At 48.0% G+C, this 65,569-nt stretch overlaps 3 protein-coding genes across 5 annotated transcripts in view; 1 reads left to right on the forward strand and 2 right to left on the reverse strand.

The window, feature by feature from the left end:
* Nucleotides 1–9,389, reverse strand: part of KCNJ4 (potassium inwardly rectifying channel subfamily J member 4) — a 23,891-nt gene extending 14,502 nt beyond the window's left edge. For both annotated transcript variants that reach the window (XM_036864686.1, XM_036864688.1), the window contains exon 1: nt 9,247–9,389. The gene's annotated coding sequence lies outside the window, so the exon portion shown is untranslated. The remainder of the gene's footprint in view (nt 1–9,246) is intronic.
* Nucleotides 9,390–20,536: 11,147 nt separating this feature from the next.
* Nucleotides 20,537–32,666, forward strand: KDELR3 (KDEL endoplasmic reticulum protein retention receptor 3). The gene is made up of 5 exons (XM_036867613.1): nt 20,537–20,806; nt 25,674–25,774; nt 29,080–29,238; nt 30,083–30,335; nt 31,200–32,666. Exons 1-5 carry the CDS (start codon nt 20,716–20,718, stop codon nt 31,238–31,240), a joined length of 645 nt encoding a protein of 214 aa, XP_036723508.1. The 5' UTR covers nt 20,537–20,715; the 3' UTR covers nt 31,241–32,666.
* On the reverse strand, nt 31,982–51,304 carry DDX17 (DEAD-box helicase 17). 2 transcript variants are annotated; one of them, XM_036867612.1, is made up of 13 exons: nt 50,932–51,304; nt 46,935–47,085; nt 46,149–46,248; nt 45,396–45,529; nt 45,025–45,090; nt 43,472–43,613; nt 42,934–43,094; nt 42,670–42,842; nt 42,215–42,325; nt 42,021–42,082; nt 40,506–40,565; nt 36,278–36,514; nt 31,982–35,054 (listed from the first exon to the last, which is right to left on the reverse strand). In XM_036867612.1, the coding sequence occupies exons 1-13, from the start codon at nt 50,979–50,981 to the stop codon at nt 34,549–34,551; spliced, it is 1,953 nt and encodes a 650-aa protein (XP_036723507.1). In that variant the 5' UTR covers nt 50,982–51,304; the 3' UTR covers nt 31,982–34,548. The 2 variants fall into 2 exon arrangements, with proteins under 2 accessions (XP_036723507.1, XP_036723506.1); XM_036867611.1 differs by having other exon boundaries at nt 32,645–35,054; nt 36,272–36,514.
* Between the last annotated feature and the right edge of the window lie 14,265 nt (nt 51,305–65,569).

Genomic DNA, 65,569 nt, shown 5'->3' on the forward strand with positions numbered 1-65,569 from the left:
TCTAGAGCCTGCGAGCCACAACTACTGAGCCCGCGATCCACAACTACTGAGCCCACGCACCTAGAGCCCGTGCTCCACGACAAGAGAAGCCACCGCAATGAGAAGCCAGCGCACTGCAACGAAGAGTAACCCCCGCTCACCGCAACCAGGGAAAGCCCGCACACAGCAACGAAGACCCAACGCAGCCAAGAATAAATACATAAATAAATAAATCTATATATTAAAAAAACATATTTTACATTGCTACTCATCATACGATACAGTCCATATATTTTAAGAGATGAAACAAGAGCATCACAAAATAATACCCTCATTACATACAAGTGCTTGAAATTTTCTTTTTTTTCTAAATTAATTTATTTTATTTTATTTATTTTTGGCTGCATTGGGTCTTCGTTGCTGCATGCGGGCTTTTCTCTAGTTGCGGCGAGTGGGGGCTACTCTTCGTTGCGGTGCGCGGGCTTATTGTTGTGGCTTCTCTTGTTGCGGAGCACGGGCTCTAGGTGCACTGGCTTCAGTAGCTGTGGCACGGGGGCTCAGTAGTCGTGGCACACGGGCTTAGTTGCTCCGTGTCATGTGGGATCTTCCTGGACCAGGGCTTGAACCCGTGTCTCCTGCAGGCGGATTCTTAACCACTGCGTCACCACGGAAGCCCGAAATTTTCTTTTTTATTTCATTAAAAAAAAAAAAAAAGCATAAGTAGTGGACTCAACTAACTCAATTTCACAACCACTAATGGGTCAGGACCTGCATGCAATTTGAAAAGCACTGACCTTCGGGGTGCTTAGGAGCTGTGAATGGGTTGAGATGGGATCTAGGGCTTATCTTGAAGCTGCAACTGACCATTCTCGGATCATGGGCTTTGGGGGCACACACTGTGCGGAGAGTTGTTGGAAGTCAAGGGGGAATATTTGGAACAGTCTGTTAGACCCTTAGGGTCACAGGACCTCTGCACTGCGGTCCAAACAACAGGGACTCCGGGTTCTGGGTCCAATCCCTTCCCTGGCCCTGTATTAGAACCCGCTGCTATCCCCCTAACAGATGCCATTCAGCAGCTGATTGCCCACCTCCCATGACAGGGAGCTCACCCCCTCCTCAGGCAGCTCCCTAGAGTGTGGGGAGTGAGGCTCTGCTGTGCCATTAATGCAGCTGGTGACTGTAAGTCCTTCCCATGGCTGCCTGTCTGTTCTCTCTGTCCCCTGGCCTGTCATCTCAGGGACCCGGGCCAGCTCCAGCACGAGGCCATGGCCTGCTCTCTGCCCCACTTGGTTCCCTCTCCTCCCTGTGGCCCAGCTCCTGCCCCATGTCTAGGGGGTGGCCCTGGAGCCCAGCCAGAGAGAGGCTCTTTCCAAGGTCAGGTGGCCTCAGGATCTGCAGCTGCAGAGCCTGGCGCTGGTGCTCAGCCAGGCCTGCCCCCACCCAAGCAGGTCTGGAGGGCCCAGCGCAGAGGTCAGGTGCTGACACTCAACACAGCCAGAGGAGAAGTGTCTGAAGGTGATGACCGGGGACCTGGAAGTCTGCCAAGAGTGGCCACTGAGGGGTCAGGACACACAGAAGCTCATGTCTACAACAGGCCATGTTATACTCCCAGGCTCAAGAGATCTTCCCAGCAACCCGCAGATGCAGAGGCACAAGCTCACCCTAAGGGTCAGGGGATGGAGGCTCAGAGAGGTGAAAAGGCTGCCTAAGGTCACACAGCCAACTCAGGGGTGGAGTTGGACTTGAACCCAGATTTTCTGTTTCTCATCCACAGGCCTCAGCAGGGACTACTGAGGCCAGAGGAAAGAAGCCTTGGGGGAGCAGGGGAAAGCTGCCCTCCCTCTGGTAGGGGAACAGGCTAGATTCCTCAGGCCCCAGAGTGCAGAGCCAAGGCCAAAGTGGGAGGCAGGTATCAATTAGCAGAACCTTCTAGACACGAGTGAGCTGCCCTGGGAGATGGTGAGCTCCCCCTCAAAAGGGTGTGAGGGGCTCTGATGCCCATGTGTCAGAGTGACTGCAGCCCCGTCTGCCCCTGGTTCACGTCACCCACAGCCAGGGCCCCTCTAGCTCTGTGCCTGCCACCTCCCCTGTATGGCCTCATGGAGTTCTCCCATTGCTGACCCCTATTCCATCTGTCCCTAGGCTGAGTGGCACCTTAACTCTTCGGGGGGGGGGGTGCGGCGGGCTAGACTTCTCAGGCCTACAATGGGAGAGGGGAGGCTCCTTCAGGGAGTTTGGGGTGGGGGTCGGAGAGGAGCTGTAGGGTGGTGGTGGGGAAAAGACTTCGCTGGGGTGTCCCAGAGGCCAGTAAAACTTGGTGCCAATTCTGCCACCAAGGCGAGGTTGGGCAAACTCCCTTCCCCAGGCCTCAATCTCCCCATCAGTAAAATGGGATCAGCCCCTCACTGTGCATGTACCCCCTCCTCCCCAGCCTAGCTAAGGTCCCCTCCCATCCTTGCTGCCCAGGTGGAGCTGGGATGGGCTCCGAGAACAGGTGGGGCAGCAAAAGGAAGAAGCCAGGCACTTCCCCCACCATCACCACAGGTAGCCCCTGTTTCACAGAGGAGCAAAGCGAGGTTCCCAGGGGGACGGTGACCTGGTTAATGTCACTCGGGACAAGTGAGTGATCCAATCCCAGGCCTGCCTTCCTCGCTCAACTGCCCCCACTGTGACAAGGGGCTGCTGCCCTTGCCCCTCTCTCCAACCTAGGGGTTTTCCCAGGAGATCAGCTCATCCCCTGCATAGATACAAGGAGTGTCTGAGGGAGACAGAGGTGTCGGCAGCCCTGGGAGAGGGGAGGCAAAGGAATCAGAAGGAGCCCTGAGCTCTGGTCCAGCCCCAGCTCTGTCACCATCACTGTGTGACCTTGGGCAAATCACTGTGGTCTCTGGGCTCCATTGCTCCATCTCCCAGCAGAGTGCTAGAGAAAAAGCAGACACAGGAGCAGACCAGCACTGCAGGGTAAAGGTGGGGAGAGTGGCCTCCTTCATCCGAGACCAGGGGCTGTTTCTGCGCAGCTGCACCTATGCCCCACCGCATCTCCCCCCCTGCCCTTCTGAAGCACCCCCCTGCCCCCCGCCAGGCCCACCCAAGCAGGCCTAGACCCAAGCTGCCGGCTGATAGGTCACCATGGCAACGCCAACTCCCTACACAGCACCAGCTGGGGTCTGGACCACCAAGGACCACCTTCCTTGGTAGCCCCTCTCCTTGAGCTGCCAAAGCTCCTCATGGGCACCTCCCCCTGCTTATAGGCCAGATGTTCCAGCATCTGGCAGTAGGGCTGGTCAACGACTGACCAGGTAGCCACAGGCAGGAGTGGGGGAACTGGCGCAGGGAGAGGAAGGGGAGCCCCAGGCTGGACGGGATGCACCCTCCCTCCCTCAGAGGCCAAATGGAGGGTCGCAGAATGGCTAGAACTGGGACTGGGTGCATTCCCAGCGGGACAAACAACATGTGGCTCTTTCTACCCGTTGGACCTGGGGCAAACTCTTGCTTCTCATTGAGCCTCAGTTTTCTCACCTGAAAAGTGGGAGTGATGGCCTTCAGAGGGTGGCGGGGAGGTTTAAGTGAGACCATGAATATAAAGTCCAGCGTAGAGCCTGGTACATTGGACCTTGTCCCCTTCCTGCAGCTGGACCTCTGGGAAAACCTTTGTCACCCCAGCGGCCAAGCAATAGCATCATCTATCCGAGCAGTTCGCGTGTATGAGATGTGAGTGAGTGGATGTGAGTGTGTGCAAGTGTGTGAGAGAAAGCGTGTGTGATAGTGGGCCAGAGAGTGTGTGAGTTGGAGGGGGTGTGTGTGTTGGGAGGAGGTGAGGCAGGGGGATGCATGGGCCGGGGGCCACGGGGGCTGCACCCCAGCATTCCTCCCACCCATTTGCCTGGCCCGTGTGTCCTGAAAATGAACAGGGGTCTTAGAACCAGGTGAAACCAAACCCATCAGTTCAAATTGAGTCCAGTCACTTTCCATTTGTGTCCAGCTGGTCCCTCCCCCTCGCTGAACCTCAGTTTCCCCTTCTGTGAACAGAGGGACCCACCGATGCCCCAAGTCAGGTCCGACACCGGGACCAGACGGCGGGCCGCAGGGGCAGAACTGGCCCCGGCCTTTGGGAATGGGGGGCTGAGACCCGGAGCAAACTGGAGCGTGAGCTCCCCTGTCCCCCCGGCTGCACCCCACCCACCACCCCGTCAGGCCCGTGTGCGCGCCTGCAGGAGCGCGCGTGTGTGACTCAAGGTCTATTCATAGCTGAGCTCCACCAGCTGCAGCGTCACAAGCAGAGGGGCCTCAGCCCATATTATTATTTCAATTACCATCTGAATTAAAAGTTTGAGCAGCGATCAGCCCACGTAGCGAGGAGAAGAGGGAGCAGGAGAAAAATAAGGATGAAAAGGAGAAGAAGGGCTGTGCTCGGAGATCCCCCCACACCCCAAGGAGGACTGAGTCGCTGAGGAGGCTTAAAGGTTATGCCAACCCCCAGGATTCCTGCCCGCCCTTCTCCCAGGGCCCAGGGTCCTCATGGGAATGGGAGGAGCACTTTGAGAGACAGCCCAACGGCAGCTACTTTGTAGAAATAGATCATTTAGTCCAGATTCTTGACCACGCGGATGGGCGTACTAAGCTCAGAGAGGGTGAGGAACTGACCTAAGGTCACACAGGGAGCCACACCCAAGGCTGCTGGCTCCAAGACCCTCTCTTGCCAGACAGGTCCCATCTACAGTTTCTCCTGACCTCACAGGCTGTATGACACTTACATCTGTGGATGGTCCTGGGGCAGGACCAGGGAGGACAGAGGCGCACATGCTATCCCTGCTGGTTTCTCTTCCTGCTCCCTTCTCCCTGTTCCCAAGGCTGGCTCCCTTACCCACGGCCCTAGCCTAGAGCCAGCACTCTCAGCCCTCTGCCACACCACCCAGCAGTCTGCACCCCCAGTCCCAGACCTCACTCCACCATCATCAGCCCAAAGGCCCCTCCTTGCCCACTGGTGCAGGGGACAGAGCCCTGGCTCATATCTAACTCTCTAGTCAGCGTTGGGCAGGCCATTCTCTGTCTCTGAGCCTCAGTCTTCCCCTTTGTAAAATGAGTTCTCCCCTTGGGCGCATGTCTATTTCTATGTCTTCGGAACAGAGCCCCCATGGGATCTCTGAGGGGGTGTCATGCTGTGGGGCGACGCACCACCTCCTGCCAAGCCCCAGCCCAGGGGAGGGACGACGTTTTCCACTCTTTCCTCAAGGAAGTCCCAGGGACAGCCCCGGAGAATCAGACTGGCCCGGACTCAGACCCAGGCTCCTCCACTTCCCTGCTGTGCGACCTTGGACAAATCACAGAGACTCTCTGAGCCGTGGCCCCCCCATCTATAACACGGGGACCTCAATTCGACATTGTGGGGTTGCTGGGAGGGTTAAATGAGAAGGAATTTACAAAAGCTCCTAGTCCAATGCCTGGCACGACGACGTGAGTTTCCTTACTGGGAAGCCGGTAAGTGATGAGTGCTGCTTCCCAGCTCCTCCTGGGGGTTTCAAAGACTCTTGAGATTTTGAAGGTGGGGATGTTATTCAACCTCACCCATAAAGCAGGAGTCACCAGGTCAGATCGCTGGCAGGTACTCAGTTGGTTCTGCTTGAATAGCTCCGGGAATAAGGAGCTCACTATTTCACAAAACATCCACAGATGCACCTCCAGCTCTGGGAATCTTCTAGAAGGGGCCATAATCTTCCATCTTAACCCCAAATCCAGCCTGTCCCTGACTGGGACTGCCTGAAACTGGCTTGAAAATGAGCCTGAAAGAGAGCTCTTCAAATAGACCAAGTGAGGGATGGGAATAATGGCCAGGGACGGTGAGGACGGGGCAGCCAGGGGGCAGGAAGGGAACAGGGAGGGGGCCAAAGTGAGAACTGGGCCCTCAAAGCTCCTGGGTCCTGTCCGGGCTGGCCACAGTCTTCCACAGGAGGTGTGTGTATCTGCCTGTCTCTCTGTCTACTTCCAGGCAGGGCTGGGAGCCAGGAGCCCTGGGTTCAGGCCCCAGCTCTGCTTCTTCCACCCCCAAACCATCAGCGTGACCTTGGCGGGGGGGTCCACTTCCCTCCCTGGGCTTCGGTTTCCACTTTTGTAAAATAAGGGCATCAGACCAGTGAGTTAAGTGCCAAGCCTTCTGTCTGAACTGAAACACTCTCCTGCCAATGGCTGCATCGGCCTGCCCCCCACCTCCAGCCCAGCGTGCCGGGAGCCGTGGGGCCCCTGAGTGCCTGGTTTCATGCCAGAGACCCTGTCTCTTCCCCCGTCCCCCTCTTTCGTGTCTAGTACCTCTTTCACATCTAGGGCTTTTGAGGGTTCTATCACCCCATTTTACAGGTGAGGAGATGGAGGCATAAGGAGGTAAAGTCACTTGCTCAAGGTCACAGAGAGCCATTCAAAATTCAGGACTCCTCCTCTGTGCCCAGGAGAGCAGCAGGACTCAAGGGCATCTTTTTTCAGGAGAGTCATCAAGATCTTGAATGGCCAACTGTTCTCGATACAGATGTAGACTCTGCACGGGGTGAGGGTGAGGGGGCTGCCCAAGGTCACACAGCAGAGCAATGACAGATTGGGGTCCTGAACCCAGGCTCCCTGCCTCCCAGGCCTCACCTAGCCAGGGGGACAGCAACATGGCCTGACCTCCTGCCTTGCCCTGGGATCTCCGAGATTAGAGCCCTTGTTCTGCCTCGAGGCCCTGCCTGGCTGCGCCCGGAAGCCCCCAACACCTGGGACTGAGGGGGAAGAGTGAGCAGGAAGACAGGAAAGAAAGTTGAGGGTTGGCCGCTTGCCCCCCAGCCCTCTGTCCCTCCCTCTCCTTCTCTCCTCGTGCAAGGGGAGCGGTGGTGATGTAATGCACTCGGCTTTGGTCCCGATGCCAATCTCAGAAGAGAGACGACAGATTGCGTGAGCCAAATTTGGCATCCTAGGGGGAGAGGCATGAAAAGTGGAGATGTGGAGGAGAGGAGCGAGGAGCCTGGGGAGGTGCAGGAGAAGGCCCCCTGCCCAGCAGACCCCGAAATGCCTCCCTCCTTCAACGCCGGCCCCCACCTCCTCCCTAGCCCACCTGGCCTCGGGGCCTCCCCTCCTCACTCTGAGAGGCCGGCCTGGCTGCTGCTGGGACCCTCCAGGCCTGGTGCTGCCAGTCCTGCCCCCCCAGCACACCGCTCCAGCTCCATTTCCCACCGCCGCTAGTCTCCTGGTTACCATGTTGCTGGTTGTCATGTCGCTTACATGTCCTCGTGACTCAGTGGTCCCCGCAGAGGGGCCCCCTCCTCCTCACACCCCCCTCAGCACACGCCCCCGCCTCCCCCAGATCCACATTAAGAACCAGCCCGCCCTGTAAGCCTACACTGTTCCTCCTCCCCTTCCCTCTTAGATCCTAAGCTAAGAAATTTTTTCACGGCATCTCCTAAAGCTACTTTATTCTCTGCTCCGCAAATGTCTGTTAAGAACCTACTATGCTCCAGGCTTGTGTCAGCTGCTTCCAGAGGCCTGACTTAGTCTGTAAACCACTTGGCAACCCAATGAAGTCAGTACCGTCATCCCCACTCTCCAGTTGAAGAAACTGAGGCTCAGAGAGGTCAGGCCAGCTGCCCAAGGTCACCCAGCAGAAATTCAAGGCCAGCTTTGTCTGCTCCCAGTCACCCCAACACTTTTTATGGGAGAGGAGCTTCTCTTTCGAGGGTAACCCAAAGGTTCCTGAGGAATAGCTCCCAAGCCCCAGCTCCCCACCTCTAATTCTGGATACTCCCCTTCTTGGTCAGCCTTATTTCAGGCCATATTCCCCTCTACCCATTAGCTGGTCATCTTTCCAAAGGTAAAATGAGTCCTTACTCCCATGTGTTCAGCGCTTCCCCAGCCTGAACAGCCCTCAGCTCATATGAGCCCAGGCGCCCCCTCCTCCCCTTGGAGGTCAGTGGGACAGGGAATAGTGTCCTCATTCCACAGATATGGAAGTTGAGGGTCAGGGAGGAGAGTGACTTGTCCACCGTGCTGGTTCCTCAGCTAGCTGAGCTGATTTCTAGAAGCCTAAATGGAGGATATACAAGGCCTACTGCCCACTGTGGAAAACCCCAGAAAGAGCCCATCCTCTCAGTGGAGAACAGAGTAGAATATTCTAGGTTCAGCCTTCCAGACTCCCATTTGGCTATGGGTCAGCTCAACGGCCAGCAGCCCTTGCTCCTGCCATGTTGCACCTCAGCCCTTATCCCACCCACCATCTTCGAGGTTTTGTTCCCCTCATCCCAGGCCAAGCCAGGACCACCATTTGGCTCTCAGGTCCCCCAAATCCTGCCAACAGCTCCAAAAAGCCCCAAAGCCCTGGAGGTCACAAGACTGGATGTGGGGGAGAAGCAGAACAGACATTTTCCACACACACACACACACACACACATACACACACACACACACACACACACACGGGTCTGGCTCCTCTCTGGGAGGCCCTTAGGCCTCCCTCCCTCAGCTCCCCGTTCTCTCAACCTGCTTCTTGACATCTTGCTTCTCTTGAGGCCCTCACCTGCCAACTCAGCCAGGCCACCCTCCACCTGTCTCTCCCCTCCCCCACCCTTTCCCCATCCCAGAGCTTAGGCTCTGGGGGCAAAAGTGTCATGTAGATTCTGGTCGGGGGACACTGCGCACCGGCACGGTTGCAGGGAAGTTTCCCTACTCCAGGGCTCTCTTTCCCTGGGGTTCTCCGTCTGGGAAGGGAAAAGCAGTCTTGCCTCTCTCCACAGCCTGTTTCCACCACTGTGAAATGTGAACTGCCTTCTTCTCTGGATACCTGTCCACCAACCCTAGGGTCTTGGGGTCCAAAGTAGGTGCTCAAAACATGAGAAGTGGGATTTTGTTGTCAGGGCCATTTGCAAACAGGCTGCAGTTGGGGAGGTAGAAAGGAGACACAAGTCACTTGCCTTGAAACTCCTCCAACCCAGTGTGACAGCTGGGGGTGGGTAGAGGCAGGGAAAGGTCACGGCCGGGGCAGGAGATCAAGGCCCCTTTCACTCACCTCTACCCCCCTTCCTGGCAGAAACCCAGATCTCAACGCTCCCGACGACGGACAGAGGACAGAGCTCACCAGGTCCCGGGGAGTCGCCTGACCGCGCTGAATGCACGCCTGGCCGCGGGAACCCGGGTCAGGGATAAGGTGCTGAGCGGGCGGGGACCGAGCCTCCAGGCCCTGGGACACACAGACACGCACGCGGCCGGACAGACGGACGGACAGCGCCAGCGGCGAGCGCGGGCCCGGCTTACCGCGGGGCGCAGGGTCCGACGAGTCTCCGGGAGGCGGCCAGCGGGCGCTACATCCCAGGCGCAGTCGGGCGGGCGGCGTCCCGGGCGGGGAGAAGGGTGTCCCGGCGCCCCCTCCCCGCGAACTCGGCGGGCCGGCCCCGCCCCCCTCCCCGGCTGCCTGTAGGTCTGTCCGTCGGTCCCCGGGTCTCGCGGCCTCCGGGCCGTCCCGCGCCGCTCCCCGCGGGCCGCCCAACTTTCAGCGCTGCCCCGCGCCGCGCCCTCGGCGCCGCCTCGGCTTCAGCATCGTCGGGCCCCGGGCCGGGGCTCAGAGCGCGGGGGTCCGGGGACCCATGGCGCTGGCGCCCCCCGCCCCCGCCGCAGGCGCCTTCCCTCCGCCGCCCCCACTGTTCTCTCGCTGTCACTCTGCTCTGTCCCCCGCCCTGCGCTCCGCTCCCTGCCCCGCTGCGCTCGCCTCTGGCCCCGAGACCCTCGCGGCCGGCCAGCCCCGGCTCTGCCTCCACCTCCCCCGCCGCGCCCTCGGCTCTCTGTTTCTCCCGGTCTCTCCTGCCCCCTCGGTCTCTCGGTCTCTCCCTGCCGGTCCTTGTCTTCGTCTCCGTCGCCTTCCCAGTCTGTCCCCTGCCTTCCTCTACCCCTGCCCTGTCTCTCCCCTGCGTGTCTCTGTCTCGCTCCGGTCCCTGCCTCTGTCTCTCTCTCTCCCTCCCACTCTCGGTGCGGCCCCCGCGGTCTCGGACCCAGGCCCCCGCCTCTGCCGCGTCCCCGGCTTGCCCGGGAGCCCGAGCTCCCGCCGCCCGCGGCGCGCCGAGAACTCCCAACTCGCGGCACGCCGCCCGGCTTTGCGAGACTTTCGCCCCTCCTCACACGTGACCCGCGCCCCACTGCGGAGGCCGCGTGCCCCCACCCCCAGCCCCGGAGCCCCGGGCGGCCCGCGGGGCCCGGCCCTAACCCTTCTCCTCAGCCTAGCCAGGCATGACACCCCCTCCCACCCGCCGGCCGCGCGGGCTGAGCACGGGCTGAGCACGGGCTGGGGGCCGCGTGGTCCGCTCCTGCCCGAGATCCTGCCCGGGTTTTCCTCCTCACTCCAGGAGCACTCCTCCCAGAACCCATTCCGAGGGTGCGCTCCCGGGTTTTCTCGCCCCCCAGGGGCAGGTGGAGAGGGTTCCTCCGTGCTGGGAAGGGAGTGGGTGGGAGAGGGTCGGTACCGGGTTCGGTAGCGCCGGGCCACTCCCCTCTATGGTCCCCTTCCCCTCCTGAAGAACGGGCGGTTAAGGACCCTACACACCCCGCTCCGGGAGACGGAGGTGTGGCCCTGTTGGAATGACCCTCACAATCAGCTAGGTAGCACCGCCCCGTTTTACAGACTGGGAGACTGAGTACCAGAAAGGGTCACAGGCTTGCCCAAGGTCACACAGAGGTGGCAGAGGCGGGTCAAACCCCAGTCTCCCTCTGCGTCCCCATTACCCCAAAGTGTCTTTATAAGGGAGGATCGCGCCCTTTTCCTTCTCGCCCTGAGTGCGCTCAGGTCTGGGCCCACACTCTGGACTGCAGGGAGAGGACCCCAGCGCCTCAGCCCCTGGTGAGCCAGCCACTTCCGTGGCCATCCTGGCACCTCACTCCAACCCTCCGAGGACACAGGAGGTTGGAGGATGCAGGGTAGGAGGATGAGAGAATGCCTGCAGTTAGACAGCCAGAAGGACTTACCTGGGAGCCTGGCCATCTCTGACTGGCCCTAGTTAAGAGATGGAGACTGAGGCATCCCAAAGCTGGATTGAGAATTTATTGAATATAAAATCTTCTCCTGCTCTGCCTTCAAGCTGATCCTCTGCAGTTGCATCAGGCACAGGAACCACAGCACATGAACCACCATGACGGTGTCCAATCCCCGCAGACCCCCCTCACCTGAAAGGATCCAGTCCCAACTCCTCAGCGTGATGTACAGTCAGGCCCCACCTTATCCCACACCCCACGTACCCACACATACATCCTGATTCCTACAGATTCCAGAACACACCAGATGCTTCCACACCTCTCTGCCTTTGCACGTGCTGTTCTTCCTGCCTGAAATGCCCTTCCTCCTCCTCTGCTCTGAGAATTCCTGCTGTTCCCCAGTCCAGCCTCCACGCCACCTCCCCTAGGAAGCCCTCCTGCTGCCCTCACCTACTCATTCACTCATCCAGCACTGGGCACAAGTTTGGTTCTTGTTAAGTAGGTTTGGGAGTCAGGCCAACCTGGGCTCAACAGCACATGGAGCTTCATGACCTTGAGCAAAGTTTCTATTTAACCTGTCTATAAAATGAGGACCCTCACTGTCCCTCCCTTCACAGGTGCAGATCAAGTGAGGTGGATGCACAAGAAATGCACAGCTCATAGTCGGTGCTCGATAAATGTGACCATCCCTTCTTGGTCCTCCCTTCAACGCTGTGCAGAGCCGCACAGCACGTATCCCATTCCATGCCCCGCTTCCTCATTACCCTGTTGTGCCCTCACGGGGCGGCAACCAGGACTCATGTTCCATGGAGTGAGTCTTTGGTGTGTGAATGGGTGGGGGAACTCAAGCAATCTGAACGCTGGGTCAGTGGCCATGTGTGCCTGGTACTTATCATACCTTTCCATGAATTGAAAGTGGGAGGATGCAGGTGAGGCAAATGGCCTGTGGTCTCTTCACCTGGCCAGAGGCCTGGCCTGGTGGCTGCCCTGGGAGTGTGGGGTACAGGGGAAGGAGGAGGGGCAGGAAGAAGGGGGAGATGGAGACAAGGGTGTCTTTAGACCTAGAGCATCTGTTCCCGTGGGATCAAACCCAATGTTAGGTCCCTGGGCACCAGTTTAAGGAAAGAATGGGGGCTCAGGAGCAGTGAGTTCAGGGAAAGAGGAGGAGGAGGCCTGGTGGCTGTGACGTCACAGGGGTTGAGAGGAAGCATCTGGTGATGGTCCCCTTGCTAGGCCTGGGGCTGCAGCCTGCAGCCCTCATTGCTCATCTCCTGTAAGGAGAGTCCTGTGGAGGCTGAGGGTGGGCCGGAAGGAAGTGGGGAGAGGCAGAAAGGACAGCTCCAGGCAGGGAGAGCTTCGTGGACCCCCGAAAAAAGAGTCTCTTCTCTACCATCCACCCCTGTGTGACTCTGGGCAGCTCACCTGTCCTCTTTGGGCCTCGGTTTCCTCATATGTAAAGTGGGGAGGACAATATCCACTTTAAGGGGATGTTCTGAGGATGATTAAAGACTAAAGGAAGAATTTTGTTTAAGTAGCTTCTAGCCATGTGCAGGGCAGCGGTGGGGAGGGAGGTGGGGAGGCAGGGGAGACAGGTGTGCAGAGGCTGCACGGGTGTGGGCGGTAGGCTTGGGAGTCAGAACCTGGGTGACCCTGGGCAAGTTGCTTGTCCTCACTGGACCTCAGAGGCCTCATCTGTAATGGGACAGTCTGGACTGGGGCCCCAAAGGGCAAATAGACTTTGTCATCATCTAACGCAGAAGCCCCCCCCCCGGATGGAGGGCAGAGAACAAGCACCTCTTGAGTGACTGTCATCAGCCAGCACTGCTCTAGACCTTCACGAGCATTGTCTCATTTAATCCTCACAAGAGCTCTATGACACCGCACTTGTTACCGACGGGGAAACTGAGGCATGTGGCATGGCCCGGATGGCCAGGAACAACTCTCTGCAAGGGTGAGACTTGCTCTGAAGTTTGATGGGAAATGACAGTAGAAACCTTCGTCCATCTGTGCATTTTGCCAAAGCTTCCTGCCCATTCTCCATTCTCACATTTGACCCTCATAACAACTCGCTGAGTTTCACAGGTAAGAAACCTGGAGGAAAAAAAAAAAAGAAACCTGGAGAGAGGAAGACGCTTTCCTGGGGTCACTGAGGGAGTAGGCAAGTATCTGAGCCATGATTTGAACCTGCTCCTAGTTTCTGGGGAAAGGTCATCCCAGGCCAGCAGAGCACCCACTAACTGGCTCACTCTGGCAGCCCAGCCAGGCCTCCCTGGTCCCACAGGGACCCGGAGAGCTTGTGCAGAGGGCTGGGAGGGCTGGAGGGGAAGGGGACTTGGGCCAGGCAGGTGGGACAGCTGGGGAGGGGAGGGAAAAGTCCACCTCAAAATGCCAGAGCTGAAAGAGAAAAACAAATACCGTATGCTAACACATATATATGGAATCTAAAAAAAAAAATGGTTCTGAAGAACCTAGGGGCAGGACAGGAATAAAGTAGAGAATGGACTTGAGGACACGGGGAGGGGGAAGGGTAAGCTGGGACGAAGTGAGAGAGTGACATGGACATGTATACACTACCAAATGTAAAATAGCTAGTGGGAAGCAGCCGCATAGCACAGGGAGATCAGCTTGGTGCTTTGTGACCACCTAAGGGGGTGGGATAGGGAGGGTGGGAGGGAGATGCAAGAGGGAGGAGATATGGGGATGTATGTATACGTATAGCAGATTCACTTTGTTATACAGCAGAAACTAACACACCATTGTAAAGCAATAATACTCCAATAAAGATATTAAAAAAACAAATTAAAATGAAAATTAAAAAACAAAACAAAACAAAACAAAATGCCAGAGCCACAGAGTCCAGAGGTTATTGGCCCAGAGAGCTCCTTAAAGTCAGACAAGCCCATTCTACAGATGGGGCAAACTGAGACAGCCCAGCTGCTTAGATTAGAAATCACACCAGGACACAGCTGGCCTGCCTCAGAGCTCTAAAGTCCCAGCAGCCCTGAGGGGTGAGGACCGGAGGTGGGGAAAGGGGAACTGGGGGTCCAGAGGACCCATCCTAGCAAGCTGGGTCCTGGGGACAGAGGACTGTAGGGGTCTCTCCCGCCCTCCACTCCCACCCTCGCCTACCCCCCAGCGCTCAGTAGTCACCAGGGTGGAATATTTTAGCACCTATAGAAAAACTGCCACAGACGGCCGTGGCAGCTGTTGCTAAGGAGACGCTCCCAAAATAGCCCCCCTCCGCCAACCTTTCCCGCTGCTGCTCCTGCTGTGGGGAGGGGAAGAGGCCAGGCGGAGAAGGGGTGGCACACGAGCCCTGGCCCCAGGTTCACCCACCCACCCTTGCCCCTGGTGCCCACACTGGCCAAAGACCCAGGCAAGCTAAAGACCTGGGCAGCCACAGGTCTGCAGAGGGGGCAAGAGTGACCTGAAGCATGTCTGTGGCCGAGGCCACAGTCCTTAGCTAGGGGAAGGTCACCCAGATGAGGGGAGATGGGAGAGAAAAGAGTTCCTGCACCCAGGACCCCCAGCACACTCCCACACATGCACAATCACAGACCTCACAGTTTTACACACCCACTTGTGCACACAAGTACAAACTCACAAATGTCCACCTAAATATGCATATACAGCATCAAAAACACAAATAGATGCATGGGTAAACACATATGCCACAAATATACAACATACACCTGCAAGCACATACCACACAGCCAAAAATACACACTTTTACATACACACACTCAAATACACATCCCAAGTACACACACACACACACACACACCCCAACATATGCATGCCGGGCACATGTGTACACACACACACACATACACACACAGACACCAATGTAGATATAGCCTCACAGCACATGAATACACAACTGTCCAAACATGCCCAGCATGTGGCATTCAAAGGGCACTGAGTAGCGTTAGTCCTGGGCTCTGTCCAGGGAACGTGTTCTGGGACCTTCTATGATCCAGCCAGAGGGTGGAAAATTAGGAGGATGGGTGGAGGGTGATGTATCTGTGAACCCCTCTAACTGGGTGGTCTGGGGACCAAAGGGTCCCTGGTGCCTGTGGGAGATCTGCCCTGAGCCCATTCCTTAGGAAGCAGAAAATGGGGGCAGGGAACTCTCACCTACCGACTGGAAACCTCCCGGCATGGAGAACCCGGAGCCCCAGGTTCACTGTGCAGCTGGTTGTCACCGAGGATGCATTTGGGGCTGGGGTTATGATGAGGACCAGAAGGCAGTAGGTTAGCGATGGTGGTGGTCCCTGACACGTAAAAAGGCCTTTACAGTTTATAAGCCACGTTTACACTCGTTGTTTCACATACTTGGTAACAACTACTCTGAGATATTGGTGGTATTGTCCCCATCCCTGAGACCCAGACAGGAGAGGGGACTTGAAGACCACAGAGCACTAGCAGAGCTGGAACCAGACCCCAAGGAGATGCCAGCACGCAGCCCTATGTGCCTCCCACTTGACTGCGTGCGAGACACAAGCTGGAAAGCAGGCCACCAGGGTGCGGAGCTTGGCTTTGCCCCTGATTTGCCCTACGGTACTGGGGAGTAGCCAAGCCCTCCATCTCCCCACCTGGAAAGCCGAGAGTGAATCCCTAGAGGTGTATTCAAACAGCAGTTTATGGCCACAGTCAGGGCTGGGAGTGGAGTTTCCCAGATGCCCTCGGAATGCCAGCGCAAGGACAAAGGGCGCGGAGTCGCTCCCCTCCGCACTTGGCCAGCCGCCGTCTCGCTCCAGCCTCGCTCCGTGGCTCCGGTTCAGGAATCCGGGCTCCGGGTCTTCGGTGGCGCCTCGGCATTCCGGAGACTCGGCGAGCGGCTTGCGGTTGCCTTGGGAACCTCGCCCCGGTCCTTGCGCGAGGTGCGCGATTCTCCGCGCAGGGCGCTGTGCCTGCGCCGGACGCTGGGAGATTGGCCTTTGGAGTCTCAGAAAGACAGCTGTCGCCAGTGGCGAGGTGTCGCCAGGGCATCGCGGCAAGGGTTGGTTTGTTTTTCTTTTTCTTTTAATTGAGGTGTAACTAACAAACAGTAATACACCTTAAGAGTACAGCTCAGTGAGTTTTTACGTATGTATAAAACTCATGTAATCACTACTCGGATCCAGATACAGAACACTTCCAGCGCCCAAGAAGGCTTCCTCGGACCGAGAGGTTACAAATAATTCTCTTCTGCGCTTCTCCGGGAATAAACCGGCGAGGGAGTGATTGCCTTCTGAGGACACGGAATTTCCGTGTTTTCTCCCGGCTCTGCTTTGCCTCGTTGGGCCTCAGTGTCTTGTAAAGGGGAGCAAGGGACTGGCATTTGTTGCATGGTTTACTCCTTGCAAAGCGCTTTAGAAACCTAGCAAACTTTGACCCTGATAGCTACCCGCTGAAGTCAGTACTTGGTTTACCCTCAAGTTACCGATGAGAACACTAGGACTTGGAGAGGTTAAATAAATTGCCCGAATTCGGACAGCTCGTACGTAGTGGAGCTTGAGCCTCGAACAAATGTTTCTCTAACCTTGATCTTCATCCTTCTCCCCTCTCCTTTTTTTTTTCCTTTCTTTTTTTGGCTGCGCAGCGCTGGGAGGCCCCGACCAGGGAGTGGTATCATACATATCTCTGCACCTTTGCGCATGTAGTTGCTTCTGCTTGGGACTCTACTCTCTTCCCCCAGGCTCTGTCCTTGAGACAAGCTCCTACTCATCCTTCAGTGCCCGGCTCTGGCATCCTCTGAAGCCTTCCTAACTGCAGTTCTCCCTCGTGACTCCCCCCAGCCCAGGGTAATTACTCTCTCCTCTGCGCCATATCCAATGCATGCACAGGCACCCGCCTCCCACGGTGCCCCAAGGGCTTCTTAAGTCTGCACCTACAATCAACCTGCAAGGCGCCTGGCACACAGCTGGTCTTCAATAAATGTGCTTGGGACTGAAAGTGGAAGAGAGGTTTTGGAACCTTGGTTTCCCGCCGGGTAAAAATGGGGCGCATACTAGGCCCTACCGTGTGTCACTCAAAACGTATTGAGCGGGAGTGGGGAGGGGGAAGCTTCCAGAACACCTGAGGCGGAACCACAGGAAGGTTGCCCTCAGCCCACCCCCATTCTATTAGGGAATAGACTCGTCCACGCCTCGGGGGCGGGGTGGGGGGGGCGGGCGGTGGGACCTCGGTCTCGGGGCTGCCTGGGAAGAGTTCATTCCTTCCACGGCGGGAGCGTCCACTTGCTGCCGAGACCAGAAAAAGCCAAAGCGGCCCCCAGGAACCCGAAGGGAGTCCCGGGAGCCCGGGCCAATAGCTCCCACCTCCTTCCAGGGCCCTGCCCGGCCAGAGGCATTTGATTAAGTGGTGGGGTGTCCTCAGGATCGTGATTTTCACTTTACATCCAGACTTCCCTTCCCCACAGAACTTGAGGCAGTTAGCAGGATATTCAAAAGAGCGGTGAAATATAACAAAGGGCTAGGACCAGGAAGGAAAAAAAGACTATACATATATTTTTTCTTCCTATAATTGAGCAACTCCCCCGTTCACTCTCCCATAAATCTGACTTTGAACAAACAGTTTGCTTTCTTTTTTTTTTAAACTTTTGGGTTTATTTATTTATTTATGACTGTGTTGGGTCTTCGTTTCTGTGCGAGGGCTTTCTCTAGTTGCGGCAAGCGGGGGCCACTCTTCATCGCGGTGCGCGGGCCTCTCATTATCGTGGCCTGGGATCTTCCCAGACCAGGGCTCGAACCCGTGTTCCCTGCATTGGCAGGCAGACTCTCAACCACTGCGCCACGAGGGAAGCCCCCAGTTTGCTTTTTTAATGAGGGAAAAAGAATCCTTGCCCTTTGAACTGAAGGAAATTTCCCCCTTAGCCTCCCCTCAATTTCATTCCTACAGCAGACAAATTTCGACTGTCAGGAAACTGAGGCTGAGCAGTGAGGGACTTGCCTGGAACCACCCAGCATCTGGGAAAGACAGGTCCAACAGTGCAGGTGGCTGGAGTGCCGGCCTGCGCTAGAGCCGGGGGAGTAAAATGAGTAGGGGATTTTTCCCTGCTGTTTGTTGGGAGCTTTGAAAAATGCTCCACCTTGAAGATGGAGTAGGTGTGAAAAAGGCAGGGCTGATTACTAAGGACAGAGTGGTAGAACCTTGGGGAGAGGAGGTCTATGCGACCTGTGGGTGCAAGAGACAAGTTTGAGCTTCAGTTTCCTTATCTGCAAAATTGGGGTGATGAGTTTTCTGTCCTGAGACATAGGGAGTATCAGTTTCATAGGGAGACTGGGAAGACTAGATGTAAGGAGGACCGAGTAACAAGTCAGCAATACTTCTCTCTTCATTATCCCCATCAACAGACGGGAAAGCTGAGGCCCAAGGAGGAGACAAGGCAGGCTCAAGGCCACTGTGGCAGGCCCAGGACAAGATCTTGAGTTCTTCCCCCTCCACCACCATGGTGGTCACTCCTCAGACCTCCCCTGGCCTGGGCCAGTTCCCCTGTGGTCCCCCTGGAGAAACAGAGGGAAGAGGAGGATTCTAGCCTTCTTCCATCCCCTGCTGGCAGTTGGAGCTGCTTCTCAAGAGGACAGATGTTTTACCAAATGGCAAATGCACGTGCTTTTCCCTGGCTTGGGGAGGAGGTGGGCGCTGAGAAGGAGATGCCAGCTGGTTGGGCAGAGAGAACTGTAGCCACACCTGAGGGATTTAAATAGCCACCGCCTTCTCTGGGCACTGACTGGAGGGGAGGTATCTGGGCAGGGCCGGTGGGGGGAGCAGGGAACATAGCAGCCCATTCAGAACCTGTCACAGCCCTGGATGAGTGCCTGGCTTTTCCTCCCGGAAGAACTGTGACCACGCACCTCACTTCCCTGAGCCTCGATAAGCTTCTCCTGCAAAGTGAGGATTTAAAGCCTGCTTCTGAGGGTGACTGTTGAGGCTGAATGGAGAGAACCTGGCTAACGTGCCTGACTCATGCCTGGCACCCAGTAGATGCCCAATACTTGATGGCTATCCTGGCCAGGGCAGGAGTCCCCACTGCAGCATCTGTGACAAATGGCACCCACCCCCCTGCTCACCTGCCTCTCATGACAGGGAGCTCATCACCTCCCATGACAACCCACAGTGTAATGTCATGATTTAATTGCATGAACCCTGAAGTCAGACTGTGTGGTGGAATCCAGGCTCCACTATTTAGTGTCTGTGTGAACTTAAGCAAATTACTTAAGCTCTCTGTGCCTCAGTTTCCCCAGGGTAGAATGGGGATAATAACAGTACCTCCCTCTTAGTTTTGCTTAGATCAGTGCTTCTCAAACTTTCGTGTGCACACAAATCACTCAGGGATCTTGTTTAACCACAGATTCTGATTCAATTGGTCTGGGGTGGGGCCTGAGATTCCGCATTCCCAGCAGGCAATACAGATGCTGCTGGTCCTTGGACCACATTTTGAGTCTCAAAAGACTGCCTTGCCCTGGGAGTCATGGTGAGGGGGCCATGGAAAGGTCACAAGTAGAGGAGTGACAGACTTCATCATGGCAAAGCCTCTCTGGCTGTCTGTGATGGGGAGGGGGGGCACAGGAAGGAAGCCAGTAATTTAGGGAGAGATGAAGGTCCTGAGTGGGAGAAGGGGCTACAGGGGTCAAAAGGGAGGCGGTGATAAGGGTCCTTAGCACATGCGATCCACTACTACAGATGCAGAGACCAAGGCCCAGAGAGGGTGTCTGACCTGCTCAGGTCACACAGCACTGACAGGACTCCTGCCCACAGTTGGTCCTTCACCCTTCACCCCTCCCAACTTGCTGGCCACCATTCCCCAGCCCTCTGGAGTCTCTTCTGGCCTGTGCTCCTGTTTAACATCTTGTCACACCAAGAAGAGGGAGACACTAGGGAGGACCCTGGATCTCCCTGAGAGACCTGACCTCTTCCATGATCACAGTGACCCCGTTTTACAGATGAAAAAACTGAGGCCAAGAGAGGGGAAGTCTCTCAGCACCCAGGCTGGAACCAAGGTCAGCCTGACTCCCAACCAGAGAGTCTTTGGTTACCATTGTCCAACAGGTCAGGTCAGGACAAGGTGGCTCTTCAAATTAACAGGTGAGAGGGTGGGAAACCCAGCTCCAGCTCTTCTCCCCACCCGAGGAGGGAGGAGTTCCAACCCCAGGCTGATGATGACAATAGCAGTGGGTCACCGTTTATGGGGGGCTTCCAACCTGCTAAGCTCATGCCAAGCAGTGGCACGCAGGACCCCACTTCACCCCAGCACGGGTCTTCTTAGCCCTGTGTACAGATGAGGGAACCGAGGCAGAGAGAGGGGCCCAGTGGCTTGCCCACGGTCACGTGCGGTAGGACCCCGGGTTCCGAGCAGCGGAGGCAGAGTCCCGGACTCCCGGCGGACCCTTCTCTGGGCATCGCGGGGGCGGGCGGGACGTGGCGGGCACGTCGCATTCACAGAGCGGCCCGGGCGGCGGGTGGCGGGCCCAGGCCGCGGGCGGCGGGCCCAGGCCGGAAGCCCCCCAGCCCGCGGGGCCGCCCCGCCCCGGGAGCCGCGGCGCTGGGCTGGGCCGGGAGGCGGGATCTCGGGATCTCGGGCGGCGGCGCTTCCTGGCTCCCTGGCGCGGCGGCAGGCTCGGCCACGTCACCGCCCCGCCAAGAGCGCGCTGGCGGAGCTGCGACGCTCGGGCGGGAGCGCGGAGCTCGGGGGCGCGGGACCCAGAGGCCGGGGCCGGGGACGTGGCAGTCACCTCGCCCGCCAGAAAGTTTCCCAGGAGTTGGCTGAGAGCGGGCCGGACCATGAACGTGTTTCGTATCCTGGGCGACCTGAGCCACCTCCTGGCCATGATCTTGCTCCTGGGGAAGATCTGGCGCTCCAAGTGCTGCACGGGTGAGGGGCGCTCCGGGCGGGAGGTGGGGCCCCGGGGGCGGAGGGCCAGCCCCACGCCCCTGCTGCAGGGCTTACGGGGAGCCTCCTGAATGTCTGTTGAGGGTGGGGACTTCGGCTTGGGGGTGCTTGAAATTGTTTTTGCGCAGCTCAGCTTCCAAAGAAAACTTAAAATTGTACCATATCACAGAAAAAGGACCCGCGGAAGTTACGGAGGTGGGATGGGCTTGCGCCTCCATTGACCCCCCTCTCTCCCCTGCTTGGCGTTGCCACTGCTAGTTGGAAGAGGAGGGGGATAAGGAGGAGGTGACACCCCCTTTGCTGCCCAGGAGCAGCATCCCTTGGGGCCCATTGTTCTCTCTGCCCTCACTCAGGCCCAGGGTGGGGACGGGGGCGCCGGGGAGAAGGAGGTGCACACACAGGAAGCGGCTCCAGACCCTCAAGGTCTTCTCTTTTCCTGCCCCCACCACTCTCCCCTCCCCCTCCCAGGCTTCCCCCCTCCCCCCAAGCTGGGCCTTCTTTCCTCCCCATCCTGTGCCTCAGGCGGCTATGATGTGGCAGGAGGGGCACCAGCCAGGCCCAGGTGGGCATGGAGCTGCCCATGAGCAGAAGCCCAGGGTCCCCCTTTTGCCCAGCAGTCTGGCCGCCCTGCTCGGGGGTTGGAGAAGTTTCAGGGCTGGACTGGTGGTGGCCAAACAGACCCAGTGTATTAAGAGGCTGCCCGAGCTGTCTGCAGCCATCTTTGTCCACTGGTGTCCTGGAGGCGCCTGCCCGGTGCTTGGCACTGGGGTGAGGGGATACAGAGAGGTGCCCAGGCTCCTTGTGGGCGCCAAGGAGGCAGAGTGGACCCCTGAAGGCTTCATGGAGGGAGCAGCTCTGTGCTGGGTCCTGGAAGACAGGCAGGGTGTCACCCAGGAAGGGTGTGTCGTGTCACAGAGGGCAGGGCATGTCCCGGGAATGATGAGCAGCCCAATTTCGGGGTGGTCCGGGAGGGAGATGAGTCCAGGGGGGTGGGTGGTCATATGTGAAAGGGCCTTGTCTGTCAAGTAGGGAGTTGGGACTGGGAGCCAAGGAAAGTTCGGGAGCAGGGGAGGGGGCTCGGAAGGGGACTCTGGAAGCTGTGTGGAGAGGCTGAGAGAGGAAGCAGAGAGAGCATCGTGGAGGCTGCCAGGCCATGGGGCTTGGTGGGGGTGAGAGGTGGGTGCTGGTGTGAGGGTCATTGCGGAGGGAGTGATTCCAGAACTGCAGGCCATTCGGGTTTGGGGTCTCCAGGGAAATAGGCACTCACAGGCCCTCAGGTTCCCACTTGGGGGAAGTGGGCCAGGAGCCCTGAGAGGGGCTCCAGTGAGAGGAAGAATCTAGGTTGGCCCTGTCCCTGCCACGGAGGGCCCTGGACGGGGTGAACAGCCGTGACCAGGAGGGGGCTCTGTTCCCCATCCCACTCTGCCAGGCATTGTACCAGGCACCTGGGATATAACCGGGCAACAGGCAGAGATCCTGGCCTGGTGGAGCTGACTCTATCAGTGGGAGACCGCCAACCAGCTACAGTGGTAGCAACCGAGTAAATGATACGGTTTGTCAGGGAAGCGAAGTGCTATGGGAAAAGGAAAGGGCGGGTGAGCAGTGGGGCTTGTGTGTGTGCAGAGAGGAATCAGCACAGGCCTGGTTGAGAACGGAGGGGGTGAGGTTCCTGGATGCCAGCCCGTCAGGCCCGAGGAGCAGGGCCTGGTGTGACACCCCCGTGACCCAGCCCCGAAGGCAGGAGACTGGAGCTTCATTCTTGCTCTGCCACGGACTCACTGTGTAACCTTGGACCTCAGTTTTCCCATCTGTCAAATGGCAGGAGGTCTGTATCTGGCCAGTGGGTCCCCTGAGGGAGTCTGGCCAGGTACTGGCTCCTGGTCTCCTCTGTGTCCTGGGGTCTCCATGCGCAGCTTGCTTTGGTGGAAATTATTCACTGCTTTCAAAACCATGTGAAAAAAACATTGTGCTCAAGACCTCCAGGGCTCCCAAAGAGCTAAGGAAAATGTGAGTGAAACCCAGGGGCCTGCCAGGCTGGGGATGGAAAGAGGGGAGAAGTGGGGAAAGGCCGAGTGAGGGGGTAGCCAAGCATCCCCCACTAGAGCCACCTCCTGGACCCTCCTGAATGGGTCTGAGGACCCCCCTGGCCAGACCTCAGTGAGGGCTCAGGGATATGGCATAACGAAAGGCATAGCTCCGAGCTGGACCAGTATTGCCTCCTGGACTCCGACCCCCTCCCCCAGGGGGCTCCTTCACCCACAGCCAGCCCCACTGTCAGACCCCCAGGGAGGCACTCGGGTTCTCATTGAATCCTATTTAGTTCTCACGTCAGTCCTGCCCCATTTTATTATTTTTTAATTTTTAAATTTATTTATTTATTTTTGGCTGTGTTGGGTCTTTGTTTCTGTGCGAGGGCTTTCTCTAGTTGTGGCAGGCGAGGATCACTCTTCATCGCGGTGCGCGGGCCTTTCACTGTCACGGCCTCTCTTGTTGCGGGGCACAGGCTCCAGACGTGCAGGCTCAGTAGTTGTGGCGCACGGGCTTAGTTGCTCCGCGGCATGTGGGATCTTCCCAGACCAGGGCTCGAACCTGTGTCCCCTGCATTGGCAGGCAGATTCTCAACCACTGCGCCACCAGGGAAGCCCCAGTCCTGCCCCATTTTACAGATGAGGAGTATGAGGCTCAGGGTTGCCATGCTGGTAGGAAAGCTGGCAAGTGGACCCAGCCGTCTCCAGAATATTAGGGGCTTCAGCGGTGTTCATCCTCAGTCATTAGAATTGTCCCCTCTCCCCAAAATGTCCCTCACCAGAGGAATAATTAGAAAAGGCACAGATCAGGCGTACAAAGGAATCAAACCCTGAATCCGGTAATGTCACTTCTTGGTGTCAAACTCCCCAGTAGATCCATCGTAGTTAGAATAAAATCCAGGGGTGAGGGGACAAAGGTGAGAGAGGCTCAAGGATGGCTCTTGGTTTTCTACCTTGAGCACAAAGGGGATGATGGTGGCAGAAGAAGGACAGAAGACAGGAGAAGGAGGGGGTTCAAGGGGAGACGGTGGATTTAGTCAGGCAGGAATATATAGGTCAGAGATCCAAGGAGAGTCTGGAGCCAGAGGGTCCCTTGTGTGTGGGATGGGATGGCAAAGGGACAGAGGGAGAAGAGAGGTAGCCCTCTGAGGATTAGGTGTTGAGGAGGACAGGAGTGGCCAGAGGAGGTGAGAAGCCGGCTGTGTGGACAGTCACAGAAACCTGGAGAAAGGTGTGCTTGGGATAGACGGAGTGCTCAGCTGGCCCTTGAGGAGTTGGGTGGGTGAGATAGAGTTGACGTTTGGATGCAGAAACGTGGGCATCAGGGACCATGGGAGTGGTTTGGTGAAGTATCCAGACTGCTGTGGGCTTAATGGGGCAAGAGAAATGGGAGGCAGGGCAGCTGCTTGCTTTTACCCAGGAACCACCTCCACGATGTATCAAAAGTGGGCAAAAGTTGACTAAGGAGCATGATGGCTAAATGTAGCCTCGATTCCTGGATTAGATCCTGGAACAGAAAAAGGGCATCAGTGGGAAAACGTGAAACCTGAATAAAGTCTGGAGTTCAGTCAATAGTGCTATACCAATGTCAGTTTCTTAGTTTTGGCAAATGTTCCGTGATTATGCACGGTGTTACCATTAGGGGAAGCTGGGTGAAGGGTAGGGGACTCTGTACTGTCTTTACAACTCTTCTGAAAATCTAAAATTGTTTCAAAATAAAAAGTTTAAAGAGACCAAAGCAGATGAGGAAATAGCATGGAAAGTACGAACCCAGTTTTGTCAACTTGATGCGTCCATATGTGTCATATGTGTGCACATATGTGTCGTGTGTATGTGTGCAAAGATCTGGAAGACCAACAAAGATCTGGAAGATCGCACACTCAGACTTTGGGATTCAGGTGATTGTTACTTTTTTTTTTTTTTAAAGTATTTGTTTATTTATTTATTTATGGCTGTGTTGGGTCTTCGTTTCTGTGCGAGGGCTTTCTCCAGTTGTGGCAAGCGGGGACCACTCTTCATCGCGGTGCGCGGGCCTCTCACTATCGCGGCCTCTCTTGTTGCGGAGCACAGGCTCCAGACGCGCAGGCTCAGTAATTGTGGCTCACGGGCCCAGCCGTTCCGCGGCACGTGGGATCTTCCCAGACCAGGGCTCGAACCCGTGTCCCCTGCATTGGCAGGCAGACTCTCAGCCACTGCGCCACCAGGGAAGCCCGATTGTTACTTTTTAATTTACATCTCTGTGTATTATCTGGTTTTTGTTTTACAATGAGTAAAAATAGTCATAACTTTTATAACTAGAAAAAAAAGCTTTTTTAATCTTTAAAATTTGGAAAAATAAAATAGAATGCTCCCCTGGCCCTGTGCCTTCCTCCACCTGCTGCGGTCTCCCTGGTGAATCAGCACCTTGTAGAGTCGGTGAGTTGTTCTCCAAAAGATGGAGCTCTGGGGATTGTCAGTGGAACCCTGGGGGTAGAGCAAAGAGGAGCCTTGACACTACCCACTGCAAGCCTGACTCCCCCCATCCCCACGCCCTCCCCAGAGCAGGAACCAAGGCAGGCACGCACAGGGGCCCTGGGAACTCAGTGTTCATGTCTTGATTGGGAGACTGGGTGACAGATTACAGCCTAAAGAGAGGAATAGACTCAAGTGACCCAATGGGAAGGGGTGTTTCCTGGCCCTCTGAGGGTGACAGTGTCTTGGACAGGGTGTCATTATGAAGTGGACACTCTGGAGGCCTTTCCAACTCAGGCTCTGGGCTTCTCGAGTGTGTGTGAGCCTGGCCGTCTGTGTTCTTATTGTCTCCTGTCCCCATCCGGCTACAGGCATCTCTGGGAAGAGCCAGATCCTTTTCGCTCTCGTCTTCACCACCAGGTACCTGGACCTGTTCACCAACTTCATCTCCATCTACAACACAGTAATGAAGGTAAGGGGGATGGGCAGCCATGGTGGGGGGCTGCCAAGCACCCCCCAGACGGTGAGACAGTATACTTGGGGACTTGGGCTGTGGAACCAGGCAGACCTGGATTTGAATCCTGGCTTTGCTGTTAGCAGCTGTGGGACCTGGGCTTGGGCAAGTCTTCTGACCTCTGTGCACCTTGGTTTCCTCCTCTACAAAATGAAGAGTAGGTGTACTTACCTCAGAGGATTTTGTTGTGAAAGTTAAACGAGGTAATAAATGTAAATACACAATAGCTGTCATATATTAAAAACTCAGTAAAGGTTAGCTATTACAATGGTTAAAAAATAAGCAAAAAATCAAACACGGTACCCTGAGCTTTCAGAGAACTTATTCGTCCATTTATCTGACAATTATTTATTGAGCACCTACTGTGAGCTAGGTACCTGAAGGAGATACATGAGGCGCCTATACTCACGGAACCTACATTCTAACCGGGGAGACAGATAATAAAACAAGTAAGAAAAACTGGTTAGGGATAAGGCTATGCAAATAAGTAAAATAGGACGATGTTTCCTTCAATTATAACGAAAGAAGTTTTAAAAACAGGGTTACGTGATAGAGAACGACTAGGGAGCTATTTAGGGAGTGTCATCAGGAAGGGCCTCTCCAAAGAGGTGACGTGTAAGCTGAGATCTGAGTGACACAAGGAATGAAGCTCAGAGGAAGAGCATTCTAAGCAGATGGAATAGCTGATGCAAAGACCCCCAAGACAGGAACAAGCTTGGTGTATTCAAAGGACAGACAGAAGGCAGGCACGGTGGGAGCTCAGCAGGCGAGGGCTACCTGTTGGTGGTAGGGGTGCCGATAGAGGGCTGGGTGAGGGCAGATGATCCAGGTGAACAGTTTGGATTCGGTTTTGCCATGGGAAGCTGTTGCTTTGAAGCTTGGTCCTGTTTTATAGACGGAGAAACTGAGCATCTCTCAGCCCTGGGCCATAGCTGTGAGGTTTGGTTGGGATGAGACATTTTCTGAGATTTTAACCAACCATCCAACACAGTTTAGTGGAAGGAGCCCAGGTTTCAGAGTCAATAAAGTGGGATGTAACGGTTTGGATGCTGGTAACAGAGACTTGAGTTATTTTAATAAGGTAAGGATTTATTTTTATCTCATTCATAACACAAAATCTGGAAGTGCGTAGTCTAGGGCTGGGATGGCATCTCCTTTTAACTTTCTGCTCTGCCAGCTTTAGTGTAACCAGCACTTGGGTTTGTTACCTGTGCAGTTGCTCAGATGGGCCCTATGCTTGGTTTAATGCTTTGCTGTTGCCATTTTGAAATACTTATTTTTTAACAAGAAGCCCTGCAAATGATATAGCTAGTCCTGAATGTGATATCTAGCCTCAGGTTTGCCTCAGGGTCACAAAATCGGTGCTAGAGCTCCTACCATCACATCACATTCAGGACGGGAAGGAGGAGGAAGGGGAGAAAGAGCAATAGGTTGCCTGTCAGCTGGGTAAGCCCTTTTTAAAGAGCTTTCCAGTGACTTCCATCTACATGTCACTGACCATCCTTATCTGCAGAGAGCCTGGGAAATTAGTTTTTAGTTGGGCACATTGTCTAATAGGAGTACTGTTTTTAAGGAAAAAAAGCTACATGGGAGGAATCCTACCTATCTTGCAGGGCTATTGTGAAGATGACACGAGATAATCTGTGTAATGTACCTAGCACCCAGAAGATATTTAACCGAAAGTGAGTTCTCTTTCTCCATATCAGGGATGTCCCTTTGGGATTCTGGGCATATTGTTTCTGGGACTGGTGGAATGGAGGATGCTGTTACTTGTGCGGTGTTGAACTCAGTGTGAACTTAAGTCTGAGGTCCTGAAATCGCTGTCTCCTTAAATCCAACACAGAAGTAGCAAACACCAGCTGCTTAGTTTATTTCTCTGCCCAAGGGTCTGACTTGGGCAGTCCTGGCAGGGACTGTAAACCCAGCCCTTGCCATGGCTGAATGAGGTCTCGGATCCTCAAAGAGGCCAGTTTCCAAATTTGTGAAATGAAGAAGTGATCTCCATTTCATTGATTCATTCACTCATTCCAGCATTTGTTTTGTGCTGGGCCCTGAGTTAGATTCAGAGGTGGACAGGGCTTGGACCTGCTTATGGACTCTCCTCTCCCAGGGGAGACAGACTGGTGCACAGACATTTGCAGAACATGTGCTCACAAGCAGCAATGAGTATTTTTACATGAGGGTATGGTGACACAGAGCATGTGTGCCTCGTTCTGGTGAGAAAAGACTTTGAGGAAATAACCTGAGTTTTGAAGTGCAAACATTAGTTTTCTAGGCTAGTGTCCTGGACCAGCAGAGCAGTATCACATACGAACTTGCTAGAAACGCAAAATTCTCAGGCTCGCTCAAACCTACTAAGTCAGAAACTCTGGGGGCAGGGGAAGGGGCAGCCATCTATATGATTTTGATGCACATTCAAGTTTGAGAGCCTCTGGCCTGCGTTAGAGGCCAGATCATAAGACTATTTATTATATGCTGGAGGACAGCTACTGTAGTTAGAAAAAGAGCACTTTTCTGAAGGATTGATGGTCAACTGATTCAAGTCTTTGTGGAAGAATGCTCTCAAGTCACTGATGCAGATCCAGGAAGTTGAGGCTTTAAAAGAGCCCTGGGGGCTTCCCTGGTGGCGCAGTGGTTAAGAATCCGCCTGCCAATGCAGGGGACACGGGTTCGAGCCCTGGTCCGGGAAGATCCCACATGCCGCGGAGCAACTAAGCTGGTGCACCACAACTACTGAGCCTGCGATCTAGAGCCCTCGAACCACAACTCCTGAAGCCTGCACACCTAGAGCCTGTGCTCTGCAATAAGAGAAGCCACTGCAACGAGAGGTAGCCCCCACTCGCCACAACTAGAGAAAGCCTGCGCGCAGCAACGAAGACCCAACGCAGCCAAAAATAAATAAAATAAATTTAAAAAATAATAAAAGAGCCATGGAATGCCACTAAGTCCCCCGACAAAGACCAATTCTGGGTTTTTTTGCCTAACATTCCACAGTGAGAGGACGCCTGGGCAACTTTGAGTCTTCATGGTAGCACTATCAGTCCCAGTTAGAAGCATGGAGTTACTTAACAAAAAGGTCATTAGCTTCAGATTCTAGGTTCATTGGCCCAAGAGAAATGTGCAAGCACACTTCACCTTTTCCACCTTAAGGCAGAACACTAGCCCTTGGGTTTGGTAGGTCCCAACTCAGGGTGGCTTTGAAGCCCAGCAAATAGGTTGGGAAATGACTGTATCGATTCCCATGTGTCTCTCTCCCTTTTTAGGTGGTTTTTCTCCTCTGTGCCTATGTCACAGTGTACATGATCTATGGGAAATTCCGGAAAACATTTGACAGTGAGAATGACACATTCCGCCTGGAGTTTCTTCTGGTCCCAGTCATTGGCCTCTCCTTCCTTGAAAACTACAGTTTCACTCCTCTGGAGGTAAGGGAAGGGACCCAGAGTACTAATTCCCAAAGGTAAACACACTCCCTGAAGTCCTTACCTCTGGACCCTTGGTAACGTCTGGGCTACCTTTCTGCCACAACCATGGCCATTACTCTTGTATTGTTATAAGTTTAGAAATTGCCAATAAGCTATTGACAGTGCTCCTCTTGAAAATGGGCACATCTAAATAGTCGTGTTCATAAACAAAGCAGGCATCACAGCACCACTTAAGACTCAGACCCTCTGTCCAGCTGGTGATTAGTGGATATTAGAGCACAGTCCAGACCCAGATTTCAGCTCAGGTCTGGCCTCTGACCCAAGAATCTTTGGGGCAACAAGCATCTGAGGAGATTCTGATGCTGGTGTTCATTGATTCCATTTTGAGAAACCACAGCCTCAATTAAAGCAAGTTTGTATGACAGAATTCTGCAACAATTAAAAATTGTTCTATAGCAACGTTCATGCTTGTGAAAAAAGCAGTACGCTTGAATCTCTTAAAAATATTTTTTATGTACAAAGAAAGGGGTGGAATGATACACTGATGAACATATTTAAAATTTTCAAGAACATGATTCTGGGAGTTCCCTGGTGGACTAATGGTTAGGATTTGGGCTTTCACTGCCGTGGCCCGGGTTCAATCCCTGGTTGGGGAACTGAGGTTCTGCAAGCCACGTGGAGCGGCAAATAAATAAGACCTGAATAAATGGTGACCTAGTTCATCTTAAAAAAATTCTCTTTTGCTTCACTGTATTCTCTCCAATAAACATTATTTTAGTAACTAAATTCTAAAGATGGCCCCCTCTTGATCAGCCTCCTCTGGCTACTTATCTCTTTGGCTCAGATCCTCTGGACTTTCTCTATCTACCTGGAATCAGTGGCCATCCTGCCCCAGCTCTTCATGATCAGCAAGACTGGAGAGGCTGAGACCATTACTACTCATTACCTGTTCTTTCTTGGGCTATACCGGGCCCTCTACTTGGCTAACTGGATCAGGCGGTACCAGACTGAGAATTTCTATGACCAAATTGCAGTGGTGTCTGGGGTAGTACAAACCATCTTCTACTGTGACTTCTTCTACTTGTATGTGACCAAAGGTAGGTGCTGTGAGAACAGTGTTGCTGGCACTGCCTCAGTTACCAATCGAGTCAGTGTTTGAGGGGCTATGGAAGTGAACAGAGGCAAGTCTGTGTGCCCCTCATGGTGCTTACATTCTAACATGGGGAGACAAATGTTTTCAGGAAACTCTGTAAGTGCCATAAAAAAATAATACAGACTAGTAGGATATTTTAGGTACTAAGCAGTATACAGGGAAGACAGCTATGAGATAACATTTGACAAAATACTTGGGTTAGGAAAATATAGGACAAATACATTCCAGAGAAAACAGCTTAAGTGTAAGCCCCAAGGCAGGAACCAGCTTGGTATGATAAAGGACAAAAAGGCTAGTACAGTCAACTGTAAACCTAGATATGGCAGGTCAACCAAGATTAATCACCTAGGGCCTCAGTTAAGTCAGGGTAAGGCATTCACACTGCATTCTAACCACAAACGGCAGCAATTGGGGTCATCTGAAAACCAATCCACCAGCTGCTGTGTAGGATAAAAAGCAGCCAAAGCAGGGAGGTTATGGAGCAGTTGGAATTGTCCAGGAGGTGGTCATCAGTGGAAAGAGATGGGGACATTTCTCGAGAGTGGAGTTTATAGGAACTGTCAATGCACTGGGTGTGAGATGTGAAATAAATTGAGGACAACTGCTAGATTCATGGCCTGCCAAAAGAGGGGGTGGTGGCATCAGGGTCCAACATGGGGTCAGTGAACCTGTAGTTAACCTGCAGTGATGTTTCCCCTTGGCTCTAACATCTGAATACATACTGTAAAATAGGCATTAGATACTAAGATTATGCACAAAGTTAAAAAGGAGTCCTTTCATGGTAGATTCTAATTTCATTTTCTTCTAGTCCTTAAAGGAAAGAAGTTAAGTCTTCCAATGCCAATTTGAAGGTCCTCAGAGATGTTCTACACCTTAACATGGACATGAAGCAAACTATTTGAAGTGTTCTCCTGGGTGACTTTTACATGACTGAGACCAAATGTTAAAACTGAATTCAGAAAAATGCTTAGTGTGGAATTCAGCAAAGCGCTGATCATTCTATCTAGAAGACCTTCTCATCAGTATCTCCCTTAAATTATAGAGGTAATTAAAACTTGGGCCAATTACATAAGTATGGTACCCTCACAGTGTCAACTGGACCATCATAAAAACCTTAGGTGTTTAACCCATGAATGGATCAAGTCAACTATTGCTCTCTAAGGCCCTAGTGTGAGACTCATGCTAAGAACAGCCAATCCCAATCTGGAAATATACCCTGCTGTGTATAAGGCAAAAGCCCCAAATGCAGATCACAGACAGTCCCAAGTATTAGGAGTGTACTGTTGTGATTAATTTTCACTTTCCAGGTAGGAGACCATCAAGTTTAGGGAGTCAAGATACAAAGGTGATATGACAGGTGGGAAATGTTATGAGGAAACAAATACCCCAGGCTTTACCTACTAGGTACTGTCTTGTTGCTTCGTGACTCAAATTTTCGCACTAAGAACAATTAATCCCACCCCCCCCTTTCACATTTTTAGGCGCTAACTAAGGTGTTAGTCAACCAACATGGTCTTGAAGCAAATAAACTCTTAAGAGACTGTCACTGGCCTGTAGTCAGAATTTTTTAAGCAATAAAAATCTCACACCTTATTGTCAAGTGTTTTATTTATACCTACAAAAGAAACAAGATGGTATCAAAAGGACAATTTACAAACTAAGAATAGTAACATAAGCTCTTAAGCTCTTAGCATCCTGTGCCTGAACATCATACATCTACAAATCTTTCAAGTCTTAACGCAACAGGAATGTGTTCAGAAACCAGCAAGGACATAAATAGAGAGAGCACTGATCCCAAGCAAAAGCCACCAACCTTTTAGATGAGAGAAGTCCACACAATGAATTGTTAGGGAGGGACTGGGGAGAAGCAGCCCCACAGCTAATATAGAAATCCTTTCCCTAAATGAGTTTCAATCATGACTACAATAATTAGCATCAAATGAGGATTCTTCTGCTCACGTTCTGAAGCAAAGGCAGAACCTGAATTATGAGTGGCAGACATAGAGGCAGAAGACTTAACTCTGGAGCTATACAGGAAAAACTACTAGATTTCAGCTGTGCTCAGGTCACAACAGCTTTTGAGTTTTGGGATATGCTGTTATTTTGACTTTATGATTACAACATCCCTGGTGGAAAAAGGAAAGCAAGCAGCAGACCAAATACTGCTTGCTTGCCCAGAGACCTTTCCCGCAAAGGGATGCTTTCAAGACTTGCAAGAGAGTAGGACACCCCCTGTGGTGGCACCTTTGTGTAAAAAAAAAAAAAAAAAAAAAAATCAGAATTTTGGTGTAGAAAAAAATGCCTACAATGGACTAATCAGTGCTTAGACGAACTTTTGGGGGGGGAGACACTTTGGTTTGAAAGCACAGAGCGGTGTTGCCATGTTTTTCCTGTGCCTACCATCCTCCCTCAGCCTCAACTTCTATAAGGAGGAGAAAAAGAAGTTAAGAAAGAAGAAAGTGGGGGGGTGGGGGGAGATGTCAAAGTTCTCACACGCATACATTTCAGCTTATGCTGACAACCTACCTGTATGTCGCACATTCAACCACACTTTCAGTACCCCTCAGAAACAATCCCTTCTCTCTCCCTGAAGAATTTTATGAGGAAAACAAAAACAAAAACCTCAAGTATTTAGATATTTTGATCTTACAAACCAGCAAGCACTCTCAGGCCTAAGCCAAAGAATGCAGTGGAGGCTCCCCCCTTTAACTACACTGTGAATGAACAATATCGATAACAGTATTAAAAAATTAAGTCCCACACTAGATACGAAAAGATTTCTGAGGCTGCCTGATCTCCCTGTCCTGTTACAGTGAACACAAGAGCAGAAAATTCTTTCCAGGCCCATCTGCTATATGAAGTCTCAGTAAAACAGTTGGTATTACGATGAAGGGGACAATCTCACCTACCTTTCAGGTGGAGGAAAAGTAAAAGGACTTGGACTTTAGTCCTCTGTAACTTTTCTTAAGCACTACCTACCTGTAAAAAGCTGAGTGCAAAAGGATGCTGAGGAAAATTTGCACCCAAAAGCTGTTACAAAGCACTGCAGAGAACGGGAGTATGAAGAGAGTAAGAGTTCTTAATAAACCCTTAAGACCCTTCAAGATAACTTGGCCAAAAGGGCTGAGTAGCTGGCAAAGGGTTGCTTTTACTCTAGCTCTACAAATACTGAGTTTAAAAAGAAAACCTGCCCATGGAGTATACTGTTTATAATTAAACGTGGTTCTCACTCTGCAGGTGAATGCATATTTAACTGGTTCATAAATTTCCAGTGAGCATTTATGTTCATTCTGCTCACAGCAGCTGTCTGGTTGGAAAATGAATTTCACAGATGGTCCCTGGTAATATGGGGAAGAAAAATAGGCAGCTTCCACCCAGATGCTGAGATGCTACATTTAACCATTACAATAAACATTTGGGGTTTTTAATTTAAAGGATACACTTAAAAAAACTCAAGACTCAGCAATTTAATTTCTAACCTGACAACTAAAATGGTTATTTTTCAGTAATTGGGAAGGGGGAAGGCAGAGTGTAAGGGAGACAAAGCCAATTAGGAATTTTTAAAAATACTGTCAAATGCACTTAACAAGCAATCAGCCAAAATGACAATGGCAAAGCACTGTCTTAAAAACTCATCAGGTCTGAGGAACCCTGTTCCAGCTTGAAAAAACATTAAAAAGCATTACAGAAAATGTGCAGGGAACTCCCTCTTGGTTTTCTATTCCAGTAACGAGAGCAATTTAAAGCACAGATGCCGTCTTCTTCTGCAGAATTCAACCCTCTACCCTCCCCCCCACCCCAACTCAGGACAACAAAAAATGGGCTCCCACAAAAGGGCCTAACACCTTACTTTTTAAGATGAAAAATAGCTCAAACATCCTCAACATGCAAGAAGTTGGAGGGAAAAAAATCTCTTCCAGTCGGCTATACATATATATATACTTTTACAAAATCTGTTATTACAGACTGGATCATTTTGGCAGGCAGAAAAAACCTGGCAGTGAATTCTAACTAATCTGCATGAAAGACAAATCACAATGGTTGGGGAAAAAATTTTAAAAAGAAAAAGAAAGAAAAAGGGAAGAAGAAAAAAAGGAAAAGATAGCGTTCCTTTAAATGTAGTTAAGTCTGCACAAGTCACTACCACCTGAGTGGCTTCATTTACGTGAAGGAGGAGGGGGAGGAGGAGGGGGTGGGTACTGGTAGGCAGTCTGCCCCATGTAACCTATCATATTGGTAGCTCCCGGAGGCTGTGCAAACTGTTGTGACATCAGTGGCTGTGGCTGCTGCCCAGACCGGCCCATCCCACTAAACTGCTGGCTAGAGCTCTGTGAACTTCTCCCAGTTGAGGTGGTGCTACTGGCCCCGTAAGTGCCAGCACCATATTCCTGGGCTGTGTAACCACTGGTGCCATAAGCAGCTGCCCCATAGGTGCCTTGACCATAGGTGTATTGGCCTGCTTGTGCTCCAAAGGCAGAATTTGGACTTCCATAGCCACTACCGTTAGCATAACCGGCTCTATCGGTTTCACCACGATCCCGATAGCTTGCAGAGTCTCTCCGGCCACCATCTTTGACCCCTCGAAGCCTCCGGTCACACTCATCCTGATACATCAGATTGGGATTGTTGGCTGAAGAAGTGGTCCGGTATCGAGAACGACCTCCTGATGAGGACACAAGGAATTTTCAATGCTACATATATGATCCAAACATAACCACATGTAAAAATGCTACTCAGTACAAAAGTATTCAATATTCTTTCTTGATCTTTAATTAAGCGCTAGGCCAGCTTCCAAATCAGCACTTTATACTCAAAAGAACGGTAAACATTATTAAAAGATATTCGGGCTTCCCTGGTGGCGCAGTGGTTGAGAATCTGCCTGCTAATGCAGGGGACACGGGTTCGAGCCCTGGTCTGGGAAGATCCCACATGCCACGGAGCAGCTGGGCCCGTGAGCCACAACTACTGAGCCTGCGCGTCTGGAGCCTGTGCCCCGCAACGGGAGGGGCCGCGATAGTGAAAGGCCCGCGCACCGCGATGAAGAGCGGTCCCCGCACCGCGATGAAGAGTGGCCCCCACTTGCCTCAACTAGAGAAAGCCCTCGCATGAACCGAAGACCCAACACAGCCAAAAATAAAATAAAATAAATAAATAAAGTAGCTATAAAAAAGAAAAGTGCTTTAAAAAAAAAAAAAAAAAAAAAAAAAAAAAAAAAAAAAGATATTCAACTTCTCACCTCTTAGGCCCTTTCTTTGAGGATTACCAAGAAACACACTCTTAAAAATGTAAGAAAAATGGTAAGGAAGGTGTAAAAAACAAAAAAAGGCATGCAGCTAAGTTCATACGACCACGAAGGGATCCTCTACTAGTGCACACTGGTTCTCAAATGTTGCTTTGCAGACCTAACTGCAACAGAATCATCTCACAAGTTTTAGGGAAAAAGTTCAGGTTTCTAGTTCAATTCCAAACCCACTTAAAAAAAAAAAAACAACTGCATTTTAAAAACCTCGAAGGGAATTCTGATGTAAAGCTCCAACATACAGTAAGTGGGGGGGAAACATCCTATCAAACCTATCAAACTTGTAGGCAGGAAACCCAGATCCTACTATATTTTGCAACTGTCAAATTCAGATCCAGTAACTACGCCTGTCTCTACTACCATGAAATGGTATAAAATTACTGATTTCTCCATATGGAAAACCAAAAACCTAACATACTACTAAGGCTATGACAGGCTCCCAAACTTCATATTGTCTTACTCAGAAGAGATTATGAAAAATTATTAAGCAACATACATTAACCTTCACTGGCTTAAAAAAACAAGGCACAATGAACACACAAAAGATACCTTGGCAGTACCTGGAAAACTCCAGGACTTACCCTTACCCCCTCCTCCGCCGCCTCCTCTGTGGTCCACCAGCTGCATCAGTTTTGGATTGATAGCCTGATTAGCCTCTTCCAGCACTTTGATCAACTCTCTGGCCTGCTTTAGGTTCCCTGGGGTGAAGAAGGTGTAGGCGGTGCCCTTGTTGGTGCTACGGGCTGTTCGGCCAATACGGTGCACATAATCCTCTGAGCTGTTTGGATAGTCATAGTTGATCACAAACTTGACATCTTCCACATCTTCAAAGCCAACGATGAGTCAGTGTGTAGGTTGATGTGGCAGGGAAAGAGAAGGTAAAGGACATGCCAACAACAGGTGGGAAGCACGAATGCAGATGACAGCAAGAGGAGAGAAGATTAAGTTAGTAACCACTCTGAACAGGAACAAAAAAAGACTCATCCCAACAGAGTAAAAGAGGATTAATGATGCTTGGGACATGCAGAGGAAGCGGCATCTTTATCAGCTGTAAAATCCTAAGGAAATCTCATTCAACCATCCAAACTCCTGCCTCTTCTGTATCTTAACCAATATACTGACAGGAGTTGTACCAAATTCCAGTTCCATCCTTTTCAAAACTGGAAATGTAGAAGGTGGTACCATCCTTAAGCTACAGGGCCAAATCACTTCTACTCTGTTGGGAGAAGCCTGGCAAAATCTACCAGTAATATAACAAACTTACCTTTAAACCAGTCACAGAGCAAAATGAAAAGAAAAAAAAACAAAAAAAACAAAAAAACAAAAACTTCATATACTTTATTACTACATTTTCATGGAGACTTAAGATATTTAGATTAAATTTTTTTTGCTTATATTAAAAAAAAAAAACAAAACTGATCAGAGCCAAAGTTAAATACACACTTATTTTCCTTTGCAGAAATATCCAAATTACCTTTCCTCTTTCAATTACCACAAGAGCACATTACACTAAAATTTCACTGTACTACCAAGCCCAGCTCTGCCAAATGAGGTTTTTTTCTCAACTCAAGGTTACTTCAACTCAGTCCTTGCTTCAATTATCAAAGATTGTCTATGTAACCTGGAAAATTAAACAGCCAAAGAGTGTGGGAAAAACCATGAAACCTTGAGACACAAGTTTAATGTTCTGTCCACTGCTGGGAATTGGATTGAATAACCTCCTAAAGCTTAAAGTATGTAAATGTTAGTGTAATGCTTTCAGCTAAATGTATATTTTTACCTACTTAAACAAACAAATTTAAGAATATAACAAAGAATCCTAATGTTTTGTGGAAAAAATCTGCATTTTACAAAGAATATTCAGAAAATATCCTAGATAAAACACAGATTTTTGTGATATAAATAATTAAAAAACATTCTCTGTTTGTTACCAGACCGATGCACACTCCCTCCTCCTTTGGGAAACCGCTGCAGCCGATCCCGTCTCTTTGCCTTTTATTTTTGGCGGCCTCCTTTCGAAAACTCCGCCTTCTGACACGGGACCACTGGAGCGCGGGGAGCATGCATCAAGGGTCCGTGGCAGTGAGAAGTCCCCACACACGCTCGCTCTGTGAACTGGCTTAGATGCTTCTCTGTAGCCCCATTTGGTTGCCAAGCGCCGGAGAACCTGGGTTCGGGTAAAAATTTCAGGTCCTCCAACGCCTCCCCCAAGGATAATTGGGGTGATTGTAGAAAAAAATAATTAATAAAAAAAATGTAAGTTACATCCAAAGGGTCAGACTGCATCTATTGCCCAGACTGGATTAATTTCAGGGGGAAAGGGGAGATGATTTAAAAAAAAAAAAAAATTCAGCTGTTGTTAAAGGGCCTGTGAAGAAAGGGGCATTATGTCTGTTTCTTATTACAATAAAGGCTCCTCAGTCTTTACTGACCCCTAAAGTCCTGAAATCACACCAGAAAGACGAGAAGGCACTTATCACAGGGGGCAGCGTGAGTCTCCGGCTAGGGTCGTTGACGTAACAAAGGGAAAACAAAAATTTACAGGGCCAGGATGGATGTGAGACGGGGGGAATGGGGAATTATGCTCCATGACCACATCTTCAGGGCTAGGATAATGCTCCTTACTCACTCCCCCTGTGTATGACCACAGGCAGCAGAGCAGGTTGAATTATTGCGCTGGATGCACAGATGTGTGCTTTCCTAGCAGAAAGCACTGGGGACTGGAGTCAACAGTTCAGCTATCAACACTTGGGAATACTTCTGGAAGGGTTCAATAGGGGGCAGACATGGTGCAAGTTCTTCATACTAGAAAGGTGGCTTGTGTGTGCACAGATATAGCTGGCTGAGGGCACATAAGAGCAAGCGCAGAACTTGTTTCTCTCCAGTCTAGTCTAGCCTGCCCTGATGTTATTTGTGCACTGTCACAATATTACCTTGGTGTCTTTAGAGAAGATGCTGTTGCAGGGTAAGAAATCAAAAAGTTAATGTTTTGGCCAGCTGCCCAGGGTAAGAACTTTTTGTCTGACAAGCCCTATGACATGGCCTGAATCTCCAATCACTAATTGGGAGGGGCTGAGACTAGCCAATAGGCTCATCTAGAGCTGCTTCGGGCCAATGTAGATTTGCCTCGGCCATGTACTGAGTGATCTGCAGCTGCTATCAAAGCTTCTGTTAAAAAACAAAACAAAATAAATTCAATACTTTTAGTTTAACAGTGTGTAGTTTAAACAAAAAAAGGAAAAATAAAAAATATCCCACTGGAAAGGGAATAAATAGTGGTTTCCGGAGGATGACTATTATAAAATTATGGGAATCGAAGAACTTACCTGAAGGGAACATTTAAGAGGCCATCGCTCGACAGGAAGTGAAAAAAGGCCTGGTGACTCAGCTGAAAATTGCACCCCTGTCTAATGAGGTAGAAGCCTTCACTTTCCAGGATCTTGTAGGACCTTGGTCAGCATTCTGCCATTTTGGTGGGTTTTCCCCTTCCTTTTGATTTTTTTTTACAAGGCAGCGAACAAAGGGGCCCAAAACAAGCACTGATGTTGAGTAACAAGAAACAGACTCAGATACCTTCCCTCTCCCCTCTCTTGGATGAGTGGGGGTGGGACGAAGAGTCTAAGTTATTCTAATGGCAGCCAATTGATTTGGTTTAGAAATGCAGGGGGACATGGAACAAATATTTTAAATTGTCTAGGCAAGATGCACAAAGAAGCTACCAGCACATAGCAAGCCTGTTTAAAAACCACCATCACTGAAAGCTTTTATGTAAACTGCTTTCAGGCCTCAGCCTCTTCTCCCAACAGGTCCAAGTTCTAACCGCACAGATCCAGACATGACCTCAGAGGGCAGAGACAATTTTTCAGTCATGGCTGCAAGTCACCACCTCTGAAGGAGGGAATGATGAGTGCAATGTTTAAAAAGCCTTCATTACTTTTGTATTCCAGTTTGAATACTTGCTCTCTTTATGTTGAATATCATAAGGGAATATGGTGCTTCTCGCCTTCCTGGGCAAGAAATTAGTATCTGTCAATAATTTAAAAATATCTTTGTGACAGAAATACTCTATCATTTTTTAAAATATAAGTTTTGAGTTACACCTGTTTTGCTCAGAATAATGGGCACAAAATATCTCTGTATACCTTAACTTGTAATGGATTGAAAACTCCAGAACATCAGCTTCAAATTAAGTTCTTAAATTGGAAGACAGCGCATCGATGATATGAGTATGGGTGGGAGGAGGGGATAACTGAGTGCTCATGATAGTTTTACTTCAGTAAATTAAATTGGGCAACGCAGATTTAATTGCTGAAAGATATCATATCTATAGATTTACTAAATCCCAAGAATATATTAGCATTTATGGAACTGGACATCCGCAGATAGATTGGTAGAGGGAAAAAAATAACTGAAGAAACTAGCTTCTAATAGCTAGGTTCAATTGGGCTCATTTTATTCACCCAGAATATAGAATAAAACCAGGAAGAAGTTGAGCTGTGCAAATGAATGTCTCCTCTCCCTCTAACGGTTTAAATAGTCATGCCTAGGCCTTGCTGCAGACCAAAGCCTGTTTGTTCGGAGCAGGAAGAGACTTTGAAAATAAAAGGAAAAAAACCCCCAAAAACAAACAAAAAAACCCACCAAGGTTAAAAAAAAAATCATGGGGGGGAGGGGAATCACGTACTTTGTATGTAATTCTTCTCTTTTAAATATTTAACTAAACACATGTATATGCAACTCTAATGTGAAAAGACAAGCAAATCTTTTAACCAAAAGATACAGATACCATTGACAGAGACACCTATCTATACAAACCTAGCCCACGGGAGGCTACATCTGTGGCAATGAGAATGGGAGCCTTTCCAGAACGGAACTCTGAAAAACAAGGATAATACCACGAAAGCGAAGTTATAAAATTAAGGTTACATCGTGATATATCTTAAAAAATGACCAAATAAACATTCCCAGCTATCTGGCCTTCTTACCCTATCATATTAAAACTTCAAGTAATGGTGTAAGAACACGCCAAGCTCTTTTAAATTTAAAGATAACAGTAATTCTTTTGAAAATATTTATTATACTCACCTTTATAGCAGAGGAGCAACAGATCAAAAAATTTACCTCTAATAATGAAGTACCATTAAAATTGTATGGCAATGTGTAACAAAATTAACATGAGCTGGAAATTTTCTTCCCTTAAATTATGACAGCAAAGTTGTCTCCCAAATAAAACAAAACCAAAAGTGGGAGTGGGGGAGGGGGTATGGAAAGGGAGGAAGTTTAAAAGATGTGGAATGAAAGGAGAAACCATTAACTTTGCCCTGTGAAATAACAGAATATATATACTGGTCTCTGCTCTCAGTTCCTGGCACAGAGCTCCTAAAACCCTTGTAAAACAGGGATGCTAGGAGAATCTTTTATTCTAGTACTTAAGTCTTTGACCCTGGTCCCTGAACAAGAGTTCCTAAACAAGAACAAGAACAAGAACAAGACAGGAATCTTTGTTCTAGTGAAAAGACACTTGATGGGCTCCAGAATAGCTCCTGGATGGAGGTTGTTCACCAGAAAGACCAAGCCATGATCAGAGAAGCTTGGCACTTTGAGCCCCACTCCCAGAGAGGAGAGGAGAGAGGAGAGAGGAGAGAGGAGAGAGGAGAGAGGAGAGAGGAGAGAGGGACAGGAGAGGAGAGCGGCGGGGAGGGGAGGGGAGAGGGGAGGGCAGGGGAGGGGAGGGGAGGGGAGGGGAGGGGAGGGGAGGGGAGGGGAGGGGAGGGGAGGGGAGGGGAGGGGAGGGGAGGGGAGGGGAGGGGAGGGGAGGGGAGGGGAGGAGAGGAGAGGAGAGGAGAGGAGAGGGAGACCGAGTTAACGTGATGAAGCCTCCATTAAAACCCCACAAGTATGGGACGTGGGGAGCTTCCGGGCTGGTGTTCATATCTATAAAGACAAGAACTCATTAGATAAAGAAAGGGTGTCCTAAGTGGTGAAAAAGTGGTGTAAAGAGCCAGAATTAATGACCTTGAAGTATGGTGGAGATGACAAAAATGCCCCCAATATTCAATTAACTAGAGCAGAGCTAGGCAAACCCTGGTCTTTGGGTCAAATCTGGTACAATGCCTATTTTTGCAAATAAAGTTTTGTTGGAACACAGTCAGGCTGTCTCTTTACATAATGTCTATGGCCATTTTTGTGCTAAAACAGCAGAGTTGAACAGTTGTGACACAAAGCACTATACAGTCTGCAAAGCCGAAAATATTTACTACCTGGCTCTTTACAGAAAGTTTGCCAATCCCTGAAACAGAGTATAAGGACAATGCTTAGTTTTGAACTCACCATTAAGTACCCAATCTCTTTCTGGTTGACTCTTGTCTCCATGGATACACATAGCTGGCCAACTGTCAGAAGAAAAGAGCAAAGTACATGTTAGGCATTGTTGAAATATTATACAACATTCACAACACCAATTTAGAAATTCCTACTGAACTATAAAATCTGAGGCAAATTAATTACCTCAGTGCTGCACTCACCCATCTCTGCGCATCCTTCGAGTGAGGTCATCACAGCGTCTTTTCGTCTCTACAAATATTATTGTCTTATTTTCCTTTTCAGCCATTATTTCCTCCATGAGTTGGATCAACCTGAGAACAAGACCAAACAATTCAGTCATCCAGAGAAGACCCCCCTACACATCATGCAGAAGCTATGTTTGCATTATCAACCCTCCAAAGCTTTAGTACTTTCTTTTCAAATTACTTTCTCTACAGCTGGTAATTATCAGAACTGGGATTCAAATCCAAGGATCCAGAATCCTTGCCTTTAACCACAAGCTCTGATGAATAATATAAAGAATGGACTGTTGGAAAGCTAGCAATGCTTTTAATGTTTCCAAGCCTAAAAAATACTGGCTTCTATAACACTTTAGTTTTGGAGGATTATTAGGAAAGGTTTATCAGCATCATCAAAACAGTGAAATCTTTCATACTTGTGGTCTTTTTCACTTTCCATGCAGACGTCCACAATCTGGAGGATGTTGTGGTTGGCACTCAACTCCAGATTGCCTACGTTAATCTGGGTGTAATCACGAAGGAAATCCTCTGCAAGCTGTCTTACTTCTTTTGGCCAGGTTGCACTCCACATTAATGTCTGCCTATCAGGCTATCCGGAAAGGAAAGGAAAGGCTTTCTTTTAGATTAAGTAACTACTACAGGCAAAGGGTATAAGACAACGAATTATCAGCTTTACACACCCTGATTTGGTCAACAATTTTACGAATCTGGGGTTCAAAGCCCATATCAAGCATTCTGTCAGCCTCATCCAGTACAAGGTAAGTACATCGGCGAAGATTTGTCTTTCCTGACTCCAGGAAATCTATCAGGCGTCCAGGAGTAGCTATACAGATCTCGACACCTGTAAAACAAAACCAAAGATCTATCCAACTAAGAATTCTTTATACACTGCTCAAGCCTCAGCAAACTAAGAAGCACCAACTCTGGTGGTTGTACTCAGTGCTGCAGAGCACGAACTAAATTTTAACACAGTGCCTGGAAAAGCATGATGTAACAAAAATTTATGTATAATCATCCAAACCTCGACAAAGTTTAAGTCTCCAGTCACACTGAACTTCCCTAAAATAGCATTTTAACCATATTTGAGAATTTCTATGCCGCTAAAATACTGATCTCCGCCCCCACCAGAATCCACTATTTTCTTCTTCAATTTCATTTACAGAAATTGGTAAAATGAGAGAAACTAATAATTCTTAAAACACTAATTTTTTAAATTACCTCTCTCCAAGTCTCGAATCTGGGGACCTTTAGGAGCACCTCCATAAATGCAAGTGCTCTTCAATCTAGAACATTTGCCATAGTCATCAGCCACCTGCTGCACCTGCTGGGCAAGCTCTCTGGTAGGAGCCAGAACTAGACACTAAAACAAACAAACAAACAAATCACTTGAGACACCTATCCCAAGTTTAAGGAGGAAAAAAAAAGTACAAAAAGGTTATTTAATTCTCTATTGTGTAATTTGGTACTTTCAAAGTATGTGATGGGGTGGGGAGTTGGGAAGGCAGGGGGTATAAGACAGTGCATTGGAGTGTGGCAAAAATTATGAGAACTAATACTTGGCATGTGGTATGATGGTTGACTTTTGACACGTGATTCATTACCGTTATGTGTGCTATGTAAGTAGATTTACAGACTGTATTACCTAGTTTTAACTAAACAACTCACAAAATGAGTAAGTAGCTATAAAATATTCCTGCAAAACCATGGATTAAATATTAGAAACAAATTGGGAGATTGGGATTGACTTATATACACTAATATGTATAAAATAGATAACTAATGAGAAACTGCTGTATAGCACAGGGAACTCCACTTTGCTGTACAGTAGAAACTAACACAGCATTGTAAATCAACTGTATCCCAATTAAAGAAAAAAAAAATTAGAAACAGATGAACAGGAAATGAGCAAAGCTGACACTTTTCTGACATCTAGTTTAAGCTCTTAGCCAGGCACATTAGGCAAAAACAAGGATGACTTATACACAACGTGAAAGAAGTTGGCCAAAAAATACAAAATTAAGACACTTTGAAACAGGTATCATATATACTGTTAACAATGACTCTCACTTGGTGTACTGATCCATTAGACATTAACTAATGACAATAAAGCTAACTCTATTAGCCATATGGAATACATTACATATTATGTTAATGAAAGGTAATGCATTATTTCTTGTTGTGAATGCACTGAGACATACTATAATAACGTATTCATAAACATATACAGTGAGTGCAAGCTCTATTAAAAAAAAAGTTAAGAATGTACATTCAAAATGTTTGAAGACCACTACTGAAATCTTACAGTAAATAGCATAAATGAAAATGACCAAAGAAGAAAATCATGCTGCTCTATAAACATTTACAGACGCATCACTTAACCATAAAGAATACACATCCCAAACCCGACTCAGACACAGGGCAAGGATCTCATTTCATACTTTTTTATCCCTCATAGCATCAATGAGCAATTAAGAATCGCACTTGAATTTAATGCAGAGTAAATGCCTCTATTTGAAGTTAATGGGCATAATGGTTAAAAGAGTGGTTCAAATTCAAGCGCAGCCATTTAATTCCTATATGACCCTGGGCAAGTCATTTAATTGCATTGTGTCTAAAATTTATCAGTCAGATAGACATACTCTCTCTTCCAGATATGGAAGGTAGGGTTGAGAATGAAATCTGAGAACATATGTAAAGCACAGTGCCTGAAACACAATAATCATTAAGTTGTAGTCATTCTTAGAAGTGTAAACAAACTGAAACACACTTACAATTGGGCCATCTCCTCTTTCCAAGTAAGGCTGGTGGTTAATATGAACAATAGCAGGCAGCAAATACTGGGGTGGGGGGAAAGAAGGACAGTGTTATACCAAAACTAAGCCATTATATTAATTGTTCTAAATTATCACAGTAATTGATAACGCCTAAGTAACTAGGAAAGGGAAAACAGAACTCACAACTGTTACACATATGTGCAATGTATATTTGAACATAAAATACTTCCACATATTTCAGATAGTTAAAAAAGCTGAAATATTATCCCTATCTGAATTAGAATTTCAAGAATTGAGAACATATGGAGTATTTACAATAGCAAAATAAGTTACCACAATATTAAAAATCTTCCCTTGCTGGTACATACCGCCAATGTCTTCCCAGAGCCAGTCTGAGCAATGCCCACCATATCCCGGCCACTAAGAGCCAAGGGAAATCCCTGGCACTGAATTGGAGTTGGTTCTGTGAAGTGCTGATCCATCAACACATCCATTACGTATTCTGTATGAAAATCGATATTACTACTTTAAGTAAAACTAAGGACCCACAGCCAAAAGAAATTTAAAAAACTGTTAAGCTCATTGAAGGCAAGATTTACCCAGCTTTACATCTCTCCTAGTATTGTTTTTTTTCTTCAGTACTGAATCTTTGATCTGCTAATTATAATTACTACTTCTCAAGAAGGCTACTGCCACAGCCATCTACCCTTATCCTCGAAAACTTGAAAACCACTGCTCTGAAGTATTTAACATGGTAATGACTACCATGGTACATGGTAGTCACTTATTGTTTATCTAATTCAAATTTTAACCAGCTAGAAAGCAATTTCATTTTGCTGTTTTCTAAAAGGTAGAGGCAAAACCCCAGGGAAAGATGGGGAAAAAAAGCAAAAAACCCTAAAAAGTTCTAAGGAGAGAACACATGAGCATTAAAAATAAAACAAAAACCAAAAACCACAAACACACACACAAACAAAAACCTCCAAAAACCTTTGTGAAAGGTTTCTACTTGTCTTTTCAACAAAATCCTGAGCCTGGGTCAAAACCTTTAAATAACCTATGACCACACTGACCGTTCAAGCTAAATTAACAATTAAGATACTGGATTGAAAAACACTTACGTGGGAAGTTAGCATGATGGAAGGCAAACACAGGTTTAGGACAAACATCGCCTCCTCTTACTGTAATCTCTTTCTTTCGGCGTAGTTCATCAACCTCATACTATGTAAGACAACAAAGTAAGACAAATCAGTAAACAAGTTATTCTAAACTTGCAAAACTTTATGTTCCAATACAGCAGAACAATTATCATCAAATCCACAATTACAATGGAAAATATGTATAACACTTCTTATAGTGCTTTCATATGTGTTCAGCTTCATCCAACTCTGAGTCAATGAAGCAGGTTAGCAACCGTTCATTTTCCACATGAGAAAAGTTACTCAGAAAGATTAATAAATTGCCCAAGGCCAGAAGTAGGAAGAGGGAGAAAATGTGGAACTTAGGACCAAGTGCTCTTTCCTTACACTTTCTTCTGAACAAGTTACCATGTCATGCGTAGAGTCCAAAATAATCATGAGGTTAAAAATACAAACAGGAGTAAAAGCCCATGTTTAAATTTTTAATTTACTTCATAGATGGAAAGACATGACACCTCATATACAGCTAAAATCACGTAACAAATTGGTTGGAAAATACAACCAACAAATGAGAACCAAGTAATACATTAGGTATTACTGGTTTCTCTTGTATCAGCAATCCTAACAAGAACCAAGGAAAGTGTCACCACACTAGACTAAAACATATAACAGCAACGGCTGTATATGAGTATACTCTGGCTAACGTACCTACTTGCTTCATTACTGTATATGAAAAAAAAGTAAATAAATGAAACCCCCCAAACTTACCGGAGTCAGCCTTGCCACTTCTGGATGTTCAACATAAAAATTCTTCTCAAACTTGGGGAGCTCACTCAAATCCCACTTCTTTTTACGTAAACGTTCCCCAGGATTACCAAACTTCTTTGGGGGAAGGCCACCACCACCTCTTGCTCCAAATCTAGAAACACCAACATTTTTAGCTTTTTAGTGTTTTTAAAGCAAAATACCTTAGGTGCCATAAAAACATGTAAAAAGATGGGACTCTTAAGATACTACCAGCCCCCCTCCAAAAAAATATTTACGTGTAAAGTGCTTAAAACAGTATCTGGCATAGTAAACACTCAGTACAAGCTGGCCTAATTGTATTCATTCAACAAATAGTTACTGGGTACCAACTATGTACCACGTACTGTTTTAAGTGGTGCTAGAGATACTAAAGTGAATAGAAGTCTCTACTCTTATGTAATATTCTGAAATGTAGGTAAGTGAGGACATAAAAGTTTAAATTAGGGCAAAATTGTGGACAGGAAGAAAAACAGTTCAAGTGGCTCCATACTTGGAACGGCTTCTTGAACCCCTTACCCCTTTATACTGTGATGAGCACTCCTTTTGCCTGCTAATCTGCTAAGGAAAACTACTAGGACCCCTAAAAGACTGGTAGGCTAGTCTTCACCTTTAGTTTATGCTAATGAATAGCCAGGGCAAAAATTTATGATCTTTCCTTCCACTTTATCTCCACCTTTATCTTCTTTCTCCTTTCTGTTCACAGGCAAATAGTACTATTAACTATAAATTTGCTAGAAGAACCATTAATAAGGCTTATTTAAGGTCTTTAAATCTCTATTTAAAAATCAATCTTTTTGCTTTATCTGTCTTTCACAACAGACAAGTTCAACTGGAATACAAATATGGCCATTAGCCGAACTTGACACGTTCTACTTTTCCTAGAAGTATCCCAACACTAAGATGGTCTTCATTTCTTATTTCAACCTATTAAAGTGCAGGGCGTTGTCTGATGGACAAATAATATACAGTATGTTTTCATCCCACTTCCTTACTCCTGAAAATACACCGAATTTAATTCTTTTCCACTCTCATTCCTAATATCATCTTGCAAATGGTTCCACTTAAACATGTACTAACTATCCTAAAGGGCCTCAATTTCCTGGAATTCAAAGTGCTCTTAAAATTCTTTGGCTTAAAGACCCAGCTATACATTTCTCTAAATACACACAAAGACTGATGGTTGGAAATTTTACTGGGACTCTTAAATATTTACATTCAAAAGGCAGAACTTGGCTGATTCCATTTATACTACTGTTGATCAGTATCTATGACACCTTCAATATGCCCTCAGGCTTAAGACTGAACAGACCTAAAACTACATGGATTGACCCCTCCCCCCTCACTTGCAAGTGAAGCAACTAACACAATTTTAAATAAGGTACTCTACAAATAAAAAAGCCAAGTCATTAGATTGTCAGTCTTGCAAAGAATAAAAATGACCCAAGACCGATTTTCAGAGATTGGCTGCCTAATTATATAAATTTATGTGATTCCTAGAAGATGCCATTTCAATGCTGCTGCTGTTGCATTCCAGTGCTACCCAGACCTTAAAATAATGACCTAGAATAGAACTTGAGCCTTTTCTCTTGTAGAATTTGAGTATATTTGTGCCACCATTTAAAGATGCACATATCCTAACCCCCTGCATACCATGCTGCTCATTTAATGTTTTTACCGAGTATTTTTAATTTGGCTTTGCAATAAATACCAGTTCGAAGATTTGTACATTAACATGCAAAATCAAGCTAGTTTAAATGCACAATGCACATTTGTACTGTCCGTGTATGTACACTACCTCACTCATTCTCCTTTCAAAACAATAATCCATTTCAGCTGTTCAGTTCAGAACAAACAGCAGCAATTCAAATAACACAGGAAATTTCATAGTAAAGGTAGAATTAGGGCATAGACCTTATTAAAGAGTGCCATTTTGTTTGAAATGAATTATTTCTAAAGTCTTTTTTTTAATGTCATCTGATACTCAAGAGTCAATATGGGTGGGGTAAACTAAGAATGGATCAGTAATTCACTGTTTCCTCTTTTCAAATAAGGAACTTTTATTATTAAAGCATATATACAGTAAGATATTAAACCCAACACCCACGGTAAAAAAAAACAACCATTATCAGTACCTTGGTAGCCTCCATGTGCCTATTTCAAGTTTACAATCCCCATCATAACTAGTACCTCGAATTTTAACCACTGCGTTGTTTATTGGTCTTGCCATATTTGTTAGTGTCCTTATGTTATTCTTCTAGCATTTAACTTGTTTTACTTAACATTGTATTTGTGAATCATCCATGTTGATGCAAGTTTTTCTTTTTCACTGCTGTACTGCAGTCTATTGTACGAATTTATCCAGACATTTGAGCTGCTCCTAATACTGTCATGAACAACACTGTTATAAACATGGATACCGGGGTATGTGTACAGGGTTTCTGTAGGCCTAAGAGTCTAGGGTATAAAGCTTAAGAGAGGAATTCTGGGTCATCTTCATTTTACTACTAGGTAACATTAAGTTCTTTTTCCTAAGTGGTTGCACTGAAATTCACTTCTAAATTAGCTATACTGTGAAACACTAAGCAAACATTCCACTTACAGCCCTCTGAATTTAATGCTAAAATCAAATATTTTCCTTCATAACAAGGTATAAGTCAAAGCAATCCTTTTTAGTTAGTAAATTAAGAGATAATTGAGGAGCTTGTGACTAGAAGATCTGGTACTTGTGTATCTGAACCACAAGACAAAAATGTTTGAGAAAACAGCATTAACAGAATGCCTACTACAGAGAGACAATTATACACAGTATCTCAATTCTGGAGAACAATGCAAAGGCAATTACTATCCCCATTTTCAGATGAGAAAATCGGCTCACAAAGGTTCAGGATCTTGCCCAAGGTCACACACACTCATATATATATATATATATATATTAAGAAGTGGCGTCACATAAACTTTTTATCCATAGATAAAACTTTTATTACAAAAAAGTAAACAGCGTAAGTCAACACGGATCTCTAAAGCAACTTTTTCCTTTAACGGTGTAGGCGGGGACACATAAGACTTGAATCTCAGTATCTGGGAGGACTCCAGGTTTAATCCTGTTAACTTCCAACCCAATAACCGTGGCATTACAACATCAAAAATTTTCAAGCTAGGCCGAGAAGTTAATGCTTCAGTCCAATTAGAAAAGGAAAAAAGGGGAAAAAAAAAGACTGAAACATTAAAAAAACAACCACCCTATAATAACAACCAAACCCAAAACTCCCTCCCCCCAAACGACCATTTAGAGGGCAAGTAATCCCATCGCTTTGCATTCCAATGTGCTTCCATCGAATTATTTTAAAATACGACTAAAGGTAATTTTTAAATATTTTAAAGACTACCAGTCAGCCTCTTAGTCTCTAGTTTCAAGCCAAGTTTCCAGTTCCATGAACAGGGAAGCCATTTCGCGTAAAAGATTTTCCCAGGCTGAACTCGGAGACCTCATCCTCTTCTCTCAGCAAGAACATCCGAGTTTCACGGATGAACACTAGGCCTGGAGAGATCAAATGACTTGCTCAAATCGGCCGGGCTCGAAAGCCGGGAAACGAAGGAGGCCCGGGCTGAGTTGGCGGCGGCAGCCAGGCCTCCCCTCCTGCTCCCCGCGGGGCTGAGGCCGGGCCGCGCCGCGCCACGACGACCGTCCGCAAGCAGGGGCTGGGGCGTCGCCAAGCCGCCGCCGCCCCCCATGCCGGGTCACCAGTGACCCGGGGGCCCAGGCCCACCCAGAGGCCCGCGCTCTAAACCGGTATTACGTCCCGGGTCGCCTCGCCTCCCACAGTCGGGAGCGTCGCTCCTACGCTCGCAGTCAGCTCTAAAGTCTTCCGCTCGACCGCAGGCTGCGGTCTCCTCAGGAAGCAACCTCCTCCCCGCCCCGCGTGCACACAAGGCCTTTCCTCTCCTCCTCCCCCCTTACCCTCCACGGTCACGATCCCGGTCCCGGTCCCCAAAGCCGCCTCCGCGCATGGTCCCAAATGGATAGAGATCTGGGAGCGGGGCACGGATGGCCGGGCTCGGGAGGGCCTGCGGCTCCGGTCTAGTGACGACCGATGGCGGCGGCGCCTCCGCTGTTGGGGCGGCGGCAGGCGCGGCGCTTTCTCGCTCCGACGCGCTGTCTCCCGTCGCAGACGCCACCGTCGCCGCCTCTCTCGTCGGAGACGGGAGCAAAACACAGAGAATCGGGGTTACAGAAACAGTGGGTAGGTTTGGCTACGCTCAAACCCGGCACTGCCGCGGTTCAGGCGTCTCCTTCCTTCCCAGCGACTGCACAAAATGGCGGCCGGCGCTGAGACTGCTCCAGCTTAACGCTACGTACGCCGGAGACGATACGTAAACAGCGTCTCGGAATAGCCCGCGGGCTTCGCGGAGTACTACGGGTATTCTTGGAAGCATTTTACGTCAGTTGCGGAGGCGGGCGCACTTTGCGGTCGGTAGCAGAAAAACAAAGTACGGATCGGGCGTAGAGTTCTCGCACCACCTGAACCAGAACTAGGGGTAGGGAGGGGAGGGGGAGGGCGACGTAACATTCTTTGCGTCGTTAGCCGGCCCACTATTGCGAAGATGCGCAGTGTGCGTAACGCATTCTGTTTAGAGAATAGAGGATTTTGCCGGGTTCCGACACGGGACGGAACCCGGGCCTGCTTGTGTAAGTTGCTTTGCAGAGACAATAACTGTCCTCCATATTGAAGGCGTCAAGTTTCAGGGTCTCCAGGTGCCAAACGCCCAGGAGTGTCCTCAGGGTCCCTGGCTGCCTGTCCAAGATGGTCTTGCCAGCCATCTGGCCCCGCCGCCCTGGGCCTTGTGAGTCTGCCGCGCGCCCCGGCGCCATTTCCTATCAGTTGCCTCTCGCTGCTCTGTCGCCGGCGGCCATGATGGATGTCCCTTGTCGGTTCTTAGGGGAGTTGGTCAGGCGCCGACGTCCCAGCTGAGTTAGATCACTCTTTGCTATGCTTGGTTCCCACTGGAGTGCATTTTCTGAACAGAATATTTACACTGTCCCCGACTGAGCACAGTTAGCTAACAAAGAACGGAAATGTGGGTGGAGACCCTCTTAAGGTAGACGCTGAAGCCCCTTGGCCGCCATTAAATGGCGCTGCCTCAGGAGGCCTGTGGCAGGTCCCTAGTGCCCTCCCGAGACGAAAAGGTTTAAAAGCGGTGGTCTTGAGACCCTGAAAAGGTGAAGGCATAAGTACATGTTTTTAACCAGGCTAGGCTGCCTTCCTCTCTCAATTCCTTCTAAGATGACTTCCTTCTCTCTACCTGCTTCCTTCTCTCTCTAGCTGCACTTTAAAGTCTCATAAGCTTGGCCAGGCAGCGTCACAGAATTGTCAGCTGCTAGGGCCCTTGCAGAGCAGCTCGCTGATCGTCTCTTATTTTTACAGATGGGTGAAGGGGGAGGAGATTTGAGGTCCCTCACTGTGGGGGCTGAGTGATGTCTCCATCTCTATTCTGAGTGCTTCCCAAGTTATTAGAAAAGTAGCATAATGAAAGGAGTTTCGTGACGGGTCGTGCAGATGTCTTAGACCATAGACAAGATGGACAATCATGGATTCATTGGACAAGTGTTGAAGACCTAATGGTCCAAGCACTGTGCTGGGCACTGCGGCACAGCAGTGAACAAATGAGTCCCTGCGCCTGTGGATTTTACACTCTAGTGGGGAGATAGACAATAAATGTCAGGCAGTTGCTAACTTAAATAAAAATTAGAAGCATAGAAAAGGGATAGTGTATGTGTGCCTGTTGGGAAAGGTAGTATACTTGTGACATAGTATTTTACATAGGATGTCCTAGGAAGACCTTCCTGATCAAGTGACATTTGAGCAGAGACCTAAAGTGAGGGAGCTAGGCTTGCTAACACAGAGGAAAGAGTAAGTACAAAGGCCCTGAGGCAGAATGTAACTGGAGTAGCAAGGAGAAAAGACAGGAGAGGGCAAGATTATGGAGTTTGAAGGAGTTGTAGGCCACTTTAAGGACTTTATCTTTTCCTTCCAGTAAAATGGAAATCTCTGAAAGGTTCTAAGCAGAGTGACATAATAAAAGGACCCCTATCACTGCAGTCTAGAGAATAAATTGAGAGTGAGCTAGGACAGAAGCAGGCAGATTAATTAAGAAGCCAGTGCAGTAATCCAGGCAAGAAATGATAGTGCTTGGTGAGGTTAATAGCAGTGGGTAAAGGAGAAATGGTCTGATTGAAAATCTAGCCGACGATTTCTTGATGAGTGGGATATGAAAGAAACAAGAGTCAAGGATGAATTTTGTAGGAATTGGCCAACAATTAAATTCCTACTATGTTTTAGGCTGTATAAGCCCTGAAGGAGTTGTTGTGACTGGTTCACAACTCTGTGATTGCATAGTCATTAAACTTACCCAAATGTGAAATATAATGCCTCTGCTTTCTATCTTGGTATGACCCACGTTGGCTCTTTGATAGTTTGGCTTATTGTACAGTTGACCCTTGAAGAACAGGGGTTTGAAATGCCCAGGTCCACTTATACCACGATGTCTTTCACTAAATAAGTACTATAAGGTCTGAGGTTGGTTGAATACATGGATGTGGAACGTCAGATTTAAGGGCAACTGTAAAATTATAGGCCTCTTTTCAACTGCGTGGAGGTAGGACACCCCTAACCCCTGTGTTGTTCAAGAGTCAATTGTACTTTAGATACAAGGGGTTGAGAATATTGAGGTCATTAAGTCAACAAGGTCACCTAAAGCAGTTGCCTTCAAACTATGACATAAAAGGGACACAATGGAACAGAGTTTTCAGGAAGTCTGTTTCCACATTGAACTTTCATATATATTCCTTTCGAAAATTGATATGACTGAGAAATATGTCCATAATTGCACCCTCCCACATTACAAACAACAAGAATATTTCTCTTCTACTCAAAATCTTACTATGGACTTTGCCATGGATGTAAAAATCTCAGAGGCGACAAATAGAAGGACAATTAGAAATGCTAATATTGATGTGAAAAAAGTAAATGATTCTAACGACTTGGTAACATATCCTTTTGCAAATCATGAGAATTCTGGTTCTTAGTTTTCAACAAAATGGAAGGAGGACCACGTGGAATTTTCAGCTGATAGATCCTTAAAAATAACTTCTTAAGATAGATTACTGGATTTTTGCCATATAACTTGGAAGAAGATCAAAGAATTGAGGGACATTACCATAACAAAACTCTTTCCATTCCCACCTACTAAATTATGTGATCAAAGTTTCTCAGCACTTAATGGCTATAGAAAGGGAGAAAAAAATTGCCCAAAGTAATATTTTTCTATGGATACAGGATTTACTTTTTCTTAGTCTCTATTTTTTAAAAAAATTATTTATTTTTTGGCTGCATTGGGTCTTCGTTGCTACACACGGGCTCTTCTCTGGTTGCGGCGAGTGGGGGCTACTCCTTGTTGTGATGCACAGGCTTCTCATTGCGGTGACTTCTCTTGCTGTGGAGCACGGGCTCTAGGTGCGTGGGCTTCAGTAGTTGTGGCACACAGGCTCAGTAGTTGTGGCTTGCGGGCTTTAGAGCGCAGGCTCAGTAGTTGTGGTGCATGGGCTTAGTTGCTCTGCAGCATGTGGGATCTTCCTGGACCAGGGCTCGAACCCGCGTCCCCTGCATTGGCAGGCGGATTCTTAGGCACTGCGCCACCATGGAAGCCCCCCTTAGTCTCTTTCTATCTTATTAAAATATGCATTTCCATTAAAAATTTTACTTTCTGTTTAATAGTTATTAAGAGTTGTAATATATTTAAATTGCTTTGCTTAATTTTGTTCTAATAATTGCAATAACTTAATCCAGAAAAAATTTTAATACACAGAGAAATAAAATTAAGTGATGAATAAGACATTTGATGTAAAAATATAAGTTAAAATTCTGGAAAGAAAATAAGAGTTCAAAGAGGAAAAGGAACCATATAAAATGTTCAACTCTTGAAGAGCTTATTCATGGTTTTTTGGGTTTTTTTTTTTGCCACATGGCATGCGGGATCCCAGTTCCTCAACCAGGGATCGAACCCATGCCCCCAAAGTGGGAGAGTGGAGTCTTAACCACTGGACCACCAGGGAAGTCCCTTATTCATGTTTTTTTAAAGGATGATGTTGGTATCAAATGGTATTTAAATTCCATTGGGATGCATTTCAAAGAGTGATGTGACAGTTTCATTTAAAAAAAAAAATAAATTTATTTATTTTTGGCTGCGTTGGGTCTTCGTTGCTGCGTGCGGGCTTTCTCTAGTTGCGTCGAGCGGAGGCTACTCTTCCTTGCGGTGCGCGGGCTTCTCATTGCGGTGCATTCTCTTGTTGCGGAGCACGGACTCTAAGCGTGCGGGCTTCAGTAGTTGTGGCACATGGACTCTAGAGCACAGGCTTAGTAGTTGTGGCACACGGGTTTAGTTGCTCCGTGGCATGTGGGATCTTCCTGGATCAGGGATCGAACCCCTGTCCCCTGCATTGGCAGGCAGATTCTTAACCACAGCACCACCAGGGAAGTCCTGACAGTGCCGTTTCTTGAGAAGGAGGCAGAGAGATACAGGGGAGGGAGGGGGGGTGTGGTCCTCATCAGGAGGAAGGGGTCAGCCACTACCTAGTATGAATTAAGGAATTGGCCCAGCTCATTAACTAAAACTCACCCACAGCCTTAGGGCCCAGGAGACAGCACTGGAGGAGCAGGGCTAATACTTGCTCCGGTTGTGTTTTAGGACCCAGAGGGTGTGCAATAAACGTCCTGCCCTCTCTCCCTCCCTACTGGGTGACCAGGGAAAGGGTTTATTGTGTGCCCAGAGCTCCCCAGGGGCTGTGCATCATCTGTAGGTCTCTGGGCCTCTCTGAACTTATTTCCTTGGTTTGGAAAGGGCTTTGGAAAGCCATGGAGACAAACCCTAGGGCATGGGGCCTCTGGTAGAAGCTATACAGGTTAGCTGGAGACTCCGGGGACTCAGCCTGGAAGAGGGTTCAGTGCCTGCCCCCACTGTATAGGACATGGTGTCAGCTTCTCTGGGGAGACTGACACCTGGTTCACATCCCACCAAGACCACCCTGAAGTGAGGGTGTTCCTCAGTGGAAATCTTGTGCCTCGATATGGAAGAATGTACACTGGGCAGCCCCAAAAGTCAGTTCTCATAGGCTGGAGGGGAGGGAGTAGGTATATGCTAAAATAGAGACCAAACTCCTTAGTAGCTGAGCAAGAGTTAGCTGTGTTCATGTTTTTTAATAGGTTCCTCTGTGTTCCCTAGACAGATATAGAGGTGTTGATCTGATATGGAGCTGAGTCGAGAGTCAGAGAGGAAAGTTGGCAACATCCTGCTAAGAAATAAAATGGAAAGGAGGAGAGGTGACCCCAAAGTATGTAATTATGTTACAGTCAATTGTATTCTAGAAATACGTAGACTTAATAATGTGAAGAAAAACAAACTGGCACCAAAAATTAGAACATAAGGACAAAGACAGTGAAAACATCAATAGGTTAGTTAAACACCAACTAGCATCTCTAAGATATTATATAATGAGAAGGGAAGCTCTGGTATTTACATAATTTTGATCACAAAGGCAAACTATTGTTTGCACACACTTGGAGGAAAACCAACTAGCATTAGGGTTATCTCTGATGAAGGACTGTGCCAACAAGGACACCAAGCCATAACACACACACACACACACACACACACACACACACACACACACACACCCCTACCTTATCTGGAGTTGGTTCTATAGGTACTGGATGGAAATCAGGTGGAGTCAAAAGAAGGGACTTTTGCTTTTGTATACATATGTAATTCTAGACATGTATGTTTGAGAATTTATGGGGTTGATGCAGACCTGTTGTTTCCCCTCAAAATGGCTCCTGCTCAGAGTAAATAAGTCAGTGTAAGCAGATTCACATGGCTTTACCTCCTCTACCTATTGGAATCGCTGCAAAGACCAGTTCTCAGATTGGGAAGTGAGGGAACTGACTCCCTGGGTAGTACTTGTGAATTGAATTGGGACTGTCGTGTTCAGCACAGGTCTTTTGCTCTCTGCCAAGAAGGGGTGAAACTACTTGGGAAAGGGAGTAGAGGGGAGGTTGGCAATGCAGCCATTCAAGAGCTACCCAAGGTAGAGGTTGCCTGTCAAGACAATGTGGATGTCCAAGGTGCCGGACAGGCCTTTGTACCTGCCCCATACCAGGTCAGGTTAACCCCAGAAAAGGCGGCTCCCTCAGTGGGTACTTTCACAGCTTCCTGCACTTTTGCTTTGCAGCACTTAACCATGTTTGTAGTTATTTGGGTGATTTTCCCCGTAACTCCACGTTTCAGGGACTGTCTTGATTAATCATTACTATATCTGTTGTACTTGGCACCTAACTGGTGTCTCAATATTGGTTGAATGCAAGGCAATATGTTTTATTACTTAGGGATATATATATATATATATACACGTATATATATATATACGGTATACAGTATACGGTATAATATAGATACCATATATATATATATATATATATATATATATATATATATACGGTAAGAATAAAGAAATGCATAAAAGTATTTGACAACAAATTCAGAAAAGTGAATAATTCTGTGGGGGAGGAAAGAGAGTCAATCCTATAGGATATTTAGGGGTCTTTAATTGTATTGATAATGTTTTATTTTATGAATATTAATTGTATTATTTTGTATGCCTTTTTATCTTAAATACTTCATAATACATTTAAAATACACATATGAATGAATGAGGATGAATGTAATGAGCCACCAGAACCCATGAATAATTCAAGTTTTATATCCAAGCAGCCTTATTCTGATTCCGTGTTCATCAAGCACCTTTAGCTTCACTTGAACTTGCTCACTGAGGCAATGGGTTGGTTGTTCAGGTCAATCTTCACATCTGGTCTGCTTGACATTATATTCTATTCTTCGGTGTCACTGGCATCCTGGTATACTCTCCCTGGCAGATTGTGTGCTTAGTCAGACTGAGACATCTCTCTAGAAATTAACCAGTATTGGGGCACTAACATATTGAAGATTAAGATTGAAGCCCTGACCCTGAGGCATGGAACATTCACCACCATATGAAATCTCCTGGGAAAAAAATCCAACTAGCTTTTCCAGGCTGAAACCCCTCTCTGTGCCTGCCTTCAAACTTACATAGTCTTTAAAATGTTATTTAAATATTTAAATCATGTGTTTCTATTTAACTTTACAAGAGTTTGTGTCTCATGTCCCTTACCATATTGTAAGCTCTTGAAGACAAACTCTCCCCACCCCAAAGGGCGCAACACAGTACCTTGGAGAAAACTGTTATACTGATGACCTCCAAGAAAACACATCTGGTATTCAAGCCCCGGTGTAGTCCCCTCCCACAAAGACTCCGGGTTTCTTGTGTGACTTGCTTTGGCCAATGAGACACTAACAAGCATAATGCAAGTAGAGGCTTGATAAGCACTTGCCCTATTGGAACCCAGCTGCCATGTAAAGAAGCTCAGGCTAGACTACTGAATGATGACAGAGAGAAGTCTCACCCTTTCAACCATCCCCACCAAGACCCTAGGTATGTGGGCGAGGCCATCTTAGACCCTCCAGCCAACCAATGAACTGAATGCAGCTGTATGAGTGAGCCGTTTCCTTGCTTCTAAAAGAATGCCTTGTCCTTCTTCTAGATGTGATCAAGTTAGGATGTGAAGGTAGAACTGCTATAGTCATCTTTTGACCATAAGGGGAGCTTTTAGAGACCCAAACCAGCACGACGATGATGGGAAAGTGGAGAGAAAAGAAAGAACCCGGGCCCTTGATAATATTATAGAGTTGCTGAATTAACTAACTAAGGAGTTGGTTGACTTATGGACTTTTTTAATTTAAAAAAAAATTTATTTATTTACTTTGGCTGCATTGGGTCTTAGTTGCGGTGTGTGGAATCTTTTGCTGTGGTGCGCAGGCTCTCTGTTACGGCACACGGGCTTCTCTCTAGTTGAAGCGTGCCGGCTCTAGAGTGCACAGGCTTAGTTGCCCTGGGGCATATGGGATCTTAGTTCCCCTACCAGGGATCGAACTCACGTCCCTTGCATTGGAGGGTTGATTCTTAACCACTGGACCACCAGGGAAGTCCCTGGACTTTTTATTATATGAGATGGCATATTTCCTCATTGTTTAGGTTGCTTTGAGTTGGGTTTTCTGTTACTTGCAGCTGAGGGCATTCTAACTGATATACTCCTCAACCAACTTTGCTGGTACAAGTACAAAACTCCTGAAATGCTCTGCATAGTATATACAGTAAGTCCCCTACATACGAATGAGTTCAGTTCCGAGAGAGTGTTCGTAGGTCCAACTTGTTTATAAGTCCAACAAAGTTAGCCTAGGTACCCAACTAACACAATCGACTATATAGTACTGCACTGTAATAGGTTTATAATACTTTTCACACAAATAATACATTAAAAACAAACACAAAAAATAAAGAAAAGTTTTAATCTTACAGTACAGTACTTTGAAAAGTACAGTAGTACAGTACAACAGCTGGCATACAGGGACTGGCGTCAAGTGAACAGGCAAGAAGAGTTACTGACTGGAGGAGGGAGAGGAGGTGAAAGATGGTAGAGCTGAAGGATCGTCAGCAATAGGAGATGGAGGGCAAGCTGCCATTTCACTCACGCCTGACATTGATGGCACAAGTTCTGGTTCTTTACTGGATTCAGTTCTATCTACCCTCTTGAAAAAATGATCCAGTGATGTCTGGGTAGTAGCTCTTTCTTTTCTCGTCATAGATGACACGGTAGCACTGGATTGTATTCTGAACAGCTGCTGCAACCTTCATGTACCATTCTACATTTAGGTCCTGTGCCTCAAAAACTAACAGTACCTCCTCAAATAAAGAAAATCCCCTTGCCATTTCCTGCATCGTGACTCTCTTTGGTTCTGCAGCTACTTCTTCTTCCTCTCGTCTCTCTTCATCCTTTCTCTGGGCCTCCAATTCCTGGCACTTCTTAGCAGTACCAGCTACATCACCGCTGCTTTTACACTTGCTTCCAGACATCCTGGGCTTGAAATAAAGATACTGTACTATTGTACTCTATACAAAGTACACAAAAGCACAACCACTTGTAGAGGATGCACGTATGTGACAACGTACACCAGACACGTGAACTAACTTACGTGATTAGATATACGAATGCACGTTCGCATCTTTGAAGGTTCACAACTTCAAGGTTCGTATGTAGGGGACTTACTGTGATAGACATTCAAGAAATTTGTCATTGCTGAGAAAGTAAAAGAAGATTTTGTGGTAGAAACTGCTAGTTGCTTACCCAACAGCCAATCTCCCTTTCCTCATTAATTACAGAACTACGAATTTCAGCTGGGCATATCACTGCCTAGAACAAAAGACAGTATTTCCCTACTTTTTTATATATAGATATGGCCATATGACTGAGTTCAGGCCAATGAGTTGTAAGCAGAAGTGGTGTGTGTGTGTGTGTGTGTGTGTTGGGGGGGGGGGCGCTTCATAGGAGCTGACTCAGCTGGAAAGAACCTTTTTCTGCCCTTCTGCCTTTCACCTTCATTCGCCCAACTTGATTTCTCTGACCATAGTTCCAGTAACATCTTAGGCCATGAGCTGACCTTGAGAATGGAAGCCAAGAGCAGGATGGAAGCAGAAAGACAAAAGCCTGGAGTCCTGATGACAAAGTAGAGCCACTATAATAGCTCTGGACTGCCTGGCTTCAGATTTCTTGTCTATGAGATAGAAACAAACCTCGATTTTAAGACACTATTACTTTGGGTTCAGCCAAGAAAAATTCTGACTAATAGTCTCTTCAACAACTTTCCTTTTAAAATATTGAAGACTGGTAGGGACTTCCCTGGTGGTGCAGTGCTTAAGAATCCTCCTGCCAATGCAGAGGACACGGGTTCGAGCCCTAGTCTGGGAAGATCCCACATGCAGAGGAGCAACTAAGCCCGTGCGCCACAACTACTACTGAGCCTGAGCTCTAGAGCCCGCGAGCCACAACTACTGAGCCCACGTGCCACAGCTACTGAGCCCACGTGCCACAACTACTAAAGCCCACGCCCCTATAGCCCGTGCTCTGCAACAAGAGAAGACACCACAGTGAGAAGGCTGCACACTGCAACGAAGAGTAGCCCCCGCTCGCCACAACTAGAGAAAGTACGCGTGCAGCAGTGGAGACCCAGTGTGGCCAAAAATAAATAAACAAACATAAAAAAATAAATAAAATATTGAAGACTGGTATAGAAAAGTATACGAATAATAAGGAATCATCCACCTGACTGTTAAGTAAGCCCTTCCTGGCTTCCTTTTTTCTGGTCCCCTGAAGCAGCATTTGGGTGTCACCTTGGGTGGAGTTCTAGATTGCAAGTAATAGAATCCAACTTTGGCTACTGAAGCAAAGAGAAATTTATCAGAAGGACATTAGGAGTCATTGAAGGCAGGAGGCTGGAGAACCACCATAGGAATGGACAGGAGTCTAAGCAACTCTGCAGTTTAGGAGTCAGAAACCTGCCGTCTAACAGCAGGAACAGCTTGTTCAGGTCAATACCACTGCTGCTGGCCCTACTGCCCTTGCTGTCATTGCATGTATCAGTGGCCTCTAACCCATGCTCTCATCCTTGTGACTGTCGCTCAGTATCCAGTGTCTCAGGGTACACTACATGAACTGGGGAGAGGTGACTCTTTACAAGAAAACCAGGGTGTTATTATGATGGATAAATGGAAATTGTGCAACCAAAAAAAAATGATAAACATCCAACAACCCTGAGTCAGGTGAAGGAGACTTGACTGGCTGCAACTTGGTGTCTAAGGTCCCAATCCCTCTCCTCTCCATGAAAGATATCCCTTCTCTGAGTCAAGTCTATTGTATTCCCTATTTTTGGCTTGACCACCCTATTCTGATCTCCTGGCTTTCTGTCCTTGTTTGTTCTCTGTTCTTTTCTTTTCTTAAAAAAATATTTATTTATTTATTTATTTATTTGGTTGCACTGGGTCTTAGTTGGGTCTTAGTTGTGGTAGGCAGGCTCCTTAGTTGTAGCAGGTGGGCTCCTTAGTTACAGCTCCAGGGCTCCTTAGTTGTGGCATTCAGACTTGTGGCATGCATGTGGGATCTAGTTCCCTGAGCAGGGATTGAACCCGGGCCCCCTGCATTGGGAGTGTGGAGTCTTATCCACTGTGCCACCAGGGAAGTCCCTGTTCTTTGTTCTTTGCGGAATGATTGAACAGGAAAGTTAGAAAGGATGGAAGAGATCATCTGTTTCAATCTCTTCATTTTCTAAATGGATACTAGGTTTCCCCAGATCTTGACTTCCATGTTTCTGATTGTAGCAGGTATTGAGTTCAAGTGGTATCTTGTGCATCCTGGTGTCTGACCCTTAACTGTACCTGATTCTTACTGTTATTTAATTGTGTCCCCCTTAAAATTTATATGTTGAAGTTCTAACCCCCAATTAATCAGAATGTGACCTTACTTAGAAGTAGGGTCATTGTAGATGTAATTAGTTAGGCTGAGGTCTTACTGGAGTAGGGTGGGCCTATAATCCAATATGACTTGTATCCTTATATTTATTTATTTATTTATGACTGTGTTGGGTCTTAGTTTCTGTGTGAGGGCTTTCTCTAGTTGTGGCAAGTGGGGACCACTCTTCATCGCAGTGCGTGGGCCTCTCACCATCGCGGCCTCTCCTGTTGCGGAGCACAGGCTCCAGACGCGCAGGCTCAGTAATTGTGGCTCACGGGCCCAGTTGCTCCGTGGCATGTGGGATCTTCCCAGACCAGGGCTCGAACCCGTGTCCCCTGCATTGGCAGGCAGATTCTCAACCACTGCGCTACCAGGGAAGCCCTGTATCCTTATAAAAAGGGGAAATTTGGACACAAAGACATGCACACAGGGAGAAAACCATGTGAACATGAAGGCAGAGATCAGGGCGATTCTTCTACAAGCCAAGGAATGCTGAAGATTACCAGGAAACCACCAGAAGCTAGGGGAGGGGCATGGAACAGATTCTTCCTCATAGCCCTCAGAAGGAACCAACCTTGATCTTGGACTTCTGGCCTCCAGAACTGTGAGACAATAATTTCTGTTGTTTAAGCCATCTAGTTTGTGGTGCTTTATTATGGCAGCCCTAGCAAACTAATACAAGCTAACCTTCCCAGGTAAAATACCTAATCTTTATTCTACACTTCTTCATTCGTGTTCACGATACAAACATAATCTCCTCTCATAGGTTAAAGAACTTTGTCAAGTCACCTGTGACTCTGCCTTCTCTTCCTCTTTTTATATTCAATCTCACACCAAATCTTAACTACCTTTTTGAACTGTCCATTTCATTGCTATCACCCAAGTCCCATTCTTTTTTTTTCTTTTAAGTTTATTTATTTATTTATTTTATTTTTGGCTGCATTGGGTGTTTTTGTTGCGCGCGGGCTTTCTCTAGTTGCGGCAAGCGGGGGCTGCTCTTCGTTACGGAGTGCAGGCTTCTCATTGCGGTGGCTTCTCTTGTTGCAGAGCATGGACTCTAGGCACGCGGGCTTTAGTAGTTGTGGCTTGCAGGCTCTAGAGCGCAGGCTCAGTAGTTGTGGCGCGCGGGCTTAGTTGCTCCGCAGCATGTGGGATCTTCCCGGACCAGGGCTCGAACCCGTGTCCCCTGCATTGGCAGGTGGATTCTTAACCACTGCGCCACCAGGGAAGTCCCCCCAGTCACATTCTTTATCACTTCACAACTGACTTAATCATAACCATTCCTAAATTATCTCCCTGATGCCAGTATTATTTCCTTTATCCATTTTCTGCATCTCTATCAAATTAATCCTCCAACTTCCCATGCCAACAACCTCCAATCAGAGCATACCTGAGGCCTTTCCTATTTTTCTCTATAAAGCTTTCCCATTCCTCTGCCTGCCTTTGAGTCTCTGCCAAAAGCAAATGAAGGTCACTGACTCTTGCTGTAGCAAACTCTGAGTAATTAGCCTCTGTTCTCATTTGGTGGTTTTTGCTTATTTCCACAGAATGAATAATCTGTGGAAGAAAAAGGCATGCTTTTTCTAGTGTGTTTTCTAACTTGCTGGGATATAAGCCTAGAGATACAAGCAGCATCTTGGCTATTTACTATGTGGCAAGAGCGTGTCAAAGAACAATAGCAGCATGGAAATGAGCCGAGCAGGAGATGGAGACAGAGAGAAAAGTCCTAATGATTCTCTTTGAGATCTTGGCTCCAGCTGTGGCTAAAGTTAGCTTTACTTCTGGACTTTTCAAACTCTCTTGAGCCAGTGAATTCATGTCTTGCATTTGCTAGTTTGAGTTTCTGTGGCTTGCGACTAAAAGAGTCCTGACCAATAACATCTCTTTTTTGAGTCTCTCTCTCCCGCTTGGAATAAGCCAAAGCTATTTGTACAGTCAGATGGAGAGGGAGGACTGGAAAGACCTGATGCTTTGATCATTGGTGGCAAATTGAACCCTGACCTAGAAAAGTTCAGTGGGCACTGCACAATCTGCTATGCTGTCCCAAAGTTGAGCCCCAAGTTTACAGCTTTTTAGTTCACATTCACGTGCTCAGCTACTGTTCTCCAAAGCAGGACATATCAGAGTGGCTGGATCCAGAGAGGTTTCCAGCCTTAGCCACGAGCCATATTGAAACCAGCCTTCCCCACAGAACTGTAGGCCCTTGTGTTGAGCCCTGGTTTCCAACTCTACACCAATGGGTAAATTCTCCTTGTCAGGGGGGTACTCAGCTTAACCTAGAAAATTTTTCTGAAATTCAAATCTTGGGAGTTTTATTTCCTTTCCTATCAAACAGCTCTGGGCTCCTATACAAATTAGTCCATTCCTTCTCCAGGACTTGGCATACCAGGGAATCTCTAGTAGATGCTGTTTTTATCAAGTAGCAAAACCTTCCCTTCCCCAGGAAAAAGTGTGCATTTATAGTTGCATGCTAAGAAAAGGCATTTAACTGACTTTGCAGAATACAGAAAATCTGCTCCACAGTGACTTTAACGTCCGCTTATTCAGAGGAGCAGCTTCTGAGCTTTAAAAATAATAAAATTAAAAAGCTCTTATTTCCCAGAACTCCACACTGTGAACAATTTCTGCTTGCCAGGTTGGTCTCTTTGTTTCCAAATCCCAGCTTCTATACCTTGCACATGCTGTCCTACAGCTTAACCTTTCCTCTCCGATTTTTGGAATCACAGAATCCAAATTAATTATAATCATTTGTCCTCTCACCCTTTCATAAATATTAGTCTTGTCTCTTAACTAGTATACACATTCTTTGAGGGCAGGAACCATACTTCTTTTGTACATTCTTTAGCACTTAGCATTCAATATACAATTGGTGAGTTAATGACTTAACGGATAATCAAATACCTTTTGTAACAAATGGTACTTTCAATACTTGAATTCTCATACAAGTGGATGCAACATAAGAGATGAAATCTTTCTGAGATCTATAAAGATTGTCACTGTAAATATTATTAGTGTTTTAATTAATAAATATTTTTATCATACATACATTTTGAAAACTAGATTTTATTTTCATTTAATTAGAGAAACCAATATTTTTTATACATTTAT

Source organism: Balaenoptera musculus, chromosome 10, assembly GCF_009873245.2.
Source record: "Balaenoptera musculus isolate JJ_BM4_2016_0621 chromosome 10, mBalMus1.pri.v3, whole genome shotgun sequence".
NCBI lineage: Eukaryota > Metazoa > Chordata > Mammalia > Artiodactyla > Balaenopteridae > Balaenoptera > Balaenoptera musculus.

Bases quoted from the DNA above. Each gene is read 5' to 3' on its own strand.
- KDELR3 (XM_036867613.1), top strand. From the start codon at position 20,716: ATGAACGTGTTTCGTATCCTGGGCGACCTGAGCCACCTCCTGGCCATG. The intron at 29,239-30,082 runs GTAAGGGAAGGG...TCTTTGGCTCAG, and splicing joins ACAGTTTCACTCCTCTGGAG to ATCCTCTGGACTTTCTCTAT. The intron at 30,336-31,199 runs GTAGGTGCTGTG...ATTTTCTTCTAG, and splicing joins CTACTTGTATGTGACCAAAG to TCCTTAAAGGAAAGAAGTTA.
- DDX17 (XM_036867611.1), bottom strand. From the start codon at position 50,981: ATGCGCGGAGGCGGCTTTGGGGACCGGGACCGGGATCGTGACCGTGGA. The intron at 43,614-45,024 runs GTAAGTGTGTTT...TGTTTGTTTTAG, and splicing joins AAAGAGGAGATGGCCCAATT to TGTCTAGTTCTGGCTCCTAC. The intron at 42,083-42,214 runs GTGAGTGCAGCA...TTCTTCTGACAG, and splicing joins CGAAGGATGCGCAGAGATGG to TTGGCCAGCTATGTGTATCC.